The sequence below is a fragment of the Pinus tabuliformis genome, chromosome 4_2 (assembly GCF_031772625.1).
Source record: "Pinus tabuliformis cultivar Carrire ecotype Pingquan chromosome 4_2, CPIR1, whole genome shotgun sequence".
NCBI lineage: Eukaryota > Viridiplantae > Streptophyta > Pinopsida > Pinales > Pinaceae > Pinus > Pinus tabuliformis.
In genome coordinates this window covers 921,584,423-921,656,511 of record NC_142304.1, presented here as the reverse complement: position 1 = coordinate 921,656,511, position 72,089 = coordinate 921,584,423, and the positions used below count along the sequence as shown (strand labels likewise).

The 72,089-nt window shown below is 35.4% G+C and overlaps 1 protein-coding gene across 2 annotated transcripts; it reads right to left on the bottom strand.

The window, feature by feature from the left end:
• Positions 1–39,495: 39,495 nt before the first annotated feature.
• On the bottom strand, positions 39,496–71,744 carry LOC149172693 (uncharacterized). 2 transcript variants are annotated; one of them, XM_089424410.1, is made up of 6 exons: positions 71,322–71,744; positions 71,022–71,188; positions 42,993–43,332; positions 42,586–42,784; positions 42,180–42,449; positions 39,496–41,977 (listed from the first exon to the last, which is right to left on the bottom strand). In XM_089424410.1, exons 3-6 carry the CDS (start codon positions 43,192–43,194, stop codon positions 39,637–39,639), a joined length of 3,012 nt encoding a protein of 1,003 aa, XP_089280536.1. In that variant the 5' UTR covers positions 43,195–43,332; positions 71,022–71,188; positions 71,322–71,744; the 3' UTR covers positions 39,496–39,636. The 2 variants fall into 2 exon arrangements, with proteins under 2 accessions (XP_089280536.1, XP_089280535.1); XM_089424409.1 differs by having other exon boundaries at positions 42,993–43,239.
• Positions 71,745–72,089: the final 345 nt, after the last annotated feature.

The following is a 72,089-nucleotide window of genomic DNA, read 5'->3' as shown; positions in this document are numbered from 1 at the left end:
CCGAGAAATCCTCGGAGATGATTTATGGATATGGGCATTTTCCATTCCTTAATGGCTTTAATTTTGTGAGGTTCTACCTTAACACGTTCATGAGATACAATATGACCCATATATTCCACCTCTTGTACTCCAAAGAAACATTTGGAGCTTTTTGCACATAATTGTTTCTCCTCCAATAGTTTGAGAACCCTGTCAACATGTTGAACATGATCCTTCCAAGACTTTCTATAGATTAGTATATCATCAAAAAATACTAACACAAATTTTCTAAGAAAAGGTTTGAAAATGGAATTCATCAACATTTTAACGTAGAAGGTTCATTGGTAAGGCCAAAAGTCATGACCAAAAATTCATAATGACCCTCATGAGTTTTAAATGTTATTTTTGGAATGTCTTCAGTCTTCATTCTGATTTGATAATATCCTAAACAAAGATCCAACTTGTTGAAGTAAATTGATCCATGCAATTCATTCAATAGTTCCTCAATGACATGAATGAGAAATTTATCTGAAGTAGTGAGCTTGTTGAGCTCCCTATAATCCAGACACATGCGCCACGATCCATATTTCTTGTGCACCAATACTACTGGAGCAGAGAAAGAACATTAACTAGATTCAATTTACCAACCTCTAGCATTTTTGTAACCATACGTTCAATATCACTCTTTTGGGCATAGGGATATCTGTAACACTTGATGTTTGGAGTAACACTTCCTGGAATCAAATGAATAACATGATCATGATCATGAATAGGTGGGAGACCTTTGGGAGTCTCAAATACCTTGGAATGATTGTCTAAGACTTTTTGGAGATCTGAAGAAATAGATGATTTTGATGTTGGAACCTCTAGCGAACATAATTGTGCCATTACACCTTGTTGTTATTTCTTTAGAATCTTTGTCATTCCATTAGAGTTGATTACCTTTCATGGTTTTCCTACGATACCTCTTAATTCAACTTCATTTCCTTCTGAAGAAAATTTCATGAAAAGTTCCTGAAAATTATAAGCTATTGTACCAAAGGATTGTAGCCATTGGACTCCTAGTACAACATCAACACCACCCATTGGAATGGAAAGCATTGGGCTATTCAATACATATTCTCCCATGGATAGCTTGATATTATGGCACTTTCTAGAGCAATTTATGGTTCCTCCAGTTGCAACCATCACTTGACACTCTAGTGCTGAATATAGGAAGAAATTCAATTCCTTGGCTATCTTACAATGAATAAAATTATGGGTACTTCCCGAATCAATCAACACTATTACCTTTTTCTTCTTGATATGTCCTTCTATCTTGATAGTTTGAGGAGTGGTAATTTCCGCCAATGCATTACAAGATATGGTTGGATTCATTTATTCTTTCTCTAGGGTTTTTTATTGGTGTATATCCTCTTCTTTTGACGTTTCTTGTTCCTTTTCTTCCTCCTCTTCACAATCTATGTAAAATAATTTCTTCTCAGCACACTTATGACCTTTAGTGTATTTGCCATCACAACTATAATAAAGCCATTTTTCTACTTTTTATTCCAATTGTTCGGGTGTCATCCTTGTAGGTTTTGGAAGGCTAGGGGAAACAACACTTCCATCCTTATAGTTGTGGGTCGTGGGCTTCCTTGTTGCCATAATTTTTCTTTCCATTTTTCTTGCCAACCTAAATTCCTTCTCCAATGAGTTAGGTTCCCAAAGGTGAACCTCATGTTGGATGTTATCCTTTAAAGTCCCTATGAACACATCAATCCTATGCTCCTTTGGAATATCTTTTACCCTTATATTCAATTTTTGGAAGTCCTCAACATGCTCCATCATTGAACCCTTTTGTTTGAGGTTTATCAATTGGAAAAAAAGGTGTTTCTTTTTGTATCCTCATAATGTGCTATCATTTCTTCAGTAAAAATTGCCCAAGTGACAATTTGTTTACGAGAGAAAATCCATCGATACCATACAAACTAATTTGGTTCCAAATATAAAGTTGTAATGCGTACCTTTTGTGTGTTTTTCACATTATGGAGATCGAAAGATTGCTCCATCTGTAGTATCCATGTTACAACATCCTTACCATCAAACTTCTTCATATCGATTTTTGGAACATGATGGGCCTTTAATCCAATATTAGAGTCTATGAAATCATGATTAAAATTTCTTTTGTTCTCATCATGAGTTTCCTTTACTACCCTTTCACCATTAGTAAGCATTTCTTGTAACAACTTATTCAAATCTATCTTCAACTCTTCCATCTTAGCATCTATGTCATTCATCTTAGCTTCCATGCCATCCATATTAGCTTCCACGCCATCCATCTTGACTTGCATGTCATTCATATTAGCTTCTGCGTCATTCATCTTAGCTTCGATTACCTTTTGTAGAGTGAAATTTGTTTCACTTTGTCTCGTAATTTTGATATATCATGTTGCATTTCTTCCTCTTCTTGATGAGTCATGCTAGAGATCTTAGGTTGCTTACTAGGTGTTTCAATTTTCTTTCTTTAGGGCATCAATTAATGATAGTTATGACTCACTATGCCCTTTGAAATTCAACCTAATTTTTCAACCCAAACTTATGAAAAAATTAAAAAAGACTAAACACCTTTGTTTTTCACTTTGTAGAAGCTCGATATTGAATATGTTGTATCTCTGTAATTAAGGATCTCCAAGGTCTGAAATTTCTTCCTACGGTAACCCTCGGAGTCCTCTTTCCAATGCCACCAGTCTAATCAAAATTGGACTCACCAAGAAAGAGTTATGCCCAATCTCCCACGATTACCTGATTATATAATTGTTCAATAGAGAAAACTTGTACGATGTTCCACGTGTCACTGTTTCAACCTTTGGATATGAAATAGATGCACATAAAACTACAGTCTGTCCTCATTTTGTAACTTCTTATGAAATTTCAATCTAGTGCTCAGAGAGAAAGTTATGATGATTTTCCCAAGGTCACCTGTTTGGAATGTAATTCGAGAGTCTACAAAAACCCTAACTTCCTGGGATCATATCTCTAAACATATAGCAAGACAAAATCTGAAATTCGTGCCCGAGGTTCAAATCAATTTCGGCTCAAATGGGTTTTTTATTTAGCTTAGAAAATGTTGTAGAAGAAAATTTATAGAGAAAATCCCATGATTACTTATTTGGAGCAGCGAAACCCTAGAATCCAAAGCTCTGGAACCAAATGTTATGAAACCAGCTCACAAAAAGATAGAAAAGAAAGATAAACGCCTTAGAATTCAGCCTCTTCAAGGGGGGAACCTTCTTTACATTACACAAATGAACAATTCTTGGATGATACAAATGACAAAACCACCTTTCTATATATAGGAGTCTAAGGGATCACAATATAATCAAAGTTGACCTAACAATAATAATATAAGGGAAAAAATTAAAAAATAGTGGGCTTCTATAGGACACAATAATAACAATATGGGGACAATAGGGGCACAAAAATAACAATAAGGGCTAGAATGACAACAGTAATGGGGGAATCACTAGTATGATAGGGACCTAACATTATTTCTCTTTATGCAGGGACAAATTTAATCAATACTTGTTGTACATATGGAAGAAGAATTGCATGTGTTGTGCAAACAGAGTCACAAAGGACAATCATGTTGAATAATTATAAATATTTTCAACTATCAAGTCCAAGATCTATTAACTTCTTAAAAAATTTAGGTACTACAGTTCTTTTGTTGTTTCTCTTATAATATGTTGGATAATATTTTGTTTATATTTTTTAATTGTCAGTGTTTACTAAAATGTCTAATGATGGAGATTCTAAAATAAAGAAGGATGAAGGTGGGAAGCAAAAAAATAATCAATATAGTGCTTATGATGTTGAAAAAGGTTTAGAGATGGAAACAGGAGGAGAAGAGTTTATCATACCAAGTACATAATTTGTGTGGTTGTTTCTCTTATTACTTTTTGAATTTATTTAATTTCCATATTCATAACATTTTTGGACGTCTATTATAGGGAATTATGAGAAGAATGAAATTAATGAGGACAATGATCATGGAATGATGGAGATAATGATCATGGAATGATGGAGATAAAAATGGTTATTAATCACTGTAACTCTCTTTTTTTTCTTTTTTTTTGTCTTTTCTTTTTTCCATACTTCTTAAAAAAAACTTATTTTCCATATTTCTTTAAAAAAAATAGATTCACTAAAAAATAATAAAAAATAGAAAGATTTCTTCTTCGGTAATATTATTATTAAGTTAAATTTTTATAAATCAAAAAAATATATTATCAATCTTTTAAAAAAAATGAAAAAAATATATTATTAAAAAAATACACATTGGAATTCAAAAAGATAAAATATGTATACTATTGTTTTTTAAAGAATAAATATTCAAAATCCCTCACCCTTTTCAGTTTATCAGCTTTAAAGAATAAATATTCCAAATCCCTCACCCTTTTTAGGTTATCAGCGTTAGCATGTTTTTGGTTAAAGTTTAGCTTTTTATCCATTATAAAGTTTTAGTTTAATACGATAATTATATATTGAATTTTTCAACTTTATAAAATATAATTAATAAATAATAAATTTAAAAAATTAAAAATTAAATATTATTATTATTTTTATTTTTATTTTTTAAAATTTAGAAATAACATTTACCATTATCAACATATTTAGTTAATTTTCAAATATGTCTTATATATTTTTTTTAGGTTGATACAATATTTACATATGATTACATTGTTCACACACGGAGGACTTAAATCTGAAATCTCAAGGGATCAAAGTCCTCACTCACATGGCCATCACCATTTAGGATGTTGGAATCATGAGTGTCGTTAGACCAAAATCCACAGGCATTAGTCTTTGCTACAATCTCTAGATTTAGAATCCATGAGAGGTAGTTAGTCCATGTCATGAAACACATGGGGAGCATTGAACCCAATGTCCAACACGGGATGCCTCACCTGAGCTCACATTTGTTTTATTTAATTAGAAAAGCATTTCTTATTAAAAGAAAAAATACAAAAGATTTTTTTTATTAATGTAAAGTTAAACTACATAAAGTGTTAACAAAACCTAAAATCGTGTGCATGTATTAATATATTTATCAACACTTTAGTTTGTTGGTCACCTATAATCTATAAATCATTTGAAAATTTGCAAGTTAAACAGATTTCAAACTATGTTCAAAATTAATTTTTTGCAACATGTGCATACGTGAAAATATTTTATAAAAAAATGAAATAATAGTCATGTTTTAATTAACCAACCTAGATTCATCTTAACTCCAAATATACCAAACATGAGAGGGATCAAATCTCTTGAGACACAAACCTATTTTAGATTGAAGAGAGATTTGGTCCCTATCAGCGCTTGGTACATCCAGAGATAAGATGGATCTAGGCAGGTTAATAAAAAAAAAAAATGTTAAGTATAAATGAAATAATTAAATATGCAAGGTATATAATGTTAACATGTATGTAATAACCCTCCTCTACTAGAAGTATTAGTATTGTTATTATTTGCTAAATTTCAACTATGATGACATAAAAGTCATGGAATGTGATGACATAATTATGTAAATGAATGTTTTATTGATAAAGGAGTAGTAAATTGGACAAACTTGAAAATTGGACACTTGTAGATGAGATTCTATATATAAGATAACATTTCAATGATAAGTATAGAAAGAATTCTAGATAAACTTAATGGATGGGAGAGAAAGATCCATTAAGTGCGTAGATGAAGAAAAATGCTAAACTGGGATTGGCATAAAGCAAAGTTGAGGATAAAAGAAAGCTTTTGTAGAAAAAAAAAAAAAAAGAGCCTAGGAGAGTGGTTGAAAAACCACAAAAGTGGGACGTCACTAGTTGAAAAATATCACATGGGAGGAAGGCATAAAATGCCTATTGCAAGGATCAACAAGGTTGTTGAAGTTTTGGAAAATGAAACTCTGCTCGAGGGTGAACTGAGGAGAAACAATTCTATGGTTGGGAGGAAAACAATGTTCCATTTTCAAGTGTGCCCTATCTGCATCTTAATCGTTAGACTATGATTTGTTTTGCTATAATGTTGAAGGTTGGAAAATGATTGTTTTATTTCTATGCAACAAGATTTCAGAAAGGCATGCAAAATTTGAAATGTGATGAGAATCAATGTTATATTTATGTTCGTATTTAGGAAAAGGGTTTATTACTATGTTGAACTTCTAAACAAAATATTTTTGTATTCCCACTGATAAAATATTCTGTTATGCTATTGTTTTCTGGAATTCTGGAAAAAGAAACTCATGTACTCGTACAGATAACATTTTCCTCCATATATTGAATAATTTGGATCTCAGGATAAAGATTTTGTAATTTGAGAATAGTAAAGAGTGATTGATATATATTACAAAAATATCGTTAAGCTAAAAACTACAAGCACTAAATAATAGCTTGGTTACAATAGGCCTGGAAAGCATGTATTGTATTTTGGAGGATTCTTCTCTACTTTACGATTAATAATTAGCTAGGAATATGTAAAAAATAATACATAGGTGCAACAAGCGCATGCATCCGTAGAAATGCATTGGTTGCAAAGTGCATCAAAAGTCTTAGGTACGAAAAACACACTATTCTGTGAGACAATACTCATTGAATATGATAGAAATTTCTAGCAAGGTTTCCCACTGATGATAGCATTCTAGTATACCTTTTGGAATTGCTTGTAAGGTGACTGTAGTAATATAGGAACAAATCAAGAAAATTATTACAAATCCATTGGTTGCTTCAAGGATAGATTGAGGAAACTCCTCACTCCCCATGGCGAATCAAATGAAAATCTCTTTGGATAATATGAGTAAATAAAATATCCAGCTCTGGTGGTCAAGGATTCACGCTCCTCTTAAAGCGACGGTAGAAGACAGATGTAAAAATTACAGGAGTTCGAGAAGTAATTTATGTTCGAAAAGGTAAATTATAAACTGAACCAATAGATAGAAATGGTAATTTAACATCTAATGAACATTGATTAACTACTATGACTTAGCATGTGAGAAACTGAAATAAAAAGCTTATTCCTCATATCTAATTATAGCCCAGATAGTTCTTTTTTTGTTTGTTTGTGAATATGCGAAACAGGGATGCTGGAACTAATAGTGAATCAATATGTGATGTACAATAAATTATTCAGAAATCATTGACAAGACAAAGAGGATAACTTAGGCGTAACACAGTCCTATAAAATTAGAGACAGAGCATGAATGAAATGCATTACATCGACCCTAATATTAGTTAAATTGCGAGTAACATGTATAATTAAGGGAACACACACACATATAAATCTCGTTAACTAAAAAAACAGTTCCAAGAACCTGTACTCTGTCCACTTGAAAATAAATACTTAAATAATTTGACTTAAAAAACAGAGTAGATGATGGCATAGATAAACAAAATTCAGTGCCAAATTACAATAAGAGGTCGGATATAAACCACCATTTAGATATAAAGGGAATAACATAAATTGAGGAAATTTCCACAGTGTAGGTGGTGGTCGAGCGCCTAACCATAAGGATTGTCAACAGAATCGTTGAACTTGGGTACAAGCAGCTAACTCAGAGAAAATAAAAAACGCAGTATTCCTCAGCTTCCAAGACCCATCGAAATGGAGGAGTTCAAACCAACCTGGAGAATAACATAACATTGCAACTAGTTAATAGAGAATGGCACCCTGTGAGCCACGAACTTGAACCCTAGGTTAAAGATTCTTGGAGTACCTGTAGTGAAAAAACATAAACAAGGAAAGAACAACTACCTAGCATTAGAATGAATAATGCTTGTTAGTCGACCAACCACTGAAATATATAAGTGAAGATTAAGAACACATTTAACCGCTGGAAGTAAAAAGAAGTGGAGAGAGAGCCTACTTTCGACGTCAGTTAGGAACAAAGTAAGAAACAAAATATTAGTATCAAACCCTTGTACCGAAAATAACTTTCTTAGCGAAATGACAGAGATACAAGGAGAAAATGGCTACCTGGGGATGCTTAGCGCAGGTCTCATATCAAATGCGAGGAACCAATGAGTAAGAAACGTAGTGAAGGGGCCACAAAATTTCACACCTTACAGACCATGAAAATGTTGTGCACTGCACCCTGTACACAAAGAAATCCGAATAAGATTAAAAATGGGAGAAACCCGTATAGATTTCTTTAAAAAAACAAAACATCGACTCAAGGAAGGGAAATCACAGTACCTGGATCAACACACCATGCCTAACCCTATGCCGCAATGGGAAAAATAACCTCCTTAGGAAATGTCAGCCTACATATTCATAATAGCTCTTAACTTAAATGAATAGCATGTGGGTTTCACAGAAAAACCTGTAGCTACATAGAGACGCATATACCAAGCCAATGAACTAGGAGGGAGCTACCAATGGGCGTCATAACATGAAATATGGGGTTCTAGTTGCACCCAAATGACAACACATGATGAGCATGGAGGTTACAGGATGCGTTCCTTCAAAATCAAAACAGAGGTACTTTGCGAGCCTCCAAATCCTGGGCACGATGACAAATGACCAATTGCAAATTGGGTTAGGGTAAAATAATTTTATGGATTGCAAAAGCTCATCCATCCATTGAATTCTTAGCAAATCCATCGCCGCCGTTAAACACAAATCAAGACAAAACCTGAGTGCATCACATGAATGACCCCCTCCCTTCATGTGGAGGCGATGAGGTCATAGAGCGAGAGTGGTGTGTACAACACCTCCAAATTGAAATGTTAAACACAACATATATGAAGTTAAGTCCTATGAATTTGTAATGTATTAAAATTCATAATGCGACCATAAATAAACCCTAGCGCTTCTTCTTAAGCATTTGAGTTAGGTGGAGTGGGTCTAGGTAAATAAAAATATTGTGGGTAAAAAAGTAAATTGAAGTGCATACATGTAAATATAAATTAAGATGTACTTGGATTCCAAAAGCAATGAAACACATATATAACCTGAAGTATATAGGTTACGGGGTCATTACCACATTAGAAACATGCAAACACCTAATTCCAACATAGGGTGGAGTACCCAGCTACACCCCATAAAAACACACAGGTCAAGCATAAAGTCATAATGATAATGGGGAGTTGCTATGAAACTGAGTTATTTAAATCTAATTATTATTAATGAATGGAGTCGATCAGTCTCTGCCATTATATATATATATATATATATATATATATATATATGTTTATCATATTCAAAATGGAATATATTAAAGAGGGTATCAGAGCCCATGTTCTCCACCGAGCCTTAGTGAACCACCACAAAGAAAATAAAAGACAATGAGAACTATAATAAATTAACAAGTGATTTTTTTGTCTAAACAACAAGATAATTAAGGTAAGGACATTCTCAACAATACGGTTGAAGAAACACCTGTCATCCACAGGGGTGGTCTCTATGTGGAATTGGGGGAGGGAGCTATCCCAACTACTAATCCATTCATGGAAGTCATACAAAATCTACAACGAGAGTTGGCACATTTAAGCGACAATAATGAACCCCTGATACATGCCAGCGAGGAGTAAAAAAAGATGATCAAAAGTTTGAAGGAGAAATCAAGCCAAAAAGCTGTAGAACAAGGGGTATTGAAGGAAGAAGGGACAAAACCTGAAAAATCTAAGAGTGAAGGGGAGTCAGGTAGAACTTGTTGCCAAAAATCTAAATGGAGGAAACATAAAAAAACTCCAAGGAGAATTCTTGAATATTAAGCCCCCTACTTACGATAGGGAGAGGGAGGAGGATGCATAAAATTGGTTATTGAATATCACCAATTATTTTTAGGTTTATGATTATGGAAGCAATCTGAAAGCCAGATTAGTTATTTATCAATTACAAGGAAAAGTTGCCCTATGGTGGGAAGAGGCAAATAGTCTACATTTGTTGGAGGAAAAAACAGTATTATGGGATGAATTCCGTAGACACTTTAAGAATCGTTATATAAGTGAGTGATATTACGATGACCGCACCAAAAAGTTTCATGAGTTAAGATTGGGACAACTCATAATGAATGAGTTTGTAGAAAAATTTATAAACTTACTAAGATACATCCCATATATTAAGGAGGAAAAAGCTAAAGTACAATGGTTTGTAAACTGCTTACCTATAGTTTACCAGGAATGAATCGAGTTTGATAACCCCAAAAAAATGGATGAGCCTGTGAGAAAAGCAAGGTTATGCTACCAACAATTTAAGAGTAAGGGGGAAAGTTCCAATGTTTGGCATAATAAGGATATGATCAAGGCCAAAACGGCAGGTAGACGACAGAAACTAGGATATCTTAAGAGTTGTGGAAGGGAACATTAGCAGAAAAGGTTTGATAAGCTGAATGTAAATCAGTGATCACATTCCCAAGTGGGATAAAAAATAATAGATTTGAATGTTAAAAGAAGTAATGAGGACAAGGAGAAAGGATCACTGAAATGTTGGGGGTGTGGTGAACCTCACTTATAGAGGGATTTCCCACACAACCCCAGGTCTGTGAAAAATATACAAGCTTTCCATGAAGCTACTACAGTGAACGACATTTCTAGGAGCATTCCAAGAATAAGCGTAGCCTTGGAGGATAGACAAGCGGAACATTAGTCCACAATGATTTATCTAGATGGTACTCTCGCCAACCAATATGTTTATGTTTTAATTGATCCTGAGGCTAGTCCAAGCTATATTGGAACACAAATAGTGGAAAAATTTAAGCTCAAAACTGAAAAATATAAAACATCTTGGCTGGTGCAATTGGCAACAGGCACAAAGAGAAGGATCACTGTTATGAAACCAGCTCAAGAAAAGATATAAAAGATAGATCAACACCTTAGAATTCAGCCTCTTTGAGGGGGAAACCTCCTTTACATTACATAAATGAACAATTCTTTGATGATTCAAATGACAAAACCTCCTTTTTATATATAGGAGTCTAAGGAGTCACAATATAATCCAGCTGACCTAACAATAATAATATAAAGCCACAAAAATAATAATAGAGGTATTCTATGGGGCACAGTAATAACAATATGGGGGCAGTAGGGGCACAACAATATTAATAAGGGGTATAACTACAATAGTAATGGGGTAATCACTAGTATTATAGGGACCCAACATGCCCCTCTCCTTCAAAAAAGTGTTGTCCTCAATGCTCGAGTAGTTCTGGATACTTCTGCATAAAATTCTCATCCTCCCATGTGGAATCTTCAGCGGATAAGTTCTTCCACTTGATAAGATACTCTGAAATTGAACGATTTCATAGTTGTCGAGTTCTTGTTTCTGTGACTACTTCCGGTTCCAATATAATTTTTCCTTCCTCGTCAAGTTCTGGCAATATTGTTTGAACTGTGAGCTTGTTGCCTATAACCTTCTTTAAACATGAAACATGGAAAACTGGGTGCAATCGAGAAGCTGAAAGAAGCTCCAATTTGTATGCCATAGTACCAATCTTTTGCAACACCTTGTACGGACCATAATACTTTGGTGATAATTTATTATCCTTCTTAGCTTGCTTGAGGGACATTTGCTTATATGGTTGTATCCGTAGGAATACCCAATCACCTACATCAAAACTTCTTTCACTGCGATGTTGATCTGCCTGTTGTTTCATTCTATTTTGTGCCAACACGAGGTTATCCTTTAAGAGTTGGAGGACTTGTTGTTGATGTTTGATGTGATGTTCCACTGCCTGAACCTTAGAAGTTTCTCTTAAATATGATGTGATGGATGGTGGTTGATACCCATAAAGTGCCATAAATGGGGTCATTTTTGTTGTTGTATGGAAGGAAGTGTTATACCACCATTCAGCCAGAGGCAACCATTTGACCCATTGTGTCTATTTATCAGATACAAAGCAACGAAGATATCCTTCCAAACATTTGTTTACTATCTTAGTTTGCCCATCAGATTGAGGATGATAAGATGAGCTATGAGCTAACTGAGTACCAAGACAAGAAAATAATTTTGTCCAAAAATTTCCAGTAAAAATGGGATCTCTGTCACTTACAATAATCTTTGGGTTTCCATGTAGCTTTTGAATTGTTTCCATAAATGTAGTAGAAACTATACTGGCTTTAAATGGATGTGATAATGCACAAAAGTGTGCATACTTGGTAAGTCTGTCAACTACCACCATGATGACACTCTTTCTCTCAGACTTGGGTAAACCTGTGATAAAATCCATTGAAACCTCCTCCCAACGTTGGCTTGGAATGGATAAAGGTTGTAATAGACCCGGTGTCTTAATTGTTTCAACTTTATTTTGTTGGCAAACCAAACATTCAGCCACAAACTTTTGAATATCTGATTTAAGGCCATCCAAAAAAATTCCTTCTTGACCTTGTGGTAAGTTTTTAAAAATCCTGAGTGCCCTCCTAAGGGAGAAGCGTGCAATTCCATAAGAATCTTTTGTTTTAGCTAGGAATTTTTACAGAGGTATAAGCGATCTTTGTACCATAACGAATCATTTTTCCAGCTAAATGTATCAGACGTACTGGAATCTTGTTGTAACTTTCGAATAAGTGCCCACACTTCTTTGTCATTCTTCCATTCCTCCCTTGCTTCGTTTATCCAATCTGGTTGGATAATAGAAATGGCACACAACAATGCTTCCACATCCTCATCCTTTCTTGAGAGTGCATCTGCCACCACATTTTGCTTCCCTTTTTTGTAGATGATTTCAAAGTCATAACCCAACATCTTTGTGACCCACTTTTGTTGCTCTTCAGAGGATAATCTTTGTTCTAAAAAGTATTTAAGGCTATCATGATCCGTTTTTACCTTGAAGTGTCTACCCACACCATTTCTTAAGTGCATGGAGTATTGCCAACATTTCCTTCTCATAAATAGCTTTGCTTAAAAACTTTCCCTTGATTGGACGACTTTCAAAAGCAATGGGTCTTTCATCTTGCATTAGAACAGCACCAATTCCATTTCCTGAAGCATCACATTCCACAATAAAGGTTTTTGTGAAGTCTGGTGTAGCTAAGACCGGTGCTTGGCACATTGCCTCTTTAAGATGTTCAAAGGCCTTTGTTGCTTCCGGAGTCCATGAAAATGCATCTTTCTTCAATAATGTTGTTAGAGGTGCTGCTATTCTCCCATAATTCTTAACAAACTTGCGATAATACCCTGTCAACCCGAGAAATCCTCGCAGATGCTTTATGGATGTGGGGATTTTCCATTCCTTAATGGCTTTAATTTTGCTAGGGTCTACCTTAACTCCTTCATGAGATACAATATGACCCAAATATTCCACCTCTTGGACTCCAAAGAAACATTTGGATCTTTTTGCATATAATTGTTTCTCCTCCAATAGTTGTAGCACCTTGTCAACATGTTCAACATGATCCTTCCAAGACTTGTTGTAGATTAGTATATCATCAAAAAATACTAACACAAATTTTCTAAGGAATGGTTTGAAAATTGAATTCATCAAACCTTGAAATGTTGAAGGTGCATTGGTAAGGCCAAAAGGCATGACCAAAAATTCATAATGACCCTCATGAGTTCTAAATGTTGTTTTTGGAATGTCTTCAGTCTTCATTCTGATTTGATGATATCCTGAACGAAGATCCAACTTGGTGAAGTAAATTGATCCATGCAATTCATCCAGTAATTCATCAATGACAGGAATGGGGAACTTATCTTTAATAGTGAGCTTGTTGAGCTCCCTATAATCTGGACACATGCGCCATGATCCATCCTTCTTGTGCACCAATACTACTGGAGCAGAGAAAGAACTTTGACTCGGTTGAATTATACCAGCCTCTAGCATTTCTGCAACCATACGTTCAATTTCACTCTTTTGGACATAGGGATATCTGTATGGCCTGATGTTTGGAGGAACACTTCCTGGAATCAGATGAATAGCATGATCATGATCACGCATAGGTGGGAGACCTTTGGGAGTCTCAAATACCTTGGAATGATTGTCCAGGACTTTTTGGAGATCTGGAGAAATAGATGATTCCGATGTGGAAACATCTAGCGAACATAATTGTGCAATTACACCTCTTTGCTCCTTTTTTAGAAGCTTTGTCATACCATTAGAGCTGATTATCTTTCCTGGTTTCCCTACAATACCCCTTAATTCAACTTCCTTTCCTTCCGTAGAAAATTTGATGAAAAGTTCTTGAAAATTAAAAGCTATTGTACCCAGGGATTGTAGCCATTGGACTCCTAGTACAACATCAGCACCTCCCATTGGAATGGAAAGCATTGGGCTAGTCAATACATATTCTCCCATGGATAGCTTGATATTATGGCACTTTCCAGAGCAATTTATTGTTCCTCCATTTGCAATCATCACTTGACACTCTGGTGCTGGATATAGGAAGCAATTCAATTCTTTTGCTACCTTACAATGAATAAAATTGTGGGTGCTTCCTGAATCAATCAACACTATTACCTTTTTCTTCTTGATTTGTCCTTCTATCTTGATGGTTTGAGGAGTGGTAATTCTCGCCAATGCATTACAAGATATGGTCGGATTTATTTGTTCTTCATCTAGGCATTGTTCCTGGAACATATCCTCTTCTTTTGACCTTTCTTGCTCCTTTTCTTCTTCTTCTTCACAATCTATGTAGAATAATTTCTTCTCAGCACACTTATGACCTTTAGTGTATTTGCTATCACAACTGTAACAAAGCCCTTTTGCTCTTTTTTCTTCCAATTGTTGTGGTGTCAACCTTATAGGTTGTGGAAGACTAGGGGCAACAACACTTTCGTCTTTATAGTTGTGAATGGTATGCTTCTTGGTTGCCATAATTTTGTTTTCCATTTTTCTTGCTAACCTGAATGCCTTCTCTAATGAATCAAATTCCCAAAGGCGAACATCATGTTGGATATTATCCTTTAAAGACCCTATGAACACATCAATCCTATGCTCCTCTAGAATATCTTTTACCCTTATGTTCAGTTTTTGGAACTCCTCAATGTGCTCCATTATTGTACCCTTTTGTTTGAGACTTATCAATTGGCTAAAAAAAGTGTTGTTTTTTGTATCTTCATAATGTGCTATCAATTCTTCCGAAAAATTGCCCAAGTGATAAATGGTTTACGAGAGCAAAGCCATTGATACCATACAAACTGATTTGGTTCCAAATATAAAGTTTCCATAGGTACCTTTTGTGTGTTTTGCACATTATTGAGATCGAAGAATTGCTCCATCTGTAATATCCATGTGGCAGGATCCTTGCCATCAAATTTCCTCATATCGATTTTTGGAATATGGTGAGTCTTCGATCAAACATTAGCATCTATGGAATCATGATTAACATTTCTTTTGTTCTCATCATGAGTTTCCTTTAGTACCCTTTCACCCTTAGGGACCATTTCTTGTAGCAACTTATTCATATTTATCTTCAATTCGTCCATGTCTGTCTTCAAATCTATCTTCAAATCATCCATCTTAGCTTCCACGTCAATCATCTTAGCTTCTACGCCTTTCTTTAAACAGTCCATCTTAGCTTCTACACCTTTCTTTAAACCATCCATCTTAGCTTCTACATCTTTCTTTAAGCCATCCATCTTAGATTCTGTTCCTTTTTGTGCAAGGGACAGTTGTTACACTTGGTCTTGTAATTTTGATATATCATGTTGCATTTCTTCCTCTTCTTCATGAGTCATGCTAGAGATTTCAGGTTCCTTACTAGGTGTTTGCATTTTCTTTCCTCGGGGCATCAGTTACCAATAATAATGCTCTACTATGCCCTTTGAATTCCTTCAAAATAAATTTTCAAACCAAGCTTAAGCAAAAATTTAAGAAAATCTACACACCTTTTTTCACTTTGTAGGAGCTCGATATTGCCTCTGATGTATCTCTGTACTTTCCAATCATCTAGTTCTAACTTTGTGAGCTATAGTATCCCTTTGTGTCCTCTTTCCAATGCCACAAGTCTGACCCAAATTGGATTCTCCAAGGAAGAGTTATGTGAAATCTCCAACAGTGACTTGCTTATAGACTAGTTCAGTAGAGCGAACTTGTACGACATGCCACGAGTCACTGTTTCGACCTTTGGATCTGAATCATGCATACAAGAAACTACAGTTCGTCCTCTTTCTGTACCTTCCTACTAAATTTCAATCCGATCCCCAGAGAGAAAGTTATGACGATTTTTCCCCAGGTCACCTGTTTTGAATGTAATTCAGGAATTTGCAAAAAGACTAACTTCCTCAGATCATATCTCCGCAAATATCGCGCGAAACGCTCTGAAATTCGGACCCAAGGTCCAGCGCGATATCTTCTCAAATGGGTTTTTTTTGCGACTTGTGAAAGGTCACAGAAAAAAAGTTATATCAAAAATGCCACGATGACCTGTTTGGAGCAGCGAAACCCTAGAATCCAAAGCTCTGATACCAAATGTTATGAAACCAGCTCAAGAAAAGATAGAAAAGATAGATCAACGCCTTATAATTCAGCCTCTTCGAGGGGGAAACCTCCTTTACATTACATAAATGAACAATTCTTCGATGATTCAAATGACAAAACCTCCTTTCTATATATAGGAGTCTAAGGAGTCACAATATAATCCAGCCGACCTAACAATAATAATATAAAGCCACAAAAATAATAATAGAGGGATTCTATGGGGCACAATAATAACAATATGGAGGCAATAGGGGCACAAAAATATTAATAAGGGGTATAACTACAATAGTAATGGGGTAATCACTAGTATTATAGGGACCCAACAGTCACTAGTCAAGTGAAACAATGTCAACTCAATTTAAATTGTTATTTGACAACAATAGATTTAACTGTACTCCCCCTTTGGTATTATGATATATTGATTAGAATGGAATGGCTGGAGAAGCAAGTAGCACTTATAAACTTCCTATTAAAAATCGTGACTTTTGTAAAACCATAGGGACAAGCTCAAACCATTTAGGGTGTGCCAAAACCAATATCAGTTTGGAAAATTACAACCCTGAAAATGAAGAAGAGTGCCCAGAAAGGATGCCAAATATTCATGGTTCGTGTAGAATAAAGTGAACAAAAAAACAAAGAGCTAAAATTGAATATTGTCTCAATCATTAATAAATTCCTACATGTTTTTCTAGAGGACATTCGCAGTTTACCACCCCAAATAGATATAGACTTCTCCATAGACACGGTACATGGTGTAGCACTAGTGTTTAGAGCACCTTACACGATGAGACCACCAGAATTGTTGGCACTGAAGATATAGCTACAAGAGATGCTAGATAAAGGGTATATTAGGCCTCGTGTGTCGCCATGGGGAGCACCTATATTTTTCGTTAAGAAGAAAGATTGAACATTTAGAATATGCATTGATTATTATGAGCTAAACAATCTAACTATAACAAATAAGTATCCCCTGCCTCACATTGATGATTTATTTGATTAAGTAAGGGGAGCCACCATTTTATCCAAAATCGATCTAAGAACAGGATATCATAAGTTGAGAATTAAAAATGAGGATATGCATAAAACAACATTTAAAACCTCATATGGGAACTACGAGTTTGTAGTGCTATAGTTTGGCCTTAGAAATGCCCTGACAACTTTCATGTGGATATTCTGCCCTTATCTAGAAAATTGGGTTGTTGGATATTCTGCCCTATATATTTAAGGTGCTAAGCAAGATCTGCTCAATCAACTTGTCTTGACGATGAACCACAATGGTGGGTTTGAAACGCGTCGACAAAAATTTATCTATGTGATTTTCGCCGAAGAATCTTCAAAAAAAATTCATGTGCTTAATGAACATTGTACTCAGTAAATATCTAGATGAACTTCCACTAGTATTTATTGATGATATTCTGGTATATTCTATAAATGAAGGCGAACATAAGGAACACCTAAGCTCGATGTTGCAAACCTCAAGGGAAAAAAAAAAATATTCCAAGTTTAGTAAGTGTGATTTCTATAAAACCATAATACAATATCTGGGGCATGTCATCTCGAAGGAAGGGTTAGCATTTGATCCAGATAAGGTGAAGGCCATGGTTAACTGGCCTATACCCAAAGATGTAGTTGTTTTCTAGGCATTTATCGGACTTGCTGGATATTACTGTAGGTTTATTGAAGTCTTATCCAAGATAACATATCCTATTACCTCTCTACAGAAAAAAGGGGTAAAATTTGGGTGGACTACTCAATGCCATAAGAATTTTGATAAATTAAAGCATTTACTCACCACAACTCCTATTTTAAAGCTTGCAGATCCAGACAAGGAATTTATAGTTTGCACGCATGCATGTATGGAAGAGATGGGAGGTGTTTTGTTAGAGGATAATTCAGTAATAGAATATGAATCAAGGAAGTTTAAAAACCATCAAAGGAATTATGTTGTATATGACCCGAAATTACCTGTTGTTATACATGCCTTAAAAATGTGGAGGCACTATTTAATAGGCAAGAAATTCACTTTAATAACATATCACTTTAGCTTAAAGTATCTATTTTGTCAACCAGACCTTAATGAAAAACATGCTAGGTGGATGGCATTTCTCAGTGAATTTGAGTTCGATATTAAGCACATAAAAAGGAGAGAGGACAAAATCATTAATGCTTTATGCAGACATGCTTACAATTTAATGCAGGTAACATTTAGTAGTATCAAAAAATACTTTCTCGAGAAAATTAAAATTTACATGCATAAGGATCCAAAATACTTGGATATCCAACAAAAATTGCAGGAAGTTCATGTTCCGGGGTACGTGGAAAATGCTGAAAAACCGTTGACTTATAGAGGGAAATTATATGTACCCAATGTACCATAGTTGAAAGATATGATACTTGATGAGCATCATAAGAAGCCATTTGCAAGACATCTGGGATACCAAAAGATGATCACGGCGTTGAGAAAAAATCTCTTTTGGCCAAGCATGAAAAAAGAGGTGGCAGAATATTTATCAAAATGTATAAAGTGTCAACATGTTAAGGTCTAACATCAACACCCTACTGGGTTGTTGAATCCACTACTTCTTATTGAATGGATGTGGGAAATAATATCGTTAGATTTTATCACACGATTACCACGAACAAAAATACAACATGACTCCATTATGGTAGTAGTAGATACACTAATCAAAGCAACTCATTTCATACAAGTACAATGTAATTATGGCATAACACAAATTGCTAATATATTTATGAAAGAAATTGTTCGACTGCATGGAGTGCCTAAAATGATAGTATCAGACCGAGATGCCAAATTCACCTCAACCATTTGGAGGGAATTCTTTGGAAACATGGGTACTAAGTTAAATTTTAGCACGAAATACCATCCTGAAACAAATGGACAAACTGAAAGGGTCAACCAAATTTTGGAGGATATTCTTGGAATGTATGTAATAGATAGACCTACCAAGTAGGAAGACTTCTACATTTAGCTAAATTTGCATATAACAACAATTATCAAACTTCTATTAAAATGAGCCCCTTCAAGGCTTTGTATGGTAGGAAATGCCATACACCCCTTAGTTGGAGTCAACCAGATGATAGATTGATTCTAGGGCCAAAATTATTGCAAGAAATGGAATAGAATGTGTGGAGAACTGAGCAGAATGTTAAAGAAGCGCAAGACGAATAAAAAACTTATGCAGAAAAGAAAAGGAATACAAAGAATTTAAAGGTGGGGATCATGTTTATTTGCAGGTGAAACCAAGGAAAATTACTCTTCGTACAGGGACTTGTTCAAAATTAGCCCCATGGTTTTGTGGACCATTTGAAATTTTGGATTGAGTCAGACATGTAGCCTACCAATTAGCTTTACCCAATTACATTAAAATTCATAATGTCTTTCATGTATCTTTACTCAAAAAATATGTACATGATAGTACTTATATTATTGATTGGAAAATGCTAAAGGTGGAACTTGAATGCGACTTCCCCATAGAACCACTTCATATTTTAGACAGGAAAGAGATTTGGCTATGAAATCGAGCCATTGCTCAGGTTAAGGCGCTATGGAGGCATTTACTCCTGAGGAGGAAACTTGGGTAATTGAAGAAGAATGCAGAAAAAGTACCCAGTGTTGTTTCAGTAAACATGAGTGTAAATAAAATGGAGGGAGAATGTAATAACCCTTCTCTACTGGACATATTAGTATTGTTATTATTTTCTAAAAATGAACTATGATGACAGAAAAGTCATGGAATGTGTAACATAATTATGTAAATAAATGTTTTAGTGATAAATGAGTAATAAATTGGAAACACTTCAAAATTGGACGCTTGCAGATGAGATTCTATATATAATATAACCTTTCCATGATAAGAATTCTAGCAAGAATTATGGATAAACTTAATGGATGGGAGATAAAGTTCCATTAAGTGTTTAGCTGGAGATAAATTCTAAGCTGAGATTAACATAAATCATCGCTAAGCATAAAAGCGAGCTTTTGTAAAAAAAGAAGCCTATTCGAATGGTTGAAAAAACAAAAAAGTGGGATGTCATTAGAAAAATAATCCCACATGAAAGGAAGGCATAAAATTCCTATTGCAAGGATCAACAAGGTTGTTGATATATTGGAAAACAAATCTATACTGAGAAGTGAACTCAGGAGAAACAATTCTTCGATTGGGAGGAAAATAATTTTCCATTTTCAAGCGTGCCCTATCTCCATATTATTGTTTAGGCTTTGATTTGTTTTGCCATAACATTGAAGGTTTGAAAATGAGTGTCTTGTTTCTATGCAACGAGATTTTAGAAACGCATGCAAAATTTGATGTGTGATGGGAATCAGTGGTGTATTTATGTTCGTGTTCAGGAAAAGGGTTTATTACTATGTTGAAATTATAAACAAAATATTTTTGTATTCCCACTAATAAAATATTTTGTTACGTTATTGGTTTCCAGAATTATGGAAAAAAAACTCATGTACTCCTACAAATAACATTTTCCTCAATATGTTGAAGAATATGGATCTCAGAAGAAAGATTTTGTACTGTGAAAATAGTAAAGAGTGATTAATATATTACAAAACTATTGTTAAGCTAAAAAATATAAGTATTAAATAATGGCTTGGTTACAATAGGCCTAGAAAGTATGTATTGTATTTGGGAGGATTATTCTCTACTTTACGATTAAGAAATAGCTAGGAATATATAAGAAAATAATACATAGGCGCAACAAGAAAATGCAATGGTTGCAAAGTGTCTTGAAAGTTTTAGGAGCGAGAAAAGCATTATTTTGTGAGACAATACTCATTGAATATGATATAAATTTCCAGTGAGGTTCCCCCCTGATGGTAGCATTCTATTATAGCTTTTGGCATTCTAAGTAAGGTGACTGTAATAATATAGGAACAAATCAAGAAAAGCATTGCAATTCCATTGGTTGCTTCAAGGAGAGATTGAGGCAACTCCTCAATCCCCATAGTGAATCAAACGAAAATCACTATAGAGAATATGAGTAAATACAGTAACTAGCTCTAGTGGTCGAGGAGTCATGATCCTCTTAAAGTAGCACAGAAACGACAACTGCAAAAATTACAAGATTCTGACAAGTAATTTATGTTCTAGAAGGAAAGTTATAAAATAAACGAATAGATATAAATGGTAATTTAACATCTAATGAACATTGATTAACCACCGCAACTTAGCATGTCAGAAATTGAAATAAAAAGTATATTCCTCGTGTCCAAGTATAGCCTAGAAAGAAATTTATTTATTTTTGTGAATATGTGAAACAGGAACGCTAGAACTAATAGGGAATCAATATGCCATGTACAGTAAATTATTCTGAAATCATTGATAAGACAAAGAGGGTAACTTAGGCATAACATAGTCCTATAAAATTAGAGAGAGCATGAAGGGAATTCATTACATCGATCCTAATATTAGTTGAATTGCGAGTAACATGTATAATGAAGGAAACATATATATATATATATATAACTAAAAAAAAATAGTTCCATGAACCTGTACTCGATCCACTAGAGAATAAATACTTAAATAAGTCGAATTACAAATCAGAGTAGATGATGACGTAGATAAAAAAAATTCAGTGCCAAATTACAATATGAGGTGGCTATAAACTGTCATTTAGATATAAAGGGAATAATATAAATTGAGGAAATTTCCACAGTGCAGGCGGCCCCCGAGTGCCTGGCCATGAGGGTTGTCAACGGAATTGTTGAACTTGGTTACAAACAACTAACTAAGAAAAAAAAACTCAGTATTCCTCAACATCCAAGACCCATTGAAACAAATGAGTTCAACGAACTTGGAGAATAGCACAGCATTGCAACTACTTAACAAGAGAATGTGACCCTGTGAGCCATGAACTTGAACCCTAGGTTAAAAAGTCTCGAAGTACCTGCAGTCCGAAAACATAAACAAGGAAAGAAAAACGACCTAACATTAGAATGAATAACGCTTGTTAGTCTGCCAATCACTGAAATATATAAGTAAATATTAAGAACGAGTTTACCTGTTGGAAGTAAAAGGAAGTGGAGATAGAGCTTTTTTCCAACATCAGTTAGGAACAGAGTAAGAAAAGAAAAAGGATTATTATCAAATCCTTTTACTGAAAACAACTTTATTAGCGAAATCAAAGAGATACAAGGAGAAAATGGCTACCCGGGGACACCTAACGCAGGTCTCATATCAAATTTGAGGAACAGAGTGAGTAAGCAACACAATGAAGGGGCCACGAAGTTTCACCCCTTACAGACCATAAAAATATTGTGCATTGCACCTTGTACACAGAGAAACCCAAATAGGATTAAAAATGGGAGCATCAAATATATATTTCCTTTAAAAAAATAGAAGACCAACTCAAGGCAGAGAAATCACACTACCTAGATCAGCATGCCATGCCTAACCCTATGCCGCAATGGAAAATAATGAACCTCCTAATGAAATGGTGCCCTTCACATTCATAATAGCTCTTAACTTAAACAAAAGGCATGTAGGTTGCATAGAAAAACATGTAAGTGCATAGAGACACGTATAACAAACCAATGAACCGAGAGGGAGCTGTGGGCGACAGAACATGACATATGGGGTTGTAGTTGCACCCAAATGACAACACATGATGAGTTTGGCAGTTACAAGCTAAGATCCTTCAAAATCCAAACATATGTACTTTGCGAACCTCCAAACCCTGGACGCAGCGAAAATTCGGACCAAATGCAAATGGGGTTAGGTTAAAATAAGTTTTAGGGATTGTAAAAGCTCATCCAATTGTTGAAACCTCAGCAAAGCCATTGCCACCTTTGAACATAAATCAAAACAAAACATAAGCACGTCACATGAATTACCTCCTCCCTTCACATGGAGGAAGTGAGGTGGCAGAGCAGGAGTGATGTGTACAACGCCTCCGAATTGAAATGTTAAACACAACATATATGAAGTTAAGTCATATGACTTTGTAATGTATCAACATTCATAATGCAGCCATAAATATGATCCAGGTGGATATTGGTGGCCACCTGCCAGGTCCACCTGGACCCCCACCATTGTCTTTCTCAGCATTTTCAGTTTCCTTAATTGTAGCACAGTTTACTATTTTTAGCAGTTTTTCGGGTCCTGAACTTCCGGAGCCGTTTTGAGGCCCTAAACGACGTTTTTTTGGAATTTTGGGGCGACCAAGCCCTCTGTTGCCTCCCAAAGTGGTAGTACTCGGATAGATCTTTCTAACGAGCTATCGTACGCGTCAAACGGAGATCGTATGCCAAAGTTACGACCCCGGGAAATTGATGTACCAATTTACCCAAACGGGGCCCACAATTTGGCGTTTCATCTTCTAGGGTTAGGTTTCGGTATGTGAAGGGTTTTCCATTGTTTCTCAACAATAAATAGGCCTTCGAGCCTCATTGTAATACAGTTCAGAACAGTTCAGAGGCATGTAGCCATCACATCTCTTCTCAGAGATAAGCTACCATCGCCCTAGCTAGTTTATTGCCATTTCTGTTTGTAAGCATATGTCAGTATTTTCCATTAATGAAATGAAGTATTATTTCCGCTGCATCTTTGTGTATATGGTTATCTCTGTAATTTGTTGCGTTCCTGTTTAAATCTGGATCAAAATAACTCCTGGCAGTTCTTCTTACATGTTTGAACTATGTGGAGAGAGTCTAGGTAAATAAAAAAAGTGTGGGTGCAAAAGTAATTTGAAGTCTATATATGTAAAAAGAAATTAGGATGCACTTGGATTCCAAAAGCAAAGTAACACATATATAACCTGGAGTATATAGGTTAGGGGGTCATGACTACAATAGAAACATGCCAGACACATAATTCCAACATAGGGTGGGGTACCGAGCTACGCCCCATAATAACACACCGGTCAAGCATAAAATGATAATTCTAATCGGGAGTTGTTGCGAAACTAAGTTATCTAGATCTAACTATTATTAATGAATGGATTCGGTGAGGCTCTACCATTACATGTAAAACAAAAACAAAACAAAAAAAAACTTGTGTTTAACATATTCAAAATGGGAGATATGACAATGTATTTAAAAATATATTAATAAAAAAAATCCTTTCACAATGGACAAAGTGGTTCATAGATAATATATTTCACTATCCATGTTAAGTAAAAGATTTTAATGTCAACTATGTATATATTATATATAGTTTAAAAAAATATGCATATATTATTTAAAATTTTGAAAAAAAATATATTCTTATGGTGAAAACATTTCAAATAATTTCACTATTTTACATTTTGACCCAAATTAAAATCCAGCGAATATGTGATAGAATTGCAAGTTTAAACTGTATAGATTACATAATCCAAGTGTAAGAGTTTATTTTCAAAGAATTAATTCTATTTAAACAACGATACATTTCACATGATATATATATATATATATATATATATATAGAGAGAGAGAGAGAGAGAGATTTTTCAGCCTAAAAGTTCCCATGAAAATTTAACGTAATTTCCATGTCATAATATGTAAACCAATTAAAATCTTTTAAATTTAAAAAGAGATATATGTCTTAAATAATTTTAAATTGTTTAATTTGAGTATGTGTCAAATATTTTATTATTAATTTGAGTTTCGGTGAAATATTTTATTAATGTTATTTACCTACCTTACCCATATGTGTTAGAATATCAAGAAAATTTATTAATACAATGTATATATTGATATTAGTGAAAAAAAAAAAAATTAAAATTGTTACCCATTTGATATTAATAACCATGCCCAATTGTTTTTGGTTAAATATAAAATATATATCGAGAGTTAAATATAAAATATAAATATAGAGAATAATAGTTCAACATAAAATGCTTAAATAATTGAAAAGTAGATAAATATAAAATAGTTGAGTAGTTAAAAATAAAATATAATTATAGTTAAATATAAAATAGTCAAAAATGTATGTCAAGAAAGAAAAATTCTAGTATTCCAACCAAAAATATAGAATATATAGTTAAATACAAAATAATTAAATAGTTAAAAAAATGTATTCGAGAAAAGAGATCATTTAATTCCAACGAAAAAATATGTTCCAATTGAAATTGTGGCTTCAAGAGACAATGTCGTTAAGAAAACACCAAAAAAAGTGTTAAATATAAAATATTTATAAACAACTATATATATATATATATATATATATATATATTCATTTTAATAAAAAGGTCTTATATTGAGGGAGTTCAATAAAAGTAAAAAATAAGAAAAATATATTAATTTTTTCCTTACATGCTAATAAATATTGTGGAACATAGATAAAAGTAAAGTAATACTAAAAATCTATCTACATAGATTTTTTAATTAATTTCTTGTGTTTTCCTTGGGAGGCTACTTTTATGCTGAAATTTCCTTAGACGGGAGAGAGAGCACGGATCTATAAAGCACCAAAGTTTCAATAACATTTGATCCCCTTGACTCATGCAAGATCTGTTATTAAGATGGATCTACACTGGTATGTACTTAGTCAAAAAAATATATAATTTTATCAAATGATTTAAATTTTATTTTATTTTATAATTAAAGAGATGCATTTGGAAAAGAATATATTAAGAGATAATTTTTTTGCAGTCAATGGCTATACAGTAATCATTGTATATGTGAAATTTAAATTACTTTTAATTTTCATATAAAAACAATAGCGTATTCTAACTAGTCAACTTTAAATGGTTAAAATCTAGTTAACCCTTCAATTTGAAATATAATCCTTCATTTTAAATTTAATCTAAGCATTTGATTTATATTTACCTATTGATTATAAATATTTATGTAATAATTTTGCCTAATAATTTTTTTTCAAAAATGAATTATTCACATATTTGATATGATTTTCCATAACAAGATTAAATGATTCCCTTACCTTACAATCATCATTTCTCTTTGTATAAACCATATGATAAATATCAAGTCCTTAAAAGTTTTTCCTTGCTCACTAAGAGATAATTGAAGATCAAAAAATTGTGAAGAAGATTCTCAAAAGCCTAGCTAAGAAGTTTGAGAGGGTTTTCATTGCCTAAAAGCAGTTTGGAATTTTTTCGAAACTAATTAGAAGTATTGAGATTTCTTTTGTGCCCTAAACCAAAATCATAGAAAAATAATCCTTAAATCATGCACTCAAGACTCAAGCATCCATTGGTACAGGGAGAAAATACAAACACAAAGATGAACGAGGGAGAGGAAATCATGAAATAGAAGAAAGAACCGCACCATATTAATCAAGATGATAAAATCATCTTATTCATTCTCGCAATCAAATAGAGAGAGGAAGAAGATAGACAGATAAGTCCAAGATAGATCATTACCATTGCAAAAAGTATTGAGACTATGAAATCGAATGTAGAAAGAAACAATTGGATTTAAACAAAGGGTAGAGGTAATGCTTTAAATATTGATGAGGAGACATCCGAGTTAACATTCATCTCATGTCAAATCATTTAAGATGATCACAATGATATTTGGTTATTAGATGGCAATTGTACTAACCACACAATAGGTAATAAAAATATGTTTTGTAGTATTAATATCTTAGTTTAAACTAAAATTTCATTAGGAGATGATTATCATATCAAAGATATAAGAAAAGGCGTGACAAAGGTTTTTTGTTTGTCTTAACTAAAAAAATGAGAAGAAAGATATTCTTGATATCTTTTATGAACCAAATCTTAAACATCATATGTTAAATGTTGGACAATCGGGTCAACAAAGTTATGATGTCAAATTCAAAGGCTATACATACACAATTTTAGACAAGTCACATTAAAGGAAATTTCAGCTTTAAGTGGCCTCCTAAGGAAAAATAATAAAATAACAGTTAAAATAATAAAATAAGAGAGATAAATTTTGGAGGAAAAAAAAAAAATTGCTTATCACCTTATATTTTTACTCAAAAATAAAGTGTATACATTTGTTGAATGCAGAATTAAATTACACATCCAATGAGTACCCATTATGCATACTTATGAGAAGATCCACATTGATAAAAGTTGAAGATACATTAAAAAAGTGTGTTGTTGAACACACCTTATTTAATCTATCTTCATTTTTTTATCAATGTGGATCTTTTCAAAAGTATTCAAAATGGATACTCATTGGATGTGTAACTTAATTTTGCATCCAACCAGTGTCTACACATCAAATTTGAGTAAACCTACAAGGCGATAAGCCAAAAATACAATTAAAAAAAAATAGTTTTTTGTATTTTCCATCGAAATATTTACATGTATCTCTTTTTATATTTAAAAGATTTTGATTTATTTACATATTTTGTATATGAAAATTTCATGGGCACATTTAGGTTGAAACTTCCTTTAATGCCTAGTAGAGGATTTGTTAGAAAGGTCTAAATGACTCAGAATTTTACAGGCCCGTTGAATCTAATAAGTGTGAATATAACACAATCATATACACAAAATGTCTCAAACATAGATGAGACTTGTTTGTTACATATGAGGTATGTTTAGCTACCCTTTATTACTCTTAAACATTTCCAAAAAGTACAATCATTAAGAGACCTTGGCATATTGAATATGAAAACTAACAGTTGTGGAAATTGGATTCCTGGAAAGCATCAAGGAGATAGTTTTCCATAATCCTCCTATAGGGAAAAATAACATCTAGAGCTTGTCCACACAAATCCATGTGGACCCATGAAAACTCAATCCATTGATAGCATCATTTATTTTCTAACATCTATTAATGATTTTAGTAGGAAAGCTTGGGTGTATTTTCTCAAAATTAACTTAGAGACATTCTCAAAGTTCAAAGAACTTAAGGCTATGGTAGAAAAACAAAGTGGAAAATATGTTAAATTTTTTAAATAATATGGAAGAAGAGAGCATGAGTCAAAGGAGTTCACAAATTTTTGTAGACAATAGGTAATTAAAAGACATAATTTCACGATGAAATATACTTCAAAGTAGAATGGGGCGGTTGAATAGAAAACTGAAACCATTATGAACATGGAAGGAAGTATGCTCAAAGAAATAAAATTTCCCAATAATTTTTGGGCCAAGACCATTTTTTTGTTTAGTTTACTTGTTCAAATAATATCTAGAAAATAGTGTGAAAGGGTTAAGTTTCCATGAGAACCATGAGTGGCACAAAGTCAAGTGTTTCTCATTTCAGAGTTTTGGTCAAAGGAGATAAGAAAGAAACTTGATAAGATGAGAGAAAAATGTATTTTCATTGTATATAGTGAACAATCCAAACCCTACATATTGTATATTCCAATCCTGAAGAAATTTTAGTGAGTAGGGATGTAAAATTCTAGAAGGAAAAATATTGAAATGATAAAAAAGATGAAGCGATGGATAATGGAAATTCATCTCATTCAATAAAAGAACAATTAGAAAGTTCAGGATATAATGTCCCTCCACCAAGATAAACAAGGTTATAGGTGCAAAGGGAATAAGATATTTTTCATTCCAGTAGAGAGTCAATAGATTTAGTAAGAAATTAGAGAAATAGTCCTTCTAACAGTGAGTTAGAAGATTCAATGAGAAATTAGAGAACAAAGAGCTTAAGGAAAATACATGATTATTGTTTTGATATGGATCAACAAAAGTCTTTTTTCCTTGTTATCTTATCATCCTACTTGTTTTGAAGAGGATTGTTAGAAGACGTGAATGAAGAAATTGAACTATGACATGAGATCATGTTTTTCTTCTAGCTCATAATTGTAGCATTGTCATTAAGAGGGTGTACAAAAAAAATGGATAAGAAATGCAAGGTAGAGAAATATAAGGCAATGCTACTTGCTAAAGTATTTTCTTAGCAACCAAGTATCGACTATATTGAAACTTTTGCTCTAATTACAAGGTTGAAATGTATTAGAGTTGTGTTATCCATTTTAGTCTAGAACAAATGGTCAGTGTACGAAATGAACATGAAGCCAACATTCCTTAATGGAAAACTAAAATGTGTGTTTTATGTTGACGAGACACCAAGATTTGAATAGAAGGCCAAGTACACTTCATTTACACGCAAATAACATTATATGCCCTGAAACAAGCTCCAAGGGCTTGGTTTAGTTAGATTGAATCATAATTACTTAATAATGGGTTTATAAAGTGAATTAATGAGTTGAATATCTATACCAAATTAGATCAACCAAAAATCCTCAAAATTCTTGTTTACGTTGACAACATAAAGAATGATGTTACATCAATTCAAAGCTACTATCAAACGAGAATTTGAGATGATCAAACTAGGTATCATGAAGTACCTTTTGGGAATTGAAGTCAAGAAATCTACTCAAGGGATTTTCATGTTAACAAAATCATTCTATACATAACTTGAAAATATTTAAGATGGACAAATGCAAGCCAATAGAAACACCTATTTCAACAAGAACAAAATGGAGCAAGCAGGATGATGAACTCATTGTCGATTCAAAATTCTATAAGATGTTTGTAGACAACCTTATGTACCTTACAAACAACTAGACCTAATGTTATGTACGTTGTTATCTTCATTTCCATATTTAAACAATCTCCTAGGGAATCTCAATTGAAAGTTGGAAAAAGAATTGTAAGGTAAATTGCAAGTACACTTGATTGGATTGTGGCACAGAATTTTTGAAGACAAAGATCTTATAGGATACCCAAATAGTAACCGATGGTGGTATTGGTGATAAGAAAAGAACCTTGCAATATGCTTTTAATTTGGGCACAAATTTGATTTCATGATGTTTTAAAGAACAACTCATTAAATCACTATCTTCAACATTAACTTTTTTTTAGAAATTACTACAGCATCATTCCATGTAGCTCACTTTCCTTTCACTATAAAAACGCTTTAAGAAACTTTGAAATGGTTTTCATTTAAAACCAAATACTTATAGGAATGTATATTGGCTTTGGTTTTTTGCTAAGGTGGAAAAGCGGTTAAAACACTGGATTTACAAGTGGCTTTCAAAAGTAGGGAAATTGGTGTTGATTAAACCAATACTTGAATCCATCATGGTATATTTGATGGTCCTTACATGGGTCCCCATAGGAATCATAAACTCAATCATAAAAGTATGTGGCTAGTTTTGTGGGTGGGATCCAAGGATGAAATAGATCTACCACGGGTTTGTTGGAATATGATTTCCCTTCCTGAACATGGGGGGATGAGGTTTGTCCCCCCATGTTTGCAAAATATTTTGTTGGAAAGGTGGGGTGGATACTTCTTGCAATAGATGGCTTGTGAAATGTTTTTGTCTACCAAAAATTAATCTTTCCTCTTTCTATCGATGATTGGATAAGAAAGCCAATTAAAAGGATGATTAATCCATTTGTTATATGGAATGTGGTCATTTCATCCTTTGCTATGATCAGTGGTGGACTCACATGGAAAGATAGCAATGGAGAAAGATTCAAAGTAGGCTTAGACCCTTGGACGAGTTGCTCTAGAAATTTCAAAGTTCTACAAAAATATGAAACTAATTTGAATGATTAGGGAGTCCCATTCATGAATTAGATTATAGATGAGGATAGATCAACCTTTTGGGTTGAAGGATGGAAATTTGTTGAGCAACTAAACTTACATGGTGAATTTGCATAATTACAAAGAAACTATATAAATTCCCTTAAATTGTTTCATATCAAAATTAGAGGTAGAGAGGATTCTCTATGATGGTTATATTCCCCTTCCAGGATATATACTCCAAATATAGGTTATGTGTTATAGATTTATACAAGGGTAAGGATCAATCCAGAGTGGTGGTGGAAGCATATACGAAAATTTAGTTGCCTAGTTAATCTTAGGGTCCCACCCTCACCCCCTTACTTTTGTAATGAGATCGAGTCATAGTCAAGAGTCAATAAAGCCCATATTAATAATTGTAAGTGGTTAACCCGCAATTAATGACGGGACCACAGTTAGTTGCAAATGGGTTGTAGTATTAGATAGATGGTATTAATAAAACCCATGGTATTGGTCCTTGGTATCGCATGTATGAGTCATATATAAAGGATAGAGACTCTGTGCGAGGAGCATTGTGTCTTATTTTTGTATCGAGCTCTGCTCTATTGGAGGTTGCCCCCTCGAAGAGGCCAGTGAACATTGCTTTCTGAATAATAAAGTATTTGTTGTTGTCTCTCTCTATTCTATGTTCTGGGTATCTTTCTTCGCATATTCTGTATTTGGGTATCTTTTTGCAGGTTAAGAGCATAACAAGTGGTATCAGAGCACTTTCCAGGGCCAATGGGATCTCCATTTCTTAGCAAAAAAAAATTTTGGCTAGAGACGTGTTCCGGCGTCTTTAAACCACGGGATCTGTCGTTGAGCGCATAAACCTGCAGATTGGGGAGGCATGCACGTAGGAAATACAAGAGGTGGTCACGCTTGTTGGACTCCCTTGTAACCCCTGTGGGTACCCCTTCGAGTAGTAGTGCATTAGACAGAACCACGTACGGACTGTCTTCCAAGTACCTTCTGGGTATATCGAAAGCCCCTTAGCTCCTCTGCAACCTCGCCATAGATAAACCATCGGCCGTCTTGCTGCTACAGTACACCGAGAACAGCACTCGAGGAGATTACTCGCCCGTACAATAAGGTAGTTGGGTTGTACGGCTAAGGGTACAGTTGATCCTCCTTAGTTAAAGCCCTGAAACATTGGGCCGAGTACTACTGTCAGACCCTTATGTATATTGCGATATGTAGCACCTGACACTCCTGGAGACCATAGTTCCCTTTTCTATCTGGGGATCATGCATCATCTCTGCTAGATCAGCGCACAAAGAGGTGCAGTAGCAGCAGACACCAGTGCCGCAGTTCCAAGTTAGCAGACCAGCCATTCCAATCTATTAGATCCATCAGATCCGCAGTAGCAGTCTGTTCCGCCACCCAGAGCTATCCGATCTGCCATTCAGATCTCTCATATCCACCAGATCTGAGTAGTTGTGTGGGGTTCCTATACCGGGGTATAATTTTCGCAGGACTTTTGGCCGCATTAACATTTTGAGGATTTGGCGACTGCAGTATTCATAAGGAAGGAGTAAAACTCCATTAGGAGTTTTCAGTATTAAAAAAAAAAAAGTCTGAGATCTCCCGAGGCGCTTATTGGTGATCTAGCCCATCAGAATCAGGACGACAAGCTGAGCACAGTGGTACCATTCAATTCTTAGTGAAAAAAGTTTTAGGTGGTCCCAATTTTCAAGAACATCAGGTCGGTGCATGGTAGAAACTAGAGCTCAAGCTATGGCCAATGAAATGATGGACAAACTTGAAGAATCCTTGAAATCCCTCCACATTCAGCTTGACCGACTAAATAGCATGATCCCGAGCATAATCCCGACGGGCAAGGAGGAAGCCCATGAGGAGGCGTATATTGGCAATGGACACAGTGAGGGTGAGTCTAGCCACTCTCTTCACCTCGGGGGCCCCCACCAACAATCCTATCCGCGACCTCCCAAGTTGGATATGCATTGGTTCTCACCCGACAACATGGATAGCACAAATGGAGGAGTATTTCAATCTGAATAACATCTTAGATAATGAGACTGAGCTTATGGTGGGGAGCATGTACTTGGACAATGAAAGGTGGCAATGGTGGGAATGGCATCAATGTTGCAATGGACCTTTTAGGACTTGGAACTCCTTCAAAAAAGCTCTTACAGAACGCTTTGACCAGCAATCTTCCTTTTTGGGTCGTCTTACTAAGCTCCGACAGACTGGCACAGTGGATGAATATATTACAGCCTTTGAAGCCTTAGCCTTCCGCACTAGGGGTCTCTCAGATGTGTTCTACACGGAATGTTTTATCAGCGGTCTTAAAGAAGCCATAAAAGCCCACGTCTTACTGCACCACCCTCCCACATGGACGGAGGCTTGTAAGGTAGCTCGTAACGTGGAACGTGCATTAGCAGCCCAATACAATCGCCCAAATTTCACCGCTAAGGGTCGCCCCCCACAGGCTCACACCACGACTCAAACACTTAAGGTTCAAAAGGTGTCACTTGCAGAAATGGTCGAAAGAAGAAAGCAAGGATTATGTTACTACTGTGATGAAAAATACTCCCCAAGTCATAAATGCAAGGAGCCAAATTTTTTCAAATTGATGCCACTGATTACAGCTCATCGGAGGAAGATCCACCACTGGAGGAACATGAGGCGGTGGAAGAAGACAACCAAAAGGACAATGTCCCTAACGAACCAGTTATTTCGATGCATGCTTTGGCAGGGATTTCTTCACCTCAAACTCTCAAAATCATAGGTTTTATTAAACATCGCCCAATAGTAGTCTTGATTGATAGTGGAAGTACACATAATTTCATCCATCAAAAAGTCGCGGAAGCAGTGCATTGTTTTGTACGAGCAATTTCTAACTTCCAAGTCCAAATTGCGGATGGGGGCACAATGAAATGTGAAGACCGCTGTGAAAATGTCAAACTTCAAATGGGGGATTATCAGTGGAAGACCCACATGTTTGCCATACACATGGGAGGGTGCAACATTGTCCTCGGTGCTGAATGGCTTCGCACTCTTGGGCCAATCACAATGGATTTCCAGGAGTTACATATGAGTTTTAAGCAGAACAACTCCACACATACCCTCCGTGGACTCCAGGCGGGAGCTCCCTCTATCATCAGCTCGCATAGGATGGAAAAATTGCTAAAAAAGGGCCATCATGAAGTTATAGCTCAATTTAATGCCATCCAGGCAGTCGAAACCAAGTCTCTGCTGATTCATCCTGAGATGCAACAAATTTTAAATAATCATCTGCCGGTCTTTGACAAGCCTCATGAGCTTCCACCCTCGAGAGGGGAACATGATCATAGCATCACCTTGGTTCCAGGGGCCCAACCCCCAAATGTGCGCCCATACAGATATCCGTTCACCCAAAAGAATGAAATAGAAAAAATAATCAAGGAACTTTTGGAAGCAGGTGTCATTCGTCCCAGCATTAGTCCTTATTCATCACCGGTGGTCATGGTGCTCAAGAAAGATGGGGAGTGGCGGATGTGTCCAGACTTCAGGGCCCTCAATAAGTTGACAGTCAAAGATAAATTTCCCATCCCGGTGGTTGACCATTTGCTGGATGAACTCAATGGGGCTGAATTCTTCACTAAGTTGGATCTTCGCTCGAGCTACCACCAAATTCACATGAAGGAAGTCGACATTCCAAACACTGCTTTCAGAACTCATGAAGGGCATTATGAGTTCCTGGTCATGCCATTCGGTCTTTGTAATGCCCCCTCTACTTTTCAGAGCCTTATGAACCACATTCTCAAACCATATCTCAGGAAATTTGTCCTTGTCTTCTTCGATGACATCCTCATCTATAGTTGCACTTGGGCCGCACATCTTCAGCATATAGATCTACTCTTGCAACTACTCCGCAAGCATAAATTATTTGTCAAGATGTCCAAGTGTTCGTTTGGCATGGAAGAAGTTGAGTATTTGGGCCACATTGTGGGGCGTGAAGGTGTCAAGGTGGACCCCAAAAAGATCCAGCCAATGCAGGATTGGCCTCAACCTAAGACCTTGAAGAGCTTGAGAGGTTTTTTGGGTCTCATCGGCTATTATCATAAATTTGTCCGCAACTATGGTCGCATAACAAAGCCCCTCACTCAACTCCTGAAGAAAAAATCATTCTTTTGGAATGAGGACGCACAACAGGCATTTACAGCTCTTAAAAATGCCATGTGTTCCACTCCAGTCTTAGCACTACCTGACTTCACCAAATCTTTTTTCATTGAATGTGATGCTTCGGGTACAGGTATTGGGGCGGTCTTAATGCAGGGAGGGCGACATTTGGCCTTCACAAGCCAACAATTAAGTGGGAGGAATCTGGGCCAATCTACCTACGAGAAGGAAATGATGGCCATCTTACATGCAGTAGAGACCTGGCGACCTTACTTATTGGGGCGACGTTTCCAAATCCGCACGGACCATCACAGTCTTAAATATTTTTTGGAGCAATGCCTATCCCCCCCACAACAAAATAAATGGCTCGCCAAAATGCTGGGATATGATTATGAGATCATTTACAAGAAAGGGCAAGACAATAGTGTAGCAGATGCATTATCTCGCTAATTTGAGGAGGAAAGTACTCTGCTAGCAATTTACCTCCCCATTCCAGAATGGATTGAAGAGGCTCGCAGGGAATGGTTTTCACATCCCGTGCTCTCCCAACTCATTTCTCAATTGCAGGTAGATCCAAATTCCACCAAGGGCTACTCGTGGCAGGATGAGATTCTTCGCTACAAGGACAGAGTCATAATATCACCAACATCCACCCTCAAAAGTTGCATTTTGGCAGAATTGCACTCATCCCCCATTGCAGGACATTCAGGCTTTCAGAAGACGTATGTCGCACCAGAAGATCATTTTTTTGGACGGACATGAAAAAGGACATCCTTACTTTCATAGCAGAATGCGATGTCTGTCAACGCCACAAAGGGGAGACCGTCAACACACCAAGCACATTACAACCGTTGCCCATCCCGGCATCAATTTGGATGGAGGTTTCTATGGATTTCATTACAGGTCTTCCAAAGTCAGGAAACAAGTCAGTCATCATGGTGGTTGTGGACAAACTTTCGAAGTATGCTCATTTATGCGCCCTACCCCACCTGTTTACACCGACTTTGGTCGCTCAATCTTGCATGGATCAGATCTTCAAATTGCATGGCATGCCCACTTCTATTGTGTCCGATCGCGACCCGATCTTCACCAGTAATTTTTGGCAGGAACTCTTCAGGCTACAAGGCACTCAACTAAAACTCATTACTTCCTATCATCCACAAATGGATGGTCAAACTGAAGCCGTCAACAAATGTCCGGAAACCTACCTTAGGTGTTTCACTTCAGAGAAGCAACATCTTTGGGTACAGTGGTTACCTCTGGCTGAATGGTGGTATAACACCAACTATCACGCCACCACCAAAATGACTCCCTATGAAGCAGTATATGGTCAACTCCCTCCTTCCCCTACTTCTTATATCAAGGGGTGCTCAAAGGTACAAGCGGTGGATCAACTCCTACAACACCGCGCAACCATGCTCGCCCATCTTAGAGAGAATATTCATCAAGCTCAAAACCGCATGAAGCAACATGGAGACCAACATCGCTCAAAGCACCAATTTCAAGAAGGGGATCAGGTCTTTTTGCGGCTACAACCCTATAAGCAAACATCACTCAAAGACAAGGGTTGTCAGAAACTATCTCCAAAATTCTACGGACCATATCAAATACTTCAGCGCATTGGAGAAGTGGCTTACAAGTTGGCTTTGCCACCTACTGCAAAAATCCATCTAGTTTTCCATGTCTCATGCCTCAAGAAAGTGATTGGGAACAATTGTAGAATTCAAACCAGTCTACCTGAATTGGACGAAGAAGGGTCAATCTGGCTCCAACCTGAACAGGTCCTAGACACACGAGACAGGCACCTGCGGGGCCGCATGATTAGGGAAGTCCTCGTCAAGTGGAAAAACACCTCTCCGGAAGATGCAACTTGGGAACCAGCCACTATTCTTCAGCAGTTTCCACAGCTTCAGCCTTGAGGACAAGGCTAGTCTTAAGGGGGAGGGCATGTTAGGGTCCCACCCTAACACCCTTATTTATGTAATGGGATCGAGTCATAGTTAAGAGTCAATAAAGCCCATATTAATAATTGTAAGTGGTTAACCCGCAATTAATGACGGGACCACAGTTAGTTGAAAATGGGCCATAGTATTAGATAGATGGTATTAATAAAACGCATGGTATTGATCCTTGGTATTGCATGTATGAGTCATATATAAAGGATAGAGACTCCCTGCGAGGAGCATTGTGTCTTATTTTTGTATCGAGCTCTGCTCTATTGGAGGTTGCCCCCTTCGAAGAGGCTAGTGAACATTGCTTTTTGAATAAAATATTTGTTGTTGTCTCTCTCTATTCTATGTTCTGGGTATCTTTCTTCGCATATTCTGTGTTTGGGTATCTTTTTGCAGGTTAAGAGCATAACAGTTAAATCAAGACCTTTTCTTTGTTGCATTATCAGCAATAGGGTCCCAACCTGAGACAATTTACAAAATCATAATAAAGAAGTTCCAAACTATGCATCTTATGTAAAGATGTCGGAGACTCTATCTCTTATATGTTCTTGTATTATCAATTTACTTTAAGCATATGGACAAAAATAGAATAGATTCTAGGATGTAATTTGGAATGGAGCAGTGACTCTTCTATTGAAGCCTCGAACTCTTGGTGGGATTCTTCAAATGATGAAGTTCACAAAAATATACCACCCCTTATCTGTTGGGCCATATGGTTATCCACAAACAAATTTACCTTTAGAGATTCTTCATCTACACTTGATATTATGTCCCCACAAATTTGTGCAATTTATGCTCTATTGCATTCTAGGGAGTCACACCATGTGCCTCGTTCTATTTTAGAAGAGATAATCGACCGTCACATTCCGTGGCCTTATTTTGACGGTGCATCCAATGAAGACGGTATCTGTGGGGGTGGTCTACTTCTTTTCTTCAATGATCAACATTTCCTAAAGTCGAAGATTTGTTTGGAAAGCTATCGACAATTATGCAAAGCTTCTCCCTTAAAATTCTTCTTTGTTAGGCTCTTGAGAAAAACTATAATTCTCTTGAAGACTTTTGGGGACTCCTTAAATGTTATCAATTGGTTTAATGCTACCCAAAGATGTTGCAATCACACATTGCTACCAGTTTTGGAGGATATCTTACAGTTGGAACAAGCATTTGTTTATATATCTTGTTCCCACATTTATATGGAACAAAAGCATGAAGAAAACTTACTATCTAAAGAGGGTAATAGAAAACCTTTGGGAATTTGGAAAATCTTACAACATTTAGATGGAGCGATCTAAGAATTCCAACATCAACCATTCACTAAAGGATAAATGTTGCTTTCTTGTTGTAGTCTTCTTGGGATTAAGTACTTTTATCATTGACTTCATATATGTCACTGGAGGATATCATATATCACTTAAGTTTTTGTTATGGCTATTCAACACATATCTATTTATATTATGATATTGGTATGGATAAGATCTATTTTTTGATGATATATCAATCTCATATGGTTAATGTGTTTTAAGCCCAATTCTTTTTTATTTTTCTAGTCAACGGGACAAAATAAAAAGTTAACGATTTTTTACTCGCGAAGAACAAAAAATTAAAAAACACAGCATTCCTTGTAGCATGGCTAAGAATACTTTTGAAAAATCTTGCACATGTAGAGAAGAAACTGACTTTTATTTTTGTGACAACAATTTAGCAGTTGCATTGTCAAACAACCATGTGTTTAACAACAAAATCAATAGCATTAACACTTTCTATGATCACTATGTTCACAAACATCAATAACGTCAACATATCTATTCAATTTTGTGGATCTAGAGATCAACTAGCAATATCTTCAGCAAATCATCTAGAAAATCTGTTTTTGAGTTTAGAGGCCACACCTAGGCATCAGTGATCCTCATGAATGTAATAATTGAAATTAAAAGAATGTGTTAAAATATCATCTCTCTAAATTATTTGGAAAATTGTTTGTGAGCTATGATAATTTCGAGAAAAAAAAACTTTTAAAACATATTAGTCCACATATTATTAAAAAATCACATTTCTCTTAAATATCTCTACCACCATTTGTGATTCCACATGTTACTTTATTGTAAAATCTACTCAATAATTAAATATACCAACAATGACAAGTGAATTTCCAATTACTTTCGTTCTCGCATGTGCTTATGAGTTTAACAACATTGTAAAGTTCTTATTCCTCAGATACCATCTAGTAAAAGTTTTTTTATTGTATCAAACTAACCTATAAATCTTCATAATCCTATTAAGAACTAAACTTTGAACTCAAAAATATTAGGTTCTTCTAATTTTATTAATAATTATTTTATGGAAACTGATTTTTGACTTTAGAACTCTTTACCATGGGCATCCATCAAAACAAAAAATAACGGCAAATTAACAAGCATCAAATCCATTATAGAAAAGAAACATAGAAACAACATGTCACCCTTCAGCATGCACATCAATAAAGAAAACAAAGTCAATTAACAAGACATCAAATCAACTATCAAGAAGGAACATATAAATAACATGTCACTAAAGCAAATAGAGATGCTCAGGAACTCAGCTACCAAAATGATACTCTGCTTAAAAGTAACTCATTAATATAGTTTATCGTTTTAATTGCAAGAGTGCTGTCCCAGAAAAGGTTATCAATATTTAAGGTATGTCGAAATTCACATCAACAACTTGCTGGGTTACGAGGCAGACTAAACCATACATTCGGCCTCGCTATTGTCTTGCCCATACTTGAAAGCTCCTTTTAGTCTAGCTCTACCTTTGTGAAGAACAGAAGACAGTACTGTTGGATGATAAAACATTTTCCTCCCGTTGGTAAGACCTTTCTGTTGCCATGCAATCTTGTTTCTTTGATTAACAACATCATGCTCCAATCTTAAACCTGCATCTAATTGGTTAGCAATTATTGTTTTTCCTCTGCAAGCTTGACAAATGGCCTCATCTCTCTGCCTCTGTAGTGCATGATTCTTTTCAAGTTCCTTGTGAGCGAATACCCTCGTTTGGTTTAATGCCATCTCCAAATATGTTTTCTCTGCTTCGGCAGACTTCCGTGCTTGCCTTTCAAATTCAAGTTCTGATAGGGCCTCCAAAAGTCTTGCATCTTTCTGCTTAACTGCATTTTCATTCAATCTCAAAACCTCAGCTAATTGTTTGGCAATCCTTTTATTTTCTTGCCAAGTTTCTTCATTTTGATGGAGTGCATCATTCCTTTCCCTAGATACTTCATCCAATTGTTTGGCAATGTTTGCTTTCTCTCTGCAAGCTTCTGCCAGTTGACAAAGAACCTCATCTCTTTTCCTCTTGAATTCATCACTTTTCTTGACTTCTCTGCTTAAAATCACCTTCAACTGATTTAGTGCTATCTCCAAACCTGCTTTTTCTGTTTGAGCAGCCTTTCTTGCTTGCTTTTCACCTTCAACCTCCAAGATAGGCTCCTTAAGTCGTGTCTGTTTTCTCTTAATTGCGTCTTCTTTCAAGTTTATGAATTCATCCAATTGTTTTGCAATCTGGTTTTCTGCCGACCAGGTCTCTGAGATTTGCTGGAGAGTGTCTTCTTGTTCCCTTGCAATTTCATCACTTCGATTGATTTCTTTATGTGCAACCATCTTCAAGTACTTCAATGAAATATCTGAGTTCGCCTTTCCAATTTCACCTGCAATCCTCACTTGTCTTTCACATTCAAGTTCAAAAATATCTCCCTTAATTTTTTTTGCAGATGTTCCAAAAGAAATGTTTGGCAATATGACTTGAATGACCATTAGCTCCTGTTTGTATAAAACGTATGGAGTCTTTGTAAAGAATGTCTCTATATCTGACTTTGCCATTTCACCTACTACCCTTTCTTGCATTTCAGATTCAGATTCCACAATATATGTCTTAATTTTTTCTGCATAGGCTTCAGCAGAAACATTCGGTGATACGACTTGAATGGCCATTAATCCCCTCCTATAGTGAATGTCTGGAATATATATTATGCGATTTAATGTCCTCTTGAAACCATATTTTTCTCTTTCAGCAACATTCTTTGCTTGTCTTTCAGACTCAAGCTCCAGAATAGGCTCCTTAATTATTGTCTCCCATTTTATAATTGCAAGTTCCCCTGAGTTTAATGCTTCATATAATTGTTCAGCAGATTTTGTTTCTACTCTCCATGTTTGTCTGTTTGGATGGAACATGTCATTCATTTCCCTTGGAGATTCCCCACTTTTTTTTATTTCTTCATATGAAATCATCTTCAAGCATTTAAATGAAGTCCCTAAATCCACCTTTTCCATTTCCCCTGCCATCCTTTCTTGACATTCAGATTCAGGTTCCAAAATATCCACCTTAAAGTTTTCTGCAGAGGCTGCAGTGGAAATGTTTGGCAATGTGGCCGTTAACTCCCCCACATAAAGAATGTCTGGACTGCTTCTAAAGATTTTCCTTGAATCTGCCTTTGCCATTTTACCTGCCACCATGGCATGACTTCCAAATTCAGGCTCAAAATTTTCCACCTCAAAATTTTCTAGACAGGCTTCAGAAGAAACATTTGGCAATACGGATTGTATTGTCATTAATTCCTGCTTGCAAATAATGTCTGGAATGGCCATTAACTGATTTGATGTCATCTCCAAACCTATGTTTTCTGCTTCAGCAGACTTGCTTGCTTGTATTTGAGATTCAAGATTCGAAATAGCCCTCTTACGGTATGCCCTTTTTCTCTTGATTGCAGCACCTTTCATGTTTATAGCTTCATCTGATTGTTCAGGAATCTTTGTTTCTACTCTCCATGTTTGGGCGTTGTAATGTGGGGTGTCATTCCTTTCCCTTGCAAATCGATCACTGCGGATAATTTCATCATTTGCAGGCATCTTAATGTAGTTAACTGAAGTTCCTGAATTTAGCTTTGTGATTTCACCTGGTGTCCTTGATTGCCTTTCATATTCAGGTTCCAAAATATCCTCATTAAAGCTTTCTGCCGAGGCTTCAGAAGAAACATTTGGCAATACAGCTGGAATGGCCATTAATTCGTTCTTGTAAAGAACGTCTGGACTGCAAAATGATATTTTCAGAACATAAGAAAACCATGTAATAATGCAGACTACTAAGGAAATTAACAAACACACAGCTTTATTGCAGGTAATTTTTACCCCAAGAAATGATAGTTCGAGAATCTAGGCAACCTACTTAAGAATGCAAACCTACAAAGGAAACAATCAAACACAGAACTTATTAAGTCTGACACAGAACTTACCCCAGGACAAACTTATAAGTCTGACACTTTCCCAAGAAGAATGTTTCACCGGCTTTGCACCCAGCTCCTCTTCTATTAGTATAGCCAGGGTAATCCGTTATTCTAAAGGGAACTGATCCTTTCAAAAGCAATCCAAATTCTTCTGCTTGTTTCACCAACTCCCACTTTTTATATGGACCATGGTCTTTGTGCGTAACATGAATTTCTCCAATTTCACCCAGCATAGTTCTCGCATTCTTGAAGAACATCTTCAAAAGGTGACGGTGCTTTCTGCTTAGAATGCCAAAACTCAGTGCATCAATTAGAACACTTTTTTATGCAAGTATGGCTACATGGGTCCAATCAAGAAAAAGAAAAATGCCCATTATTTTGTATGAAAAAGTCTTCAAGCCTTAAAAAAACGTACCTTATAACTTTTCCATCGTCTTCCTTTCCATAGAAGCCTGCATGAGGGAAGTTGTAGACAATTCTGTCGAATCTCGTCATTCTTATAATATGGTGTTTCTCCATTGTCGTTGCATCAACCCCATGCAATACCATTGCTCCAAGCCGATGCAAAACAGACAGTGTTTGATCGGCTGATTCATACAACTGTAGCACCTTCTCTGTACAGGGAGCACAGACATACATTGAAAAAACATGCAATATCATTGCTCCAAGCCTATCCAAAATTGACAGTGTTTGATGGGCTGATTCATACAACTGTAGGACTTTCTATGCATTGAGGGTACACATACATAAAGATAAACAGAATACAAGGAAACCAGCAGCAGCAAAACAAAACAGAGGACTTTTGGAGTAAAGATTTGAGACCTCTACTGTCGAGAGAAGTTGGAAACATGTTTTTCGCAGACCCAAACGCATTGGCCAGAGCTAAAGAAAATGAAAAGTCTCCCTCCCCAACTAGTAATATCTTATTAGAATTGCTGTAGTGCTTGATACGCCTCTTTAAAAGCGGTCGTCCCAACAGAGAGCTGGAGTCGTTAATATCTTGATGTTGCACAGCAAATTCCATATTTGAACACAGAGGGAATCCACAAAGGCTCTAGCAATTAATCCTCTGCCACGACAAGTCAATTATCTTAATGTTGCACAGAAAACTCCATATTTGAAACGTAATAGAGAATCCACAAAGACACTAGCAATTAATCCCCTGCCATAGCAAGTTAATTACAACATAATGTCAGGAGTAAATCATATCGAAATTCATTCTGAATTGTATATTCCGTGAAGCCATTAAAGCTCTGAATTGTATGTATTTTTATATGCTGTTGGCATCTGTATAAAAAAACAAAATAGATAGATATTAATAATTCTAACATATCTAGAGCCAAGTACACACGGATCAGTAATACCATGTCAAAAGGATGATTCATCATCATAGTACGTCTCCAGGACAATACGTCTAGATTAAGATCTCAACAAATATCAAAGTCTCTGAACAGTCCTCAGTTGATATAAGAAAATCATGACGAAATTAACGAGTGTAAAAGAGATCATGTTACTAAATCACCTTAATAAACTGGGATCATTTACCGTGTCAAGGTTGCTCCTTTAGATTCTTCCATAATTGCTGAGCCACCAGTTGCGTGTTAACAATTTTTAAAGAGTGGATCCGCTTTCATGTTATGTTCACAGAAAAAGGTATATATGCGAACATAGATGAAGCCTTCTGAAACTGCCTTGCTTGATCTTCTACTAAGACAGGTAGCTAATTGGTTCGCACCAATCATCCATTTTATAACCGAAGTGGAATCACCATGCATCTTAGTCCCATTATTCCTTTTCCCATAGGTATTCTAAATAGAGTTCAAAGTGCCATCATGTCTACATAATTGTTTGACCCATACTAGGGTTCAAAGTGCCATCATAGCAAATATTTGAAGATATGACTTGCTTTCCTATTGAACCTTGTTGAATTTTTTTAAGCCTAGATTATGTTTATATTCTTAAACAATTTGTTATGAAATAACTATGTTGTGCGTTATTTTTATCTATCAATAACTATGTTGTGCGTTATTTTTATCTATCAATATTATTCTATTCCTTCTTCTCCATTTGCTGCTACTCTTTAAATATTATTTTATGTGAAATACAAGGTTTGCTTATCACTCACCCTATAATAATTCCTTTGATCCTCTTTAGATTTTCACTATTCTAATATCACAATGATCTACTGCATATTATGTTTTCTCCACTTATTTTGAACCATTTCCTTGAACTCCACATCTTATGCCATCGAGATTGAATTTTCAGCACTGACTATTTTGGTAGAAACTACCCCATTTATAAAAGAATTGGAACATGATCAAATGCTACCCCACTTATAAAAGAATTGGAACATGGTCAAACGTGCCTCACGTCACTTATCTACGATATCATGCTTCCCAAAATATCAACTATTTTCTCTACAACTATGAGCTTGAATAATCTCTTTGAGACAGATCTATTCCTAGTCTTACTTTTCCTCCCATTAAAGTTCAAAGCTATAGGCTCAATATCACAAAAACCCATGTGATCAACCTTCCAGAGAAGGAAATCTACTAAGCAACCTATTCAATCAACTTCACCCGCTACCTCTGTTCTTGAGATAAAATTCATGTCCCTTGCGACTGGCACATTATACTTCCTTAATTCTACTCTTCCAAAGAAGCAATCGTAGAAAACATCTCTTGCCACGTATATTGAAAACATAAAAGCTTTATCTAACTCAGCATGAAACAATTACATAAACAGGTAGACTGAAGAAGAGAAATATTCCTTGTCTTGTACCAGTGTTACTTGGGAGTATGAGCAAAAGCGGGGAGCGGGAGCCGGAGCGAAAACGGGTGTGGGAGCGACATTTTCAAAACCTCCCGGTTTGGGAGCGAATCCCGGAGAGATTTTTTAAAAATATATATATATTTTTATTATTTTTATATTTTGATACATATATGTCAACAAAAACATGTAGAATGATGAATCAGATATAAAAAACATAAAAAAAAACATAGATTGACCATTGAACCATATCACATCAATCATCTAGAAGTTATAATCTTCATCAACCACGTCCACAAGTTAGTAACATACATATTACCACTGCAACATATTGAGTCTCGTGAATCATGATCATCAAATTCAATCTTAAAGTTTCAACTTCAAGCTTTCAAAATTGAAAATTCAATATATAACATTTATCATCATTGATCACCAAAGTTGTACTTGTAAGCTAAGTTTAACCATTACAAACTTGTAAGCTAAGTCTAAGTTATAACTATTAACATGAAATGAAATTTTATAAAATGAATTATAAATAATGAAATGAAATGAAACAACTTTAGTCTTTCACGAAGCATCATATTCATAATTCACAATCATTACCAATGAATTATAATTGCCAATTTCAAACTTCAAACTTTCATTGTCACAGTCATATATTGTTTACAAAAAATATCATTATGATATGAAAGAGTCAAGAGTCAAGAGTCAAGGACTCGAGACTCAACAATTATGAAAACTAATAGAAACTAGAAAAGACAAGTAAACTGTAAATCTATTATCTACTACTACATGTGGCCCTTGCCACGAGAGTCTCATGTATGAGCAGGTCGTGGTGGTCTTCTAGGAGTCTCCCGCACAGACCGACGACTAGAACTAGAAGGCACGTGCTCTCCACGTGAGGGCGTAGATGGAGGTGGCGATAGCAAAGGAACAAGACTCGGAACTCGAGTGCTGCTACTGGATGGTGGAAGTGGCATGGCTGCTACAGCTACTTCATCTTCATCCCTTATAAGTTCCTCTTCCAGTTCTTCAAGATGTATAGTGCCATCCTCCGAATTGTCATCCTCTCGGTGGTTGTCCCAAATTTTGTATGTTGGATCCTCATAAACCTGGTCACAATAATGACTCAACAACCTCAAGTTGTAGTGCACATAAACCAAGCTTTCTGCCTGGTCTTCATTGAGTCTGTTCTTTTCACATTATGTATAAAGTTGTAGGTGCTCCAACACCTCTGCAGAAGAAGTATTTACAACCTGTGATAGAAATTTTTTTTCCAATTTTGGCAAAAGTCCCTAGCCGCCATATGATTCCCACCATGCGAGAGAATCAAATATGTCTCTGTCTTCCATTGTCTTCCATTGCATGGAAGACACCAAACAAACCAGTGCCACTAAAGTATTTGCCTATTTCAAGGCGCACAGCTGCACATTCCTCCCTGTCAGGTATCAACTTTTCTAATGCATCCAAAAATTCTCTAGTTACCTCTTCATCTAAATGGGGTTTGGTCCTAACCCCATCCCCTCGTGCAGGTTGGCCCAACCAAGATGTAGAGTAGTATTTTGGCGTAAGGATATACGCCAAGCAATGTAGTGGAAGATTAAGTTTATTCCACGGTACACACACACAATCATGAATAAGTTTGTACAAGTCGGGATCATTGTTATGAACAATATCTTTTATTTGCCCCAACATGGTATCCATCTGCTCATACACCTCGCTAATCACTGGTTTATCTGCATCTGCAAACCAAATCATGTGATAAATGGGCTTGGTGAAATCCAATACTTGCCTCACACTTGACCGAAAATTACCATCAAGAGAAGCCTCCTCCACCAGTTCAAAACCTCACCTGTCAGCTGCATTTGTAGCCCTTTCCTTTAATACCTGCCAGTGTGGACTTGCTACCATGCTAACCAATGACTCTCTTACCTTCAAAAGGCGCCTGAAGGTGAGGTAATAGCTACCAAATCTAATCCTCGCAATCTTCAACAACTCCAATCTTGAGTGACTACGGAAAAGGCCATGGGTATTGCTATGATTTGTAAAAAAAATTATCATTTGTTTGCCATTCTTGTACAAATCACCAATCCATTTGTATTGTTCATTTTTGTTCTTAACAACATCATGCATCAAAAGGTTCAATGTGTGAACCAAACACCCAAACCAAAATATGTTGGGGTATTTATCCTCAATAGTTGCTCTCGCTGCCTTACAGTTAGGAGCATTATCAGTGATGACTTAGATGACATTGTATGGCCCAATACGGTCAATTGTTTCAAGTAATGCTTCTGCAATGTTGATGCCGGTCTTGCACTTCTCTGAGTAATCATATGCATTTAGAAAGATGGCACCACTAACAGACACAACAAGAACACTTATCAATGGCTTGCCTTTTACATTTGTCCATCCATCAGATACAATGGACACCCCATGGTCAGTGCAAAAACTTGTCATTCTATTCAAAGAATGTGATATTTTTTATTTTTCATGATCAAGTCCAACGGTTCTTACCTTGTCATACCCAAGGCTCTTGTATCCTTTAGGGGCATCATTTATGGCAGAAACCATTTCGTGCCAATAAGGTGAGCGAAGAACATTGAATGGTATCCCACATGCATAGAGAAACTTGTAAATTGTTGAATCCACATCATTCCTACACCCCTCATCAAGGAAATCTCATATGGTTCTATGCCTTGAAGGTGTTGACCCTATGTCTCCGTATCCACTGCCTTGGGAGGATGTTAAAGGAGTTCTTTGTGCTTGTGATTGTGAGCTTGGTTCAAAGAAACCCCCTGATTTTTTAGATTTGTATTGGGCTTCCTCCTCTTCTCTTATGTATTTGGCTCTATCTGTTGCTGACACAGCTACACAAGTTTTGATTCCTATTTGTTTATCTCCATCCCATGGTCTTTTCCCACAGAGGTGTTTTCTAGCACGGGTGTATGAACCTATGTAATTATTGTTGCAATGGGGGCAATGAAATTTAGTGGTTCCACCCGCTTTCCCTGCTTCAAGCCTGCAATGGGGTTTGGTCTTGTTTAGTTTTTTGAGAGTCATGTTCACCCTCCTCCAGCTCCTCCTCACCGAGGTTTTCATCAAATCCACTTTGTCCCCCTTCTTCATCCCCCTTTTCATTTTGACCCATCCTTTTCCCACTCTCTAGCACCATAATAACCAGAAAAGGGACCAAGAAGAAAAAAATGCCAAGAAATATAACGAGGTCCATGATGTTTGAAATTTGTAGTTTTGAATCTGCAAAATCTAATAGGAATGGGAATGAGAAAATTAAAAATGTATTTACTATTTACTATTTATTAATTTTATTTATTTAGATTCATCATTCATTACTCTAGTGTCTAGAAATAAGTTATAACTTTACTAACCTACTAAATTACTAAGTTACTAACCTCCTTGCAAGCTTGCTCCTTGCTCCTTAGCGCTCGCTTCTTGCTCCTCCTCGCTCCTTTGCACAAGCTCCTTAGCTCTCCTCCAACTCTCTCAAGTCACAATGACATAAAAATTCCCTCCAAGCCCTTATATAACCAAAAAAAAATTTAGAACAATTTTTTTCACATCTGGATTTTTTTTCCGCACTTTTCGCTCCCGGCAGTAGTGCGCATCGCTCCGAGAGCGATCGGGAGCAATCGCTCCTGGGCTTTATTTTTCGCTGCTCCGAGAGCAACGCTCCCAATGTCTCTCCTTGTTTTGGTAGGGAGCGCAAATATTTTTTCGGGAGCATGCTCCCGACTCGCTCTCGCCCGAAGCGCAGATTGGGAACGGGTTCGGGGGAGGGGGCGCTCTCGCGCAACACTGTCTTGTACTATACCTCTAAATTCGTGCCGCCAAACTTGAAGCTGGAAAACTCAACCCAAGTAGGCTATAATTAAAAAAATCATTTACTTTATCGCTCTATAAAATGAGCTTCTAGATTAGTAACACCTCAAATTTATCTATTGACTGACATCCTATTATTAGAGTCGAAAGAGTTTGGAGGGTATTTTATTTTTCTGATTTTGAAGTCTCTGGACATTGAATCACCAAAGGCGGTTCAAAAAATGCGGCCTACACTTTCTTCACTCTCATAACTTGACATCTTTTTACTCGTGGATATAAAGGACAAATAGGTCGATAATTAGCGATTGTTTGTAAGATAGGAAAACATCAAAAGGATACTAAGGAATCTTTGCTTCAACGTTAATGGAATTGACACTAGAATCGCTAGAGTGGAGAAATACGTAACCTCTACTTCGGATACTGAATCAATGGAGGACCATGTGGAGGATTGTGAGGCTCCTACGGTTATAAATGAAGTGCCTTTGGTTAGGGCACCCCCCATCACTACCCCTTTTCAACAAAATTCAACACCTCCTTCACTGGTTCTCATTTTTTACTAGCCTCCTTTAATCACTCTCATTTTGCAAATGATGATGATGTCGTTGGTCTGGTTGGCTACTACCTGTTGCACTCTTGGATTTTGTTCTCCTTGGTAGCCATGGCATTCCCGACTCTTGTTCTAGTTGCACTCTTGGCATCGTTTTCTGTTGATCCCCTGGCAACATCAATTTTGTAGTTCCTCGTCTTTTTTTTAGTATAGTTATATGGCATGTAACTCTTTGTGGCATATATGGTGACTCCTGTCTTTTTGAATAGAAATAGTAACTATTTACAAATTTTTTTTGGCTGTCAAGTAAAAATATTGTAACTCTATTTTTTCTATGTTCCTTCAACTGAAAACACAATTATGCCGTGATGAAAGAAATACATAACTGCAATCTACTTTTCGTCTTGACTCTTGTACTAGTGTCATTTTGGCAAGTCTCTTTTTGCAAGTCTCAATATAATCTCTTTTCATTATAATAAAAATCATTTACAGGAATTCAAAAAAATTATTAGAGAGATCAAATTACATCATATAGATCATATTAATTATTAGAAGGGAAAAAAAATTAAAATGTATTTTATTAGAAAAAATAAAAAATTAAAATACATTGTGCAGAAAGTTTATATTTAGTAGTATTTAATTCATTAAAAAATTAAAATATATTAAATTAAATAAAAAATTTGAAGTTATCATAAAATTAAATTTAGATTGGGGTTAACTTATTAGAAGAGTAAATTATCAAGATTTTGTAAAATTTAGTTTAACTTAATTGATTTCTAAGATAATTTAATTCTCATCCTTAATTCCTATAAAATTTCAAATATATTTGTTTAGAAATAAAAATAACTCCTCACATAAAATTTCAAATATATTTATTTAAAAATAAAAATAATTTCTTGTAAAGTTTCAATGATGTCACTTTTTCTCACAATTTAAAATAATTTGTTATCAATGTTGAACCTCAAAGATAGCTCTCTCCTCAACTTCTCTCTTTTATCTATTTAAAAAATCAAAGTAGTTTCTCATAGACTTTTAATGATATCAATTCGCTTACCTTTGAACTTCAAAGATGGCTCCCTTCTCAACTTCTCCGCTGAGATTTCAAAATTATCCATTTAAAAATTCAAAGTAGTTTCACATAAACTTTTAATGATATCAGTTCATTTAAATATTATTTTTCTCGAAATTAAAATAAAAATAATTAGTTTTTTTTAATTAATTGAAATTAAAATAATTTGTTATAAAATTAAAATAATCAAAAAATAAATAAATATTATAATTATTAGTTTTCCATTAATTAATTTTTAAATAATTGTGGACAATTTTTTTACTGTGATGGTTAATTTTTTAATATATTATAAATAGTAGTTTCGTATAAACTTTTAATGATATCAGTTTATTTTTTAATATATTATAAATAGTTTCACATAAACTTTCACTGATATCAGTTTATTTAAATATTACTTTTTGCAGAAATTAAAATAAAATAATTAGATATTAGTTTTTTAATAATTAATTGAAATTAAAATAATTTGTTATAAAATTAAAATAATTAAAAAATAATAAATATTATAATTATTAGTTTTTCATTAATTAATTTTTAAATAATTGTGGACAATTTTCACTGTGATTGTTAATTTTTTAATATATTATAGTTATTTACATTTGTATTATAAAATATTTTGGGGGAATTTATAATTTGAAAAGATGGATCCTCACTATTACACTAAATATAATTATTTCATAATTGTCATAAATATGCTAACTAAAAATCACTTAATCTCTCGAGATTTGAACTCACAACTCGACAAATCAATTGTTCACCAAACACTTAAGCTAAATATCCTTTGACTATTTTATATAGCATTTCAAATAATATTTGAATTGAATAAAAATAGAAAAATTAATAATATTAAAATTTGTTAGGACGTGACCCTCACGGGGTGGATGAACGGAGGGGACAACGTATGGTTCACAATGGGCGGATTAATGGGGAATTACGCATGTTTCGAAGTGGCAGGGTAGCCATGCCAAGTGGTGCTGAAATGGTCGAACTATCGAGAAGGTGAATGCTCGTTTAAAGCCTTGGATGATCTACAATTGCACATGTTTTTTATCTCTTGGTATGGACGATAGGGAGGGAGGATTTACAAATGTCGAGTATGCACAAGAACACCTATGCATGTTCATTGGTTTTGGAAGCTTTGTCTTGGTTGGTGATTGTCGCTAGCGTATGTATCTTGGCTATGTGCATGGTTGAGTGCATTTCAAGGCAGTGTGGGATCCAGGGGAGCGGGTTCGTGGATGCTTGAAATGCCCTCTTGAATCATTGGTGGGAGCTCTTGTTGTGCAACTTCATTATGAAAAGCTCAATTCTTGGATAGACTTTTGAACCCTTAGTGGTGTAGTGGTAAGTTTGGTACCTCCTGTTTATTTCAATTCCCATTTTGGTCCTGGGGTTGGAACGTGGTTGGTATGCTTAGTTCAGTCTTTGCAATGGGAACGTGAGTTTTACTACGAAGCTTTGAATTTGGGTATTCGAGGAACACGATTGAATGGAATTGTCGTCTTAGTGATTCCACAGAGAATTCCCTTCTCGACATTGGTGTTAATTGGATTCTGCAAGGGCTAGTGTCAATCTTGGTGCGTTGGACATGTCAGGAGACATTGGAACCATAGTGTGGCTTAGCCTTATTTGGAGATGTGGAGTAGTGAGAACTAGAGAAGTGGTTTGCTTACCTCTAATTTGAATACCCCTTCCTGGTGTCTTGGAGATACAATGTCCATTTTGTGCTAATGAGGTCGAGCCTAGCAGGGAGCAAGACCTCGAGGCCAACCAGGCAAGCGCACTGGTAGGGCGGGAGTGGCGAATGCGAATGCGACTGGTGGCATGGATATGGTGGGGGAAGTGGCTTAGGTTCAAGCCCAATCATCAAGTCGAGTAGAGCAGCCACCCACAATAGAATCTATCGTTGAGTAGGTGCACAACATATCGATTTTTGTAGAAGACCTTTGGAAGCAATGTTATGATGACAAGAATGAAGTGATTGCATTCCTCAATGAGATTTAGTATAATCGGACATGTTGGACCATCTAGTGTACTTGTCTCAGTGCCAGCGCCAAAATAATGAACTATTGGAAGAGATGAAGGCACGACTAACTTACATTGAATTTCATGCTCAGAGGGATCCTAGCCCTATTGCAGCTTCGGGTGCTAGTCAAGCACCAAACATTCACCTTTGACTTATGTTGTATGTTGGTTGTTTTATCGTTCATCATGTATTTTAGGCAATCTACCTTTTTTGTCTCTGGAGATCATGTAAAAAATGACACTTACTACTCAATTTTTGTACCGCTCTCCTAGCTAACAAATCCGGTTAGAGTGAAGTCGGGAGAGCAGTGAGCTTCGTGTCTATATGTTGTAACTTTTTTTATGAATTAATAAAATATTTTGGCCTACGAAAAAAACTATATTCAGATGTGAGGAATCTCCTTTTTCTTATTTCAATAATTTAAAATTATTTTATATATCATTTCATATTACTTAAAAAATATATGGCACAAGGACAAGTGTTAGCATAGGTTGAGAAGGGTGCTCGCCACCCCACCACCTCCCACTGCGTTAAGGTGGGGGAGTGTTGCATGGCCAACCCCTCCCATGCACAAAGCATGTGAGGCTTTATTTCCTTTGGTGTGATGGTTCATTCTTTGTAAGGCCCACGAATTGATTTCTTATTGCATATATTATGGTATTCATGTTTGGTTTGGATTCCACCCCCGTCGCTGCAGGGATTATATTTTCATCTGCTCAAGACAATGGATTTTGAAGCCGAGGACAACTTGGCTAAGTCACGGAGTAATTTTCTATCTTTCTCAATGCGAGGGTCGCATGCCTATGGTACAACAATAGTCGTAACCCACGACTGCATACAAATTCTTCTTCTTTCGAATTTCGGGCGCTCACTTTGTCCATTCAAAGGAGTGGGTGGCAACTCAGTACTAAATCTTGAAGTTGTCAGCGGAAATTCCATGGAGTCTACAACATCTTAAAGAATATTTTGTTGGCACCATCAATCAAACACCAACACTAAGGATTCTGTCCACCCCGACAATCGTAGGTAGTAGTTTTTGGGTACTGGTTTCCTCGTACTTTATGAATTTTATCTTCGTTTTTATATTTGTGAGTGGTTCCTTTCCAATAGTCCTCCTACAGTACCCCTGAAGTCTCCTTCTCTTTTGGATCTCAAGGTATTTGGTGGTTCCTGTGATATCTTCAATTTTTGGTCCTTTCCCTCTCCTTTTGGGGATTTTATGGCTTAATATTGTTGGTTTCCTACTCTTTTGTCTAGCCCTGTCCTACACCTTGCACCCTATCGTTGCATGGTTATTTGGAGTTGATGCAAGGAATCATTTCCTAAGTCAATTCTATATTGGTTTGTTGTTTCTTTTGGGTGGCTCGTGGGACTCTGTTGTCTCTACTTTCATTAGTTCGTAGTCAAGGGGAGCTTGGTTGGATTTTTATCTCTTTGGGGGAGTCAAGTAAGGCCTTGGTTTTAGGTCTCGTATCCTTTTTATTTGACCTATATGCCTCGTGAGATGATGGGTAGTCATAGCGGGGCTAGTTGGAGTAGCCAACAATGTCAACCACGTGCTCAGACCCAGGCCTAGGAAGTGGCTTCCATTTATTACTCATCGACTTCTCCCAACATTTCAGAGGAGATTCATCAGTTGGAGACCTATGCCATTAGTGATCGCTAGGCCTATTTAGCTTCAAAAGTTATCAAGGAGGTCTCTAATTTTCTCCCTAACCCTAGTCATACCACAGGAAGAAGGAACCAATGCCTACATTCTATCACCCTATTCTAGCAGCTAAAAACTTTATTAAGCTGAGTTATGAAAGAGAAACATAAAGATAGGAATGATATCATTTCATCCCTGAACGAGATCCAAATGGTGCAACATTATTAATGGTATTGTCTGGAGGGATTAGGTGCTTGCTTGGTTCACTTGGAGAGTCACCTCCAATGTGAGCTCAAGCCCTTTGCACCAGCTGGTACAAGTGCAGGGGACCTTGCTCCTATGAAATCATTAGATTCTTGAGTATGTTGTTTTGTAGTTTTTTTGTTTTATCTTATAATCATGTTATGATATGGCACCGTTTTGGTTGTTTGTCATTTCTTTCTGTTGATTCTATGTCTCTCTTATTATCAACCAAGAAATATGGTTTCCTTTGTGGTGGATCTAGGCCAATTTATTTTTGAACAAAGGTTTATCAATGATCTATCTTGAATTTCGAAGGTAATACAAAACTTAACTCACAAAAAAATATTACATAAAAAAATGTGAATACAACAAAGTATGAGATAGGTAGATGTTTTATAATAATATTACATTAAAAGAAATAAAAAATACCTATATTTAAAATTTTTTTAAAAGTTAACGAAGATAAAATCTTGAAAACTCCACAAAAATAAATAAATCAATATCCACTAGAAATAAAACCTTCAATGTCCACCTTAGGTAACATTGTTTTACATGAATTTCACATATAAAGAGAGATAAAGTAAATGATAGCTAAAAAATAATAATTTGTTCCATAAGTGCTTTTTACTTTCTAGTATGAGAAATGTGTGATTAGTTCAATATCTATATCTACTTTAAATAACATAACCTTACATCAACTTTATATATAGAGATAAAATAATTGATATTTCTTCTACAAGTACTTTTTATTTTTTAGAATGAATGAGATGTGTAGTTCTTTCATTGAAAATTTTAATTATTTCTTACTTCTCAATATGCTAGAGGTGCATATATTTAAATATGCACATTAAATAAAATATTTCAATATCATGTATCTGTATATACATGTGTGTGTGTTTCAATATCAAAGATATCTGTGTGTAGAGAAAGAGATTTCGTATCCTTATGATCTAACACATTTTTTGGGGTAATTGTCAAAATTAAAGAGATGCTGAATTCTTTTCATGCTTAGCAAGGAGTTAACAAATGGTGAGCCAACATACATCTATCTTAATTCTAATTTATTAAATGTAAAGATAGAACAAAGTTCTCCAAGTGTAAACATTTTTTTTATATTTTATATTTTAAAAGAAATTTGCACCTTAAAAGATTGGATTTATCCTCACTTGATAAATCTAGACTTAAGATAAATCTATAACATTAAAATATTTATTTTTCTTATTTTAAGGAATAAAAACATAAATCTTTAATTTCAAAATTTATTTCGATTTTAATTTATAATTAAATATTAATTAAATAATAAGTATATTAATAATATTATTAAAATATGATTAAATAATAATTTAGATATTAATATACGATTAAATAATAGTTGATTAATAATTATTTTAAAAATGTTTGGTAAACCATATAGAAAAAAGGATTAATCTAATTTGTCCCATGTTTATATCCCTAGGTATAGTGAAAATGATATTCATAGAACAGAGCTCTTCAAGTGTAAACATCTTTTTTATATTTTATAAGAAAAATACACTTTAAAAAATTGGATTTATTTTCACTTGATAAATTTAGATTTAAGATAAATTTATAACACTAAAATATTCATTTTTCTTATTTTAATGAATAAAAATATTAAAATATTTACTTTTCTTATTTAATGAATAAAAACCTAAAGCTTTAATTTCACAATTTATTTAAATTTTAATTTATAATTAAATATTTATTAATTAATAATTATATTAATAATATTATAAAAGTATGATTAAATAATAATTTAGATATTAAAATAGTTGATTAATAATTATTTTAAAAATATTTGGTAAACCATGTAGAAAAAGGGAATAACCTAATCTGTCCCATGTTTATATCCCTCCGTATACTGAAAACGATATTGATCGACTAAAAAAGACCAAGTTTTAGAAATTTATTCCATTATTGCCGAAAACACAATCGAATATATAATCTAAAACATAATAGTAAAAGTTAGTTATTAAATCATTGTAATGTAATGATGAAAGTTATTATTTATTTAAAATCATAAAGGTCAAAAATGATTTTTTTTATTATAAAATATGTATAATTTATGATATTTGAAAAAGTTATTTATTAGTATTAAATTTCTCCAATCTCTATTGTATACATATGATTGAGCAAAGGCAAAGTTAGAATCCTATTTGAATAAAGTTAAAAGATAATGATTAAAAATAAAAGATGAGGGTTCTACCTCCTTCGAAGTGTCATTGTAAAAAGTTAAAGTCGTGGGTATTAAATGAATCTCTATCTCAAATTTAGAGATGTTAAAAATGATTTTACTCGGTTTAATTTTAATTGTTTTTATTATAAATAATTTTTTATTATAAATAATTTTTTATTATAAATATGTAATTATAAAAAAATTATAATTTATAAGTATATATATAGAATAATTGAGTTTAGTTGGGTGGTGCAAGGAATGATTGGGATTTTTTTCACCCAAGTTCTATTTCCACGAGTCATATGATGTTACATGATAAGTTTTGATGTAATGGGTTTGAGTCCTTTTGTTGAGGCTAAGTTTTGATCTAATGGCTTTGCGCTTTGTTGTTAAGAAATGGGAATTGCTAAGAAATAGTTCCCAAAGGACTAAAACATGTATAATCTCTATATAAAATATAAGTATAGTTTCCACTTGAAAAAGAAAATTATTTTTACAATAAGTAACCTTTTAGCAAAAATATTTTATTATAAAGCTTATAATCTATAAATGATTATAATTCAAATAAATTTTTAAATGTATACTAATTTATTTTGTGGAATAAATATTTGTATTGCCTTTTAAACAATACACTCGGTTTTATATTGGCTGGTCACTAGGAGAACCTAACCATATCCAAAAATGTACATGCATAAGAGAGGCAATAGACAAAAAACTGCCCAAAAATTCAAAATATACCATACCTATGCTAATATGGGGGCCCTCAGGGCCATAAAAGAAAGACATGTAAACAAGAAATTGGAAAACCAAAGACATAACAAGAGTGAGGAGACTACGAAGAGGGGATTGAATATGTTGTTGCAACCTGGATCGCTCCTTGTTTCTTCCCGGTGAGTAGCTAGTAGTAGGAGGGATGCCAAGGTGCTTCTCTATGGACACCAATCATTGATTCAAGTTTGTCATGTATCGATCTAAATGTTCCATGGAGAGGTGGAGGTCCTCTCCCTTTGCATGTCAATCAAGGAGAACCTTGCTAAATAGGAATTTCATGTGCTAGTACAAGTCCATCATGCACATATATTGAGTGAAGCGCCCACATGTGTGCCCTATATCAAGCACCCAATCAACCAAATCTATCATTACCTCGATGTTTGAGAAAAGGTGCCTCAGGTTGGTTCCTTTTTGTTCAACATGAGTGAGTTCTTCCTTAATAGGAGACAGGGTAAGTCCTTGAAAGCGAGTTGATGCTTCCTCCACCCTGTGAGGAATTCGTCTGTCTATGTTGTCTCAACGAGCCCATTCTTGAAAGTATGTTGTGCCATATGGACATAGACTCACTTGCATAACATGGAGGCTACACGAGGAGGAGAGAAAGGCCAAGGAACAATACTTATGTGTCAAGGAAGAGACAAATATTGACATGTGTAAAGGCAATAACAATAAAGCAAAGCCAAGTCCATGACACAAACAAAGGTAAGTCGTCAAACAAGAGACAAATTCGCTGGGAGGGTGCTAGCAAACGAAAGAACCAACAAGAAAGAGCTCCACAAAGAGCCAAGAGCCATGAGAGGGAGAAGTCTCCATGGAAGTGAAGGGGATTAGCCATCAACAGTTAAGAATAGAAGGCCATGTTATTGCTAGGAGTGAAAGTCAAGGCAAGAACACCAATGAAAGAGGATGCAATAAAGAGCTAGGAGGAGGGTAGACATGCCTAGGTGAAAAGCCACCTGACTATTGTAAATTTGTAATACATTTTCACCGTTGTAGAATGCTTAGGCCAGTTCTGAGATGCTCGATAGACCGTTATACAGTAAATGTTGTTGCAAAGAGAGTCGGGTTTCCAGCTGAAGTTAAGGAGGGAAAATTCCAGCTTCATGGAGTAAAGCTTGCTAATGAGCTAGCTTTCCTTTCCCTGATTTTTTTCTAGAAATATATGAACATTGGATCATTGCAAGCATGGCTCAGAGGACTAAGCCAATATAATCTATCCCTCAAGAGCTAGGCTTCCTCGTTTAGACGAGAACTGAACTATCAAAGCACCTGAATTATCCTTTTGGAATTGCCCCATCTTGCCTAATATTAGGGAAAATTATAGGGGCTAATATTCGTAGGTGGGCTAATTTTCCATGCTTTTTCCAAAAAAAAAAAAAAAATCGCCAGTTTCCATTTCTTTCAAAAATGATTTGCCCAAATTTTATAGTACAACATTATTTTACCTTAAAAATCGCCAAAATATTATATTGACTAATATAAAATCATTGTAAATCTAAATATTTCTACAAAAATTTTACCAAAAATTTTACAATTTGCATATTAGGGACTAGTAAGATTCACCAAGGTTTCTAAACTTTATGATAAAATTCCATCCTTAAATTTTTCCCTGCCTAATATCCTTTTGTCCAAGCTTTTTGGTGATAGTGGAGCTATGAATTATCAAGACTATGACGGAAAATTCCATACTTGGTAGCGATAGAGTCTGCTTGGTCACACGAGGTTAGGAGATCAAGCAATTAGACAAGAAGATTGTTTGTCAGGTGGACTGTTACATTGAATGCCATACTTAGTGGCAACAAAGTCTACTCAGTCGCACAAGGCGAGGAGATCAAGCAATCTTGCAATAATTTATCTGCGAGGTGAAGCAAATTTGATATAGGTTCAAAGGGAAAGGGTGGCGTTTTAGTTGCATGGTATTGGACCATAGAATTATGTCGTTCCCCATGCTGAAGCTGGTGTGGTTGAATGAATAGCTAAGGGGGTATGCTATTACGTCCTCGGTCGAATGACCAAACGGATGGCGATAACTTGACCCCCACCATCTCGCATGCGAAACACCCCATCCAAGGATAAATGTATGCTATAAAATAGTATAAAAATATTAATAAAAATATAATTCATTTTAAAATAATAATAATATTTTTAAGCTAATATCTCTTTTTATGAATATAATATAAAAAAATGAGTACCCTTAATTTTATTAATGACCCGCCACCTTATAAATAAACTATGACCATTATAAGTTAAAGAAACTCATGCCTTGGCCTTGTCACAAGTCTAATATTAAATCATAAAATTGAGAATTTATATCTATGATTTTGTAATCTATTCAAAACAAGAGGAAAAAAAAGCATATAATATGGTATCAAGGGGACTTCAACTTTTCTTTCAATCTTACATTCAAGCTTACAAAAATAATAGGAATTACCACCTTATAAATAAACGAGGACCATTAAAAGTTAAAGTAAGTCATGGCTTTGCCTCATCACAGGTCTAACCATAAATCATAAAATGTGGGAGTTTATATGTATGCTTTTGTAAGCTATTTAAAGCAAGAGGACAAAAACCATATAACATGGTATCGAAGGGACTCCAAATTCTTTTCTTTCAAGCTCACAGCAAATGGTAGGAATTAATCTAATAACTCGTGTCCTTGAGCTTGCCATCGTTGCTAATCCATGTAGGTTTCATCGTCTTTCATCGTCTTCATGTATGAAATTGGGTTTCAATGAGGGTCTTTTATGAATTAGAACTTGGGTTTCAACGAGGGTCTTTCATGAACTAGAACTTGGTCATTTTCCTTTTCGTTTTTAATTTGATTCTCTAAATGAATATGCATTATAATATCAAAATTCAAGAATTTGTTTGCATAGGGTATCAAATTTTCTTTCCATCGCATTCATCTTATGTAGAATATTTTGGTGATAGCTACTTTTCTCCTTTATTATTTGAGCAATGAAGGCTTTATTCTACCAGTATAAATATGTTAGCATAAATACCTTTTTAACACATGTTATAGAATACCGTAGTGTTGAGTTACACAATGGGTATGTATTTACTCTTAATTCCATCACCTTTTTCCTCTATTCTTATCTCTTTCATATCTTGATATGCTAACATATTGATGGATTATGATAAGAAACGAATGAACTACTTTTGATTAAGATTTAGCCACATAACTAACTCTTATTCCTTTTTATGCAGAGAAACGACAAAAGGAACAGTTGTTGTTCCCTAGAGACGGAACAACATAAACCAACAAAGGAAGAATGATGCGGGTTGGTTGCGGTCAAGTCGGAGGACAAATCAGGAAGATCAACACTAAATATGATGGGTGTCAGAAGATAGCATTCAGTTGTGAATCCCTCAGTATCTCTCGATCCCAAGGGATCACATTTATCTTTTACCTCTTTCTGACTATAAAAGTAAAAACTATAGGAGGAAAGGGGATCGACTTTCTGTTCATTTCAAATTGTAATTTTAAAGTACAGACTCTTGCTTTGGAGGAACACGACCATATTGTAATGAGAATTGAGTTCAATGGTTAATATATAATTTACGTTGTTGTTCATTCGTATTCTCTGAAGTAGCTCAACAGTATTCACTGGTGGGTAACGGCTCGGCCTCTGGTGAATCAAATTGCTATCCTTTGTGTTATATCTTTCTAATTCACACAAGTTTGATTGGTTTGATATTTTTTCCATTTTCTGTGAGTTTATCTTGTTTGCTATTTACTGATTTCCTATATTGAAGTTAGTACATTTTCTTTACATGCTTCGCAGCATTGTCATTTGATTCTATTTATGCTTATTGTAGATTAAATTAATTAGCAGTTAAGACAGTGAACCTTGTTGATTACAATAAGAGTGTGGTTAGTATCTAATCAGCTGAAAGAGTTTGGTTACCACTACTGAACTCTCGGTTGACCTCATCTCCATATAAATTGCTTAATTGGGATTGAATGTGATTTAGATAGAATCAACTAGAAGAGATTGGTTACTACTACCGAACTCTCGGTTGACATCATTTCCATTTGAATTTCCAGTTTGAGATCTGATTACGGTTTCAGTTGAAGATTAAGTCTTGATGTAATATTTCCATTAACAGTTGTAGTTTTTGAGTTGTATAATGCATCCACTTACTCTTGTATCAAAGTTTTATATTTCATTTTGAAGAAACATTACTCTCTGGATTCATAGCATGCACATATTGTGTACACTCTTGGAATAAAAGGACTTGCCCAGGTTGATGACTAATGTGAGGCAATTAGGTGTTTTAAAGACCCCTTTTAGCACCCAACACCTAGGTCAAGGATCCATCCTTCAAACTCTACTTCCACATGATCTTTGGGCATTTGTTGTCTGTTTTCTATTGATAACTTTTTTCCATTTTTAACTTCTCGCCTTTGCTTTTTGCTAAGAATTGACTATGAAAGTCCTTTGTTTCATTCGCATCATATATCTATATATGTGGTAAGCATTGATGAGTTTGAGTATGCGATGCCACTGTGACATGTGCTTTCAGACCAATAGTTTGTTGTTTTTTACAACTCCAGGTTCACTATTTTCAAATGAAAAGTCTTTGGCATGGTTTTAGGCTTTGCACTAGACAAGAGAGGTTTGGGACCACCTGACAAATGAGGGAACAATCAACCTGTCAACCATAGTGGGAGTGTAAGGGGATCTCCACTATGGCCAAAAGGGATCGCAAAAGTTAAAGATCAATTACAATTTGAAGAGTAAATCAAGGACTATGCACTTGGCAACTCTAAGAAATTAAAGGGTAGAGGCCAACATTAATAAAAATAAATGTCAGCACAAACTAGAGTAACCATTAAATGCGAGGAAGGCGGAGAGCCAAGTTAATGATTATATGAAAAAACAAAATTGCCTTATGAGTGATTAAATTAAGGAGGTTATACAAAGATATTGAAAATAAGATGAATAAGGCAATGGGATACCTCCACAACTTTGGCTTGTCAACAACGCAATTCTAAGTCGAATCACCGTCACTCCATTGAAAAGGGTAGAGGCCAACATTAATAAAAATAAATGTCACCACAAACTAGAGTAACCATTAAATGACAGGAAGGCGGAGAGCCAAGTTAATGATTATATAGAAAAAACAAAATTGCCTTATGAGTGATTAAATTAAGGAGGTTATACAAAGATATTGAAAATAAGATGAATAAGGCAATGGGATACCTCCACAACTTTGGCTTGTCAACAACACAATTCTAAGTCGAATCACCGTCACTCCACTAAAAACTAGCTATTCTAATCATGTTAACCCATAGAAAACCGTAAACATTGTTGGAGATTTTTCTGTCAAAATCCCAAAAACAAAATGACTAAACAAAGAGACAATGCTCTGTTTTCTCCACAAGATCTTAGCACAGGGAAGCTTTAAAATTTCTGAGCAGACAGAGATTTCCACACATCAACAAATTCCTATTCATTAATAAAAGCAACTGCTGTTACAAATTTCTTCCTCTCTCTCAGAGGGATTCACCAAGAACATTTAACAGAAATTACTCTGTCTTCTCCTGAGATTTTACACTGTTGTGTGTAAAGATCTCTTTTACATTCGTTGTTTTAAAAAAAACTTTACATTTACATTTACTGCTTGTTTCATTCACGGCTGCTGCGTGCTCCTTCTTTACATCGCACTGTTGTGCCTCACTCTTCAATTTCATTACGAAAACAAAAAAAAAACATTACATATATATATGACAACAAAAGGAAATTACTTCACATTTTCACTTTCCATGCTTCCGTAAAAGAAATAATAAAAATTAAATGCTTTTACCAGCTTTTACTTGTGCCCATACTCCCGCTGAAATAAAATTAAAAACTTCACCAAAAACTTACCAACCCACAGTAAATTGCATTTACTGTTTTACTGACATTTACTGGCGGTAAAGGAACTTTTACTTCACGTCAAATTCTTTTGCTGCTAGCCTGTACTTCAACCATTGACTTTATTTAGGTCGCATCGCGAAATCCCATTTGGCAGAACACAAAAATGGAGCACAGGCTTATGGTGCGATCTGCGATATGCGATCGGATCGCATCGCACCATCGCAATCGGGGAAATCAAGTGAACAAAGCGGAGGATCCAAGCACACATGCGATATGCGATCTCATCGCATCGCAAATCAAATAAACTTGCAGTTGAAATTATTAATTCAACACTCCACTTTAATTTCAACTGCTGGGTTATTAATCATACCCAGACGCTTCCTTAAAAACTCAAAACTTTTATGGTCTAATGGCTTTGTCATAATGTCTGCAACCTGTTCCTGAGTCCTGCAATGTTGTAGAACAATTTCTCCATTGTTCACCAATTCTCTGTTGTAGTGAAACCTTGTATCAATGTGTTTCGTTCGCTTGTGAAACACAGAATTCTTGGACAACGCAATAGTTGAACTATTGTCGCAAAAAATCACTGTTGTTGTTGCCTGCTTTTGGCATATACTTCTTAACGGTCTCCTCATCCAAACCGCTTGACACGATGCTGCTGTAGCTGCCACGTACTCTGCTTCTGCTGTAGACAACGCCACAATTGGTTGTTTCTTGAAAGCCCATGAAATTGCTCCTGAACCCATGTGAAGGACATAAACGGATGTGCTTTTCCGACCATCTCCACTTCCAGCCCAATCGCTATCAGTGTAGCCAACCAAATCTGAATTTTCTGAAAAAGTATACAAAATGCCAAATCTTTTTGTACCTTTGACATACCTCAGAATTCTTTTTGCTGCCTGCCAATGTGCTTCTTTTGGCTTCTCCATGAATCTGGAAATCAAACTAACAACAAACATTATGTCAGGCCTAGTTGCAGTTAAATACATAAGGCTGCCAACTATGCTCTTATACAAGCTAGGATCAAAATCCTTGCTGCTGTCCTCTTTGCTGAGTGTTAGTCCCATTACCGTGGGAGTGATTGCTGCTTTGCACTCTTGCATATTAAACCTGCCCAACACTTCATTTACATATCTTGCTTGAGAGATGAAAATTCCATTTTCATTTTGATCTACTTCTATTCCTAAGAAGTATCTCAGCAAACCCATGCCAGTCATCTCAAATTCCTCTTTCATGACTGATTTGAAGTTTTCAATGAGGTAGTCATCATTACCTGTAAAAATCACATCATCAACATACAACACAACAATTAAAATTTTACCATCCTTTTCTTTGATGTAGACAGTGGGTTCTCCCTCACATTTGTCAAATTCATTTTCCAGTAGATAGGAATCTATCCTACTGTACCACGCTCTTGGCGCTTGTTTCAGCCCATAAAGAGCTTTCTTCAATCTGCAAACTTTGTGTTCTTGGCCTTTCTTCTCATAGCTTAGAGGTTGCTCAATATAAACCTCCTCCTTTAACACTCCATTTAGGAATGCCGACTTCACATCCATTTGGTAGACTTTCCATTTGTTTTGTGCTGCTATGGACAACACTGCTCTCACGATTTCCATTCTTGCAACCGGTGCGAAAGTTTCCTCATAGTCTCTTCCATATTGCTGCTTGTATCCCTTAACAACCAGCCTTGCCTTGTGTCTTTCAATTTTGCCTTCAGCATTGCATTTGGTCTTATAGACCCATTTGACTCCAATGACTTCTTTACCTTTTGGTAGCTCAACCAAATCCCATGTCTTGTTTCTTTCTATGGCTTTCATCTCCTCATCCATAGCTTCTATCCATTTCTTATCTTTAATAGCATCTTCGAAATGAATAGGATCATCAACATGACAATACAAGGCAAATAAGGAATTCATTCCTTCATTATAAATGTCACTTAAGTTTCTGAATTTCTTACCTCTTTCACTTGGTGTGCAAGTGCTTGAAGATGCACTTGAATTTCCTCCTTGTGGTGTGCTTGGAGAAGCACTCTCATTTCTCCTCAAGGGTGTTCATTGCTGTCCTTATGTTGGCGCTGTTGTTTGGGGATGTATTTCTACCATTTCCTCATCATCTTCATCATGAGACAAACAGTTTTTAACATTAATTGTTTTCTCTATGCTTCCATCCCAAGCTTCCTCCTCAATAAACTGAACATCTCTGCTCACAAAAAACTTCTTGGTGGATGGGATATACAATCTGTAATCTTTGGATTCCTCACTGTATCCAATGAAGATACATTTCTCCCCTTTGTTGTCCAACTTCTTCCTTAGCTGATCTGGAATGTGTGCATAAGCCACACAACCAAAAACTTTCGTGTGGGTGACTCCTTGCTTTCTCCCACTCCATGCCTCTTCTGGCACTTTGTTCATCACAACTTTTGTAGGACACCTATTCAAAATATATGTTGGACAGTTTACGGCTTCAGCCCAATAATCATTTGGCAAATGCTTTTCCTTCAACATGCTCCTCGCCATATCCATGATGGTCCTGTTCTTCCTTTCAGCAACTCCATTTTGCTGTGGGGTGTACCTCGCTGTAAATTGCTTGTGAATTCCATTTTCTCTGCAAAACCGTAGGAATTCCTTGGAGATATGCTCACCTCCTCTGTCTGTTCTCAAAACTTTGATGCGCAGCCCACTTTCATTTTCCACGAGTGCTTTGAAATTTCAGAATTTTTCAAACACTTCACTTTTATTCTTCAATAAATAAACCCAAGTTTTTCTTGTAAAATCATCAATGAATGTTAGAAAATATTGGCTGCCTGCTAAAGATGGGGTTTGCATTGGTCCACATAAATCTGAGTGGACAATCTCTAAGGGTGCTTTTGCCCTTATGTTTTTCCCGCTTGGAAAACTTTCTCTGTGTTGTTTTCCCAATATGCTGCCTTCACAAAGGCTGTCTGGTTTCTCTATCAATGGTAATCCTCTTACCATCCCTTTTCTGCTCAACAAGTTAAGACCTCCAAAGTTGAGATGTCCAAATCTCAAGTGGCACAACCAATTTTCATCCTTTGGCACACTTTGGAGAGCCTCTTGGGAAACTGCTGCAATTACTTCTTTGTTTTTCAATTCTGCTCTTATTCTGAGAGGGAACATCCTGTTCCTTGTCATCTTCACTTCAGCAATGCATCGCTTGCTGGGTGCTATATCCATGATGGTGCATACATCATTCTCAAAGAAGACATTGTAACCCTTTCGAACAAGCTGTCCAATACTCAAGAAGTTACATCTCATTCCAGGAACATAATAGACATCTGTTATGGTTTTCCTTTCTCCTTTCTTTGTAAATATTTTAACTTCTCCTTTACCCATAACAGAAATTTTGCTATTAGTCCCAAGTGTGACTTGTGACTTCACACTTTGATCTAAAGCATAAAACAAGGCTAAGTTTCCTGTCATATGGTTGCTGCAACCAGAGTCTAGAAACCATATATCTTCACTGTTTGTTTCAGCCATATTACAAGCTAACAAAACATTATCATGGCTGACATTTTCTCTAGTGATATTTGCACTAGAACTATTATTCACATCATGCTGCTTCTTCCTACAAATTCACTGGCATAATGCCCATATTTTTTACAATAATAACATTGGACATTGGATTTTCATACCTTTGTCCTTGAGCATGATGTTGTCCTCCTTGTTGGCTGCTGCCTTGACCTTGGTTCTGATTTGGATTGCTGCCTCTTCCTTGAGCATTTGCTGGACTGTTCCTTCCTCCTCTGTTCTGGCTTCTGCCTTTTCCTCTCTTGTTTGCTCTGCCTTGACCTCTTCCTCTTCCAAAGGACATCTGGGTCTTGAAGGCTTGCTCTAGAGATGAGTTTTCATTTCTACTCAACCTCTGCTCATGTGTGATCAGTGATGCATGAAGCTCATCAACTGAAAAGTTTGAGAGATCCTTTGTCTCTTCTATGGTGGTGACAATCACATGGAACCTTGAGGGTAGGCACCTCAATAGTTTCTCCACAATCCTCCTTTCTTCAAGTATCTCTCCATGAGATCTTATTTGTGTGACCAGACCAATTACTTGAGCGAAGAATGAGTCAATATTGTCTGACTCTTTCATGCACAGATTCTCAAAATCTTTTCTCAGCAATTGTAGTTTTGTTGTCTTCACTTTCTCCATGCCTTGATATGATGTCTTGAGAGTTTGCCATATTTCTTTGGATGTCTTAGCTGAGCTGCTATCCTTGGAAACACGCTTCCATGCACTGCTTGATACAAGAAGAAGAGGGCTTTTGAATCCTTCTTCTTGTAACTCTTTAACAGATCTTTCTCTCCCTCAGTTAATGCATTGAACTCATTTTCATCTGCTGGTTCTCTAAAACCATCTTCAACTATTTCCCATAAATCTTGTGAGGCAAACAAGGCTTTCATGGTTATTGCCCAATAATCATAGTTTTTGCCATCAAATAGTGGGAGCTGCATACCCATGCTATTGCTGGTGCTTGCCATTCCTTGCATTCTAAACTATGCTTCCAAGTATAGTCAAGTATTTAAGAGAAATACCTTGGATTCCTTTGCCTGAGACTTCACTTTGCTGGAGAAGTTGCTGCAGTAAGAATCCTTCCTTCAGCTTCTTTGACACCTTCAAAGAGCCTAGAAAGCTCCGATACCACTGTTGGAGATTTTTCTGTCAAAATCCCAAAAACAAAATGACTAAACACAGAGACAATGCTCTGTTTTCTCCACAGGATCTGAGCACAGGGAAGCTTTAAAATTTCTGAGCAGACAGAGATTTCCACACATCAACAAATTCCTATTCATTAATAAAAGCAACTGCTGTTACAAATTTCTTCCTCTCTCTCAGAGGGATTCACCAAGAACATTTAACAGAAATTACTCTGTCTTCTCCTGAGATTTTACACTGCTGTGTAAAGATCTCTTTTACATTCACTGTTTTAAAAAAACTTTACATTTACATTTATTGCTTGTTTCATTCACGGCTGCTGCGTGCTCCTTCTTTACATCGCACTGTTGTGCCTCACTCTTCAATTTCATTACGAAAACACAAAAAAAACATTACATATATATATGACAACAAAAGGAAATTACTTCACGTTTTCACTTGCCATGCTTCCGTAAAAGAAATAATAAAAATTAAATGCTTTTACCAGCTTTTACTTGTGCCCATACTCCCGCTGAAATAAAATTAAAAACTTCACCAAAAACTTAACAACCCACAGTAAATTGCATTTATTGTTTTACTGACATTTACTGGCGGTAAAGGAACTTTTACTTCACGTCAAATTCTTTTGCTGCTCGCCTGTACTTCAACCATTGACTTTATTTAGGTCGCATCGCGAAATCCCATTTGGCGGAACACAAAAATGGAGCACAGGCTTATGGTGCGATCTGCGATATGCGATCGGATCGCATCGCACCATCGCAATCGGGGAAATCAAGTGAACAAAGCAGAGGATCCAAGCACACATGCGATATGCGATCTGCGATCTCATCGCATCGCAAATCAAATAAACTTGCAGTTGAAATTATTAATTCAACAAACATAAAGATAAGAACAAGAGTTTGAGATGCTAACCAATTAAGTTCTAGTCAAACTGAGTATTTTGTGCTCTAACCCAATGGTATCCATGCATAGCTAAAGCATTGTCATCTCTAAAAATGAGCCTAGATTTAAAATGTTGCATACTTGTATTTCGCATAATCATAGGGGCTCTCATAAACCTATACAAGTAATGGATTGAGCCGCTATGTAGATAGAATGTCCTTGGATGATTTATTGTCATCCTTCCACTACAAAGGATAATCATTAACTTGGATCTCCACCTTCCCTTTGAGTTGCAAGGAGGTGGACTCATTGCTAGAGCTACTCCACCATTTTGAGTGCATGCAGAGATACCTAGTCCATGTAAATAATAATAATAATAATTTAATTTCAAAGTTAAAATTTAGTTAAATACCAAATCTAAATACGAGGCCATTTCCTTTACAAGACAAAACACCTTATTTATTAAGGTGTACATAATCTTCCAAAAGGAAACACACAATTTTAATATTTCAGCTTATTAAGACTATATCTTAAATTTATCAAAGTACAGAAATATCAAACTTTGTAAGGCAAAAATTTTATAACTTACTTTAACCTTTAAATAAACATATTTTTTCAAATAATTAATAAATCAAAATTAAAAGTATTGATGAAAGCCTTTCTTTATGGTTTGCATCTTAGACAAAACCCCATCACAAGGCGCTTTTGCTAATTGTGGTTTGGGGAATATGGTTGGACTCCTTCTACAACCAAGATTGCTATTCAAAGCCTAGCCATTGCAAAAATTATTTCTTTCTAGAAACCTGTCTTACATTCTCACCATCTTCAAAGATAAGGCTCTTTCTACAACCAAGAGATTGCTATTGAAAGCGTAGCCATTGCACAAATTATTCTTTCGAAAAACCTATTTTACATTTTCACCATTTTCAAAGATAAGGCTCTTTCTACAACCAAGATTGCTATTCAAAACCTGGCCATTGCACAAATTGTTTCTTTCCAGAAACCTGTTTTACATTCTCATCATCCTCCTGTTACTGATATACAAACAGACACAACTTGGTATTCTTCGATGAGGCTGCACAAGTACCCCCTCATTAGGAGGCGCAAGTGGAATTCTTAATCTTTCTCCATAATTTCCATATCTTTCTATACAAATATTAGCTCTGTTTCAACCAATTTAGCTCAATTTGTGTTCTTAAACTATTACTTCAAATCATTATCTCACAGGGAATCCCCTCTACTCATATTTATGGGGACTCTCAAAATATCATTAATTGAATTAAAATAACTGCAAGAATCCACAATTATACTTTTTCTCCGAATATTTAAAAAATACAACATTAGATTATTCACTTTACTCAGATTTCGTTTGATCACCTATAGAGGTACAGGAATACAGAAGCAGATGCCCTATCCAATGCAAGATTGTATCTACATTGGATATAGATAGAAGCACATTTAGAATCTGCATATTCAATGCAAGATTGGATAGACGCACATTTAGAATAACCTAAACTAAAGAAAAACAAAAACAAAAACATTTTTTCAACAATTTTTCTGAAATCACACATGAATATTTATTGCTGCATTATGTATCTCGTTTCTAGAATTTCTTTTAGCTTTCTGTAACGATATTTTGGGATGTATATAATATTCTTTAAAACGGGATAATTGTAAATTTTGTAAAAGGTGGGCAGTTATTATCCTCCCCCACAAAAGAAGGAATAGTCAGACAGAAAAATTATTGATAAGCTCCATGGCGAATGCCATATGGCATATACAGTTTGTAATTTTGTTGCAAAAAATTGAAAAAATGCGGTAATATCAGTTCAAATATATGATTTAAAATCAATAAATAAATAAATTCAAACATACAATTTGAATTTACAATGAAAACATAAAATATAAAAATTCAAATTGTAATTCAAACATACAATTTGAATTTACAACGAAAACATAAAATATAAAGTTTATATCCAAAACTATGGAAAAGCTACATTTTAAAAACTAAGTTAAGGCGGTGAATGATAAATGAGTAATTTACATAAAAGTATCAGTACAGTTTCTATCAACCCCACAAATTCAAAATGTGTTACTGTGCAAGTTGTAATCACCGATGCAAGTCTGATAATAAGTTTTCTGAAGGAATGTTTCATCAACTGCATTCAAGGTTTCATTCCTTATGTTCAAAATTTCAGGAGGTTTTTCATGAAAATCTGTAATCAAAATATTTTGAGAAGAAAACTCAATCTGTAAAAGATGAACCCACACAACCTTTTGCTATTTATATAACCCTGCAAAACCCCAAAGAAAGCAATTGCAAATTTGCTTACCTTTACTCGGTGGGAGCTTTCTTCCTTTTGCAGGGGATTTGAAAGCCAATCTTGTGAAGATCCCAAACCACCGATGTTAGGGGCAGCTTCTCTGGTATCCAGAAGTACTCTAAGCGCGAGGAACAGGAACAGGAAGAGGAAGTAAATGGGAGAGTTGCGCACCAGGCCTGCAGAAAACCAAAATGAATATAGACATTAATATTACTTACAGAAATGATCGATTAGTTCGAACGCAACATCATGGAAATTACAACGAAAAGAGGCCGGTCTTAGAAACACCAAGGAAACAGGGTCACTCACTTATTGCCCAGAAGAAATACCAGAAGGTAAAGTGAAGCCCAGTTCGCAGAAATTCATTCTAGATAGTGACTTTAATGCCGCGTTAACAACCCCCAATCACTCCTCATCCATTCATTGCAGTCAATAATCAGTCAGTATTTTTTAAGGTTTCTTTAATTTACAGTATCATTTAATATGGAGGCCATTGAAATCTTTGCCACACTGGAAGGTATTTCTCGTACACTCATGTCAATCAATCAGTACGAAGTTCTTAAGGTTTCTATAATTTACAAATATCTTTCATGTCGATAGCCAGGTGACTAAGGGAATTCTTCAGATGACTAAAAGGGAAATTCTTCTCCATGTTTTAAAAAGTAACGTGCTTTTCGTAGGCCCATGTCAATTTCTATTATAATTTATGCCATCGCTGGTCCCTGTGCGTACAATGAAGTGACAGTAAATGTGAAGTGGAATGAATATGTATGGTAATCCAGCAGCTCAGAAAATACACTAGTATGAGAAGACGTGCATTAATCTGTGAAGTTAAAGTGCTGTTAAAATACAATATATAAAGCATTAGTATATAAAGTCATTAATTGTGTGTGAGAGAAGCTAGTATAAGTATGGGTATTGAAGAATCTTAGTAAACTTTACAGCTATAGTATATTATTACAAGAAAGGAATGATGTGTGGGTAAGAAGAAAGTATCTATATTATATCGTATAGGAAGGAAGGAACGATGTGTGAATGTGAAGAAAATATATATTAGTGGATTTAGAAAGCAATCTT

What these genes read in the sequence shown, in the direction of transcription:
- LOC149172693 (XM_089424410.1), bottom strand. Translation starts at nt 43,194, where the DNA reads ATGGAATTTGCTGTGCAACATCAAGATATTAACGACTCCAGCTCTCTG. An exon ending in AACTTCTCTCGACAGTAGAG is followed by an intron (nt 42,785 to 42,992) that starts GTCTCAAATCTT and finishes CTCCCTGTACAG; the next exon opens with AGAAGGTGCTACAGTTGTAT. An exon ending in GACGATGGAAAAGTTATAAG is followed by an intron (nt 42,450 to 42,585) that starts GTACGTTTTTTT and finishes CATTCTAAGCAG; the next exon opens with AAAGCACCGTCACCTTTTGA.